The 68,819-nt window shown below is 33.5% G+C and overlaps 5 protein-coding genes and 3 pseudogenes across 7 annotated transcripts; 7 read left to right on the plus strand and 1 right to left on the minus strand.

Annotated features, from left to right (window-relative positions):
* The first annotated feature begins 395 nt into the window (after nucleotides 1–395).
* LOC145568310 (uncharacterized) lies at nucleotides 396–1,844 on the plus strand. The gene has a single exon (XM_081627741.1). The coding sequence runs from the start codon at nucleotides 441–443 to the stop codon at nucleotides 1,464–1,466; it is 1,026 nt and encodes a 341-aa protein (XP_081483867.1). The 5' UTR covers nucleotides 396–440; the 3' UTR covers nucleotides 1,467–1,844.
* A 733-nt stretch (nucleotides 1,845–2,577) lies between these two features.
* Nucleotides 2,578–23,118, minus strand: LOC145566100 (uncharacterized). Its single transcript, XM_081625638.1, has 5 exons — nucleotides 22,819–23,118; nucleotides 13,235–14,354; nucleotides 3,042–4,169; nucleotides 2,844–2,945; nucleotides 2,578–2,768 (listed from the first exon to the last, which is right to left on the minus strand). The coding sequence occupies exons 1-5, from the start codon at nucleotides 23,116–23,118 to the stop codon at nucleotides 2,578–2,580; spliced, it is 2,841 nt and encodes a 946-aa protein (XP_081481764.1).
* A 3,860-nt stretch (nucleotides 23,119–26,978) lies between these two features.
* Nucleotides 26,979–31,075, plus strand: LOC145568311 (putative pentatricopeptide repeat-containing protein At1g64310 pseudogene; annotated as a pseudogene). 2 transcript variants are annotated; one of them, XR_014095807.1, is made up of 3 exons: nucleotides 26,979–28,840; nucleotides 30,563–30,622; nucleotides 30,797–31,075. The product of XR_014095807.1 is annotated as a putative pentatricopeptide repeat-containing protein At1g64310 pseudogene, transcript variant X2 (transcript). The 2 variants fall into 2 exon arrangements; XR_014095806.1 differs by lacking the exons at nucleotides 30,563–30,622; nucleotides 30,797–31,075 and adding an exon at nucleotides 29,257–29,384.
* A 1,203-nt stretch (nucleotides 31,076–32,278) lies between these two features.
* Nucleotides 32,279–33,583, plus strand: LOC145568312 (putative aspartic proteinase GIP2; annotated as a pseudogene).
* Nucleotides 33,584–35,584: 2,001 nt separating this feature from the next.
* On the plus strand, nucleotides 35,585–37,404 carry LOC145568313 (putative aspartic proteinase GIP2 pseudogene; annotated as a pseudogene).
* Nucleotides 37,405–39,020: 1,616 nt separating this feature from the next.
* LOC145566101 (putative F-box protein At3g16210) lies at nucleotides 39,021–39,662 on the plus strand. Its single transcript, XM_081625639.1, has one exon. The coding sequence runs from the start codon at nucleotides 39,021–39,023 to the stop codon at nucleotides 39,660–39,662; it is 642 nt and encodes a 213-aa protein (XP_081481765.1).
* A 7,997-nt stretch (nucleotides 39,663–47,659) lies between these two features.
* On the plus strand, nucleotides 47,660–48,966 carry LOC145566102 (F-box/kelch-repeat protein At3g23880-like). Its single transcript, XM_081625640.1, has 2 exons — nucleotides 47,660–48,815; nucleotides 48,944–48,966. Exons 1-2 carry the CDS (start codon nucleotides 47,660–47,662, stop codon nucleotides 48,964–48,966), a joined length of 1,179 nt encoding a protein of 392 aa, XP_081481766.1.
* A 5,975-nt stretch (nucleotides 48,967–54,941) lies between these two features.
* Nucleotides 54,942–59,736, plus strand: LOC145566103 (uncharacterized). The gene is made up of 9 exons (XM_081625641.1): nucleotides 54,942–55,214; nucleotides 57,025–57,141; nucleotides 57,814–57,879; nucleotides 57,988–58,043; nucleotides 58,135–58,209; nucleotides 58,325–58,494; nucleotides 58,573–58,688; nucleotides 59,037–59,061; nucleotides 59,509–59,736. Exons 1-9 carry the CDS (start codon nucleotides 54,942–54,944, stop codon nucleotides 59,565–59,567), a joined length of 957 nt encoding a protein of 318 aa, XP_081481767.1. The 3' UTR covers nucleotides 59,568–59,736.
* Nucleotides 59,737–68,819: the final 9,083 nt, after the last annotated feature.

Consider the following 68,819-nt stretch of genomic DNA (forward strand, 5'->3'; position numbering starts at 1 on the left):
CCTTAAAATTCGACTCACTTTGCATTTGCACAGTCTCCAATGAACATCGAACTCTGTATAAGTAAAAATTTTAAAGTTGATATTTGAAAAATTTTTCATAAGGGAAATCTAATTAGATCAAATTTGTTAATTTAATTTGATTGTATAAATCATACAATGTGTTAAATTATTTTATTTTGACTATAATAAAGTAAGTGAATTGAACTTTGGAGATAACTTATCATTTATATTAGTCATCTAGTTTTATTCTAAATTATATCTTGACAAAATATGTCGATCAAACTAATACATTAAAAAAAAAAAAAAAACAGAGGGAATACTCTTGACTCTTGAGATACAAACCACCAGGTTAACCAACTGAGGTGTCGTTCTATCTCCTGTAACCAGAGAATCAGAGTGTTCCATTAAAGCACAGAACCCAAAAACCCAGTTAAACCTCCATGAAAACACTCTTTTCAAGCTTCACTCTTTCTCTTCAATTCCCTCCTATTACACCTTACCCACTTCAATTCTCCCACCATTCTCTCTCCTGCACCCCTCAAAATCCCAACTTTCTCTCTCCTAAACCCTTCTTTTCCCGCCCAATTCTCAAACCCTTATCCACAAAATCCGACCAAACCCATCACTCATCTCCCCCTTCAAACACTCAAGAAGATGGGATTCCCATTGATTATGTCAAAACCCTTGTAAAATTCAAGTCTCGTTATAATTACATTAGGGTTCTAGAAGTGTCTAGAAAGGCTGACCATCCTTTTAGGGGTTCTAGACTTCTCCTTCTAGATGGTCCTGGAAACATCCACAGTATCAATTTCTTGTTTAGAACTCTAACTGATACTTACTTTGATGTTTTTGGGACATTGCCTCCAATTATACCTTCTGGGCCAATTGGGGTTTTGGGTTTTGGAGCTGGTTCAGCTGCTAAAATCTTGTTGGAATTGTACCCTCAAGGTGTAGTTCATGGTTGGGAGATTGATCCTGCTGTGATTGATGTGGGGAGGGAGTTTTTCGGGCTTTCGAAACTCGAAAGACAATACCCTGATAGGCTCTTTGTTTACATTGGTGATGCTTTGAAAGCTAGTGTTAGAAATGGGTTTTCTGGGATTTTGGTTGATTTGTTTAGTGAAGGGAGTTTGATACCTGAGCTTCAGGACCCTTTGACATGGGAGAAGTTGAAGAAGAAGTTGAGGGAAGGTGGGAGGATTATGGTTAATGTAGGAGGGAGTTGTGTTGAGGCCGAGGATTCGAGGAGAGACGGGAAATTAGTTATGGAAGAGACTTTGAAGGCAATGTATGAGGTTTTTCCTGATCAACTCTTTGTGTTGAACCTTGGGACTAGGAAGGATGATAGTTCCCTTGCTCTTACGGGTGATTTGCCGAATTTGGTTGCTTTGAAGAAGGCAATGCCTAAGTCTTTGAGGGGTTATGTTGATATGTGGACTCCTTTTGGTGGAAAGTTTAATGCATGATATGCTTCAATTTAGCTATCCTTTTGATTAAGGAAGGACTTGAAACAATTTCCTCTTAGTGCCAATTTGTCGCGGTTAGGAGCATGTAAACACAATCCTTGTCAAATGAAGTTGGTGGGAATTTGGGATTGCAAGAATACTGCTTCTGGAGGATGCAGATTCCACTGTTGTTTTAATCGCTCTTGTATTATATCGATTATGGATTTCATTTGGAGATTGAAGGTACGCTAGAAATGCTTAATCAAGGTGTTGTGTTTTGATATGTGTAGAATCCTTCTGAAAGATAAACCATATCATATTGTTTGATTGGTGACTGTACAATAGACATAATATAGGAGTTGATTTTTAAGTGAAATATATGGCCCATTTTTGCTTTTCTGCTCAATGCCTCAATTAGATCATTCAATTGGTAGTTACTATTGGAAAATATTCTTTTGTGTATGTACTCTTGTAAACTGATATTCATATGTGCTATATCATAGACAAAAGATGGCATTTTAGTTGGCATCCATTTCTTGTGCAACCAATCTGCCAGCAAGTCAGCAACTGAGCATCTGCTTTTGGCTAATTGCTTATGAGTTTTATTTGCCTATTTCAAGTGGCTATTGTGGGAATTTGACTGATAATCGAGCCTTTTAGTGTGAGGTTTATTACATCTCCTCGAGTCCTTTCCCTTTACCCTTATCTTTAAGTCATTGGGTCCAGGACTGATATGAAGTACCTAAGAGAACTGATCGCTGACTTTATCCTTAACTTCATTGCTTTTTATTGTTTGTGTCTAATCCTCTGCAACACTCAGAAGCGTTACTTCTTGTTTATCTGGGTTGGCTGTGAGACTGTGAGAGTGGGAGCAAAAGATGCACAGACCATTGCGAGTCAATGAGTATTTTTTGTCAGTGTCCTGGTTGTGGAACCTCTAGTTGCAGCAAAGGTAGTGAAGGTGAATATTATATCACTTGGAAAATGGAATTCATTGCTAGTCCCTAAAAACACGATATTGCTAGCCATTGGGATCGAAGATAGTTCTCCAAACTTTGCACAGAGAAAACCTTGGTAGTCAACAAAATGCCACAAGATGCATGTTGTACCTTGCAGATAGATATGTCTGATTTCAAACAAGTCGCCCAACTAAGCGACGATACTGATCAGGTCGAGAGAATGGCTCCTCCTCGGCATATGCCAGACGATGGTTTTGCTCCATAGGTGTATCAATAGGCTTACAGCCTAACATTCCTGCTTCAGATAACACATCCAAAGCATATTTACGCTGTGATAAAAATATACCTTCTGGACCACGAGCAACTTCAATGCCCAAAAAATACTTCAACACACCAAGATCTTTCATATGAAAGCAAGAACTCAAATAATTTTGAAAACGAGCAATTGCGTCATGAGAAGAACTCGCAATAATGAGATCATCAACATACACAAGAACATGCAGAGAGATTTTACCCTGAATATAACTGAACAAAGAATAATCTGCATATGATTGTTTGAAACCATAAGACTTCAAGGCATTAGACAACTTAGCAAACCACTGTCGAGGAGCCTATTTCAAACCATACAGAGACTTACGCAACCTGCAAACTTTTCCTGGAGTAGAACAATTATAACCTGGAGGAAGCTGCATATACACTTCCTCCTCCAAATCTCCATGAAGAAAGGAATTATGAACATCCATTTGATGCAACTCCCAATTTAAAGAAGCAGCAATAGAAAGAAAAAGTCTAACAGTCCCCATTTTTGCTACAGGGGCAAAAGTTTCATTATAATCAACACCTGCAACCTGATGATTTCCATACACAACAAGACGACCTTTAAGTCGCTCTACTTCACCCTTAGATGTATATTTAATTTTATACACCCAACCACAACCAATAGCTTTCTTACTTGGGGGTAGGTCTTCCAATGTCCACGTACCATTTCTTTCGAGTGCATCAATTTCGTCTTTCATTGCCTTACGCCACCCTTCATGTTTCATAGCTTCACTAAATGAGGAAGGCTCTTTTCCCTTTGTAACTGCTGTCAGAAAGCATTTATGTCTTATAAAAAAATTGTTATAATCAACATAACAAGCTATATCGAATTGTTTACCTGAAGAACATGATGGAGGAGTGGAAGCAGTACTGTTTGTCGAGGAATTGGGGTCTATTTTCCGATGAACCACCGTATTAGTCACAAAACCACGAAGCTTCGAAGAGGGAAATTTAGTACGATGACCACGACCAAACTCAATATCAGTAGCAGAATTAATGTCCATATGCTCACCACTAGTAGACGAACTCCCCCTCAAAACAGTAGGAGCATTAGCATTAGCACCTGATGATGACACATTACTAGCACCACCCACCTCTGCATCATCATTAATATTCCTTAAAGTAGCTACTCCTAAATTGCCATTACTCAAATTAGGAGCAACTTCATGCAAAATGTCTGCATTACTAATACGACCGGTGGGGTCAACCCCATGCACATGCATTTCTTCAACATAATCCTCATCATCCCACAACTGAATTTGATTAAAATAATTCTCCCATTGTAATTTTTCTAACTCATTAAATGACTCAATAAAAGGAAATTTGTCCTCAATAAATTGCACATCACGACTTATAAAAAATTCATGAGTCTCTAAATCATAAAACCTCCACCCTTTTTTACGATAACCAACAAATATACAACGACGAGACTTTGAATCAAATTTATCTTTACCACGAGAATTATTAACAACATAACTCAAACACCTAAAAACACGTACTTCATCATAAGAGGGGGGTTTCCCAAACAAACATTCATGAGGCGTCTGAAGGAATTGTGTCTTCGATAAGTGCAATTACTAGATATATCAAGGATCACTATTATGGAGATAATAAGTTCATTCTATTGGGGCGTCATCCTCTGTTGCTAGACTATGAGAGATGATCTTTGGGCTAGTCAAATAGCCCAAAGCCCTTTAGAATGGATCCTATATTGGTCACACACAAGGGTATTGGGTTAAGCAAGTAAGAGGCCCATTAATGGGCCTCATGAGCAATTAACTAATCATGAATTGGATTGGGCTAGCATAGTTAGATTGGAATTAGGTTTTGGGCTTTTGACATGGGCTCTTATTTAGAGATGAGATCTATAAATAAGAACCATGCCTAGGGTTTGCAGTAGGTAGTCATAATTCACACACAGTGAATTTTGACATGAAGGCAACCAATCCCAAAACCCTAATCCTCTCTCTAACTCGTGGCTATCTCTCTCCTCCCCTCGTCCGTACAGCCGGCCACCCTAGGTGGCGCGTGTGGTGTTCGTGGTGGTTCATGGTGGTTCGTTGCTCGCTCTTCTCCATAGAAGGTCAATTGAAGTGTTCAATTGCAACTAACTAGCATTAGTGGAGGTCTTAACTTGTGCCCGTGGACCAATTAGAGGAATCACGCTTGGGGTTCTTTATCTCCCTTTGTTCTTGCTCGATCGCACGTGGAATCACGCTTCAAAGGTACGATTATTTGTGCTTTATGTGTTATGCATTAGATCCTTGGATTAGGTACTGTATGAATATGATTCATGTTTATTTCCGCTGCGTAGTACCTATAAAATCCTACAGTGGTATCAGTTAGCCTATTGCATTTACGCATATTGCCAATAATTCTTTGATAATCCACAATTTTAATTCAATTAGGAGGGAGAATATTTAATTATGGGTCAATTATTATATTAAATGTGATTTAACTCTTGGAATTGATTAAATGTGATTTAATAATGCTCAAAATAGCCATGATGTGATCCGATTTTTGCCCTATTATGCTCGAATATTTTTCGAACCCTAACCCTATTTTTTCGAAAATTTCGAAACCATAAACCCGAATTTGTGAAATTTGTGTTTTGATTTTGATTTATTTCGATGGTAATATGTCTAAGGAATTTAATCTATTTGATTACATGTTAAAATTATGAATTTTTCATGATCAAATTATTTAATTTAAGTGTTAAATTAAATTGGGGATTAATTTCATCAAGAACCCTAATTTCAAAATTGAATATGATTTAATTTTGGGATTAATAGGACCACATAAAGTTTAATTGATTTTTACAAAATTTGTTTTGTTTTAATTAATTAAAATAAAAAAAAATAAAAAAAAAGGAAATTACAGCAGCAGCACCGCGGCTGGGTGGCGCTGCCACGGTGGTGCCGCTGCTGGTGGTCCGGAGGGAGGGGCGGGGAGGGGCAGCAGCAAGGATCAGAATAGCAGCAACAGCAGTGCCGCACCGCAGGTGCACGGTGCTGTTGCTGCTGCCCTGCGCCGCTGCACAGCAGCGTACACCTTGCGGTGTACGGCCACCGTGGCTGGCTTCGGCTGGCCACACCACGGTGGCTGGCGATTTTTCAAAAAAAAAAAAAAAAATCAGTTTTTTGAAAATTTATTTCAAGATAATTATGAATTATTTTGGGATAAAATCAGTTTTATTTTGGATAAGTTAAAATATTTTGAAAATATGATCTTTTATTTTAAAAGATAAAATTGGTTTTATTTGGATAAAATCTTTTATTTTAGGATAAAATCAAATATTCAAAAGTTGTTATATTTGATATTATCCATATTTAAGTTGTTAAATTGGTAATTATCCTAAATTAAAGTGGTTAATTTTGGATAAGATTTGTTAGGATATTCTGAGCATATTCCAAAAGGATAATAATTGATTTAAATAATGTGATTATCCCATAATTATTTTTGGATATAATTGATTTAAAATATTGTGATTGGCTAGTAATTAGGATAGAATTTCCTAACTTTGTTAGGATAATCTTTGAGGATAAATATGATTTATCTTTTAGGATTAAAATAAGATTTAATTCTATCTCATGACTAATTTAGAATATATGATATTTTATTGATGATCATGAATAATATATGATATTATCTAATTACATTAATTAAAATATGAGATATTTAGATGCCATGTTTCCTTAATTGTGAACATTCGATGTTGTAGTTTAGGAAAGCATGATGAGTGATTTATTATGTGGCAATTTTATAATATATGATATTGTTTATTGCTATATAATGACTAGTATGGCCCAGTAGATTGCTAAATACGATCTGCGCATCGTGATGTATTTTTGTAATCTTAGTACGGTCTACGAACCGATAAAGTATTTTGTAATTTTATTTTATTTTATTTAAGTAGTAGATAGAATAGAGTAGAATTACAGGTTGCAGTTAATCCAAGAAGCCCATGAAGTAAAGGCCCAAAGGAGAAAGGTGGATGCGATCCATAATGATTCAAGTGGGAGCATTTACTTTATTATTTTTCTTAGGATTAGGGGCCATGCTATGTCTTATTTATGCATTCAGTATTTTATGCATGTTAGATTTTATTGATGTTTTGTGATGATGCGCTAGAGTTCACTATTTAATCACAACATAATAAATCTAGATCCCAGTAATATTGATGCAGCTTTTCCAATTAGAAACCCGATGAAAACCTTGATCGTTTGTGATGGGTCAGCACTCAGCAGAGCATCATAATATATCTTGGGGAAGTGGGGGTAGAACCGCATATCTACACTTTTAATTGGTTATATTCAACAAGGTTACCTAAATCGTTTAGAACCTTGAAGCTAAGAGTAATAATTAAACATGCGATGGTTAATTATTCAACCAAGAATTACAAGAGTTGTAATCAGTAAAGAGTTTACTCACCTTGAAAATGTAATGGTTGATGCGGAGCTTCACTCTGGTTAATTATTGCACGAATAAAGGATCTTGGAATCACTTAATTCAAGTTGGGATCACTTAAATTGAATAGAGTGCTTTAAAGTTACCAATTTAATTCGCTTATGGTACTTTAAATTTAATAAACATAATTGAATTTTGCGTTTACTTATTAGTAACATGTCGTTCTAATTTTATTATTATATATAATCTCCTCGATTGAAAATAAAGTTGAGAATCGTTCTCAAAAGTTTAAAAGATAATCCATAAACCTATATTCCAATTTTGCTAAGATTGTTCTAAAAGGCAAGTTTTAGAAATTCATGTCACATGTCTAAGGTTGGTTATATTCAAAATTTTGAGTAAAATGCCAACACATCTTCATTTTGAAAAATGTTTCAAGGGATATAATGAGATGGGAGGTACAAATCCTCCAAAAGACAAGTATAGAAATCCAATAAAATCTCTTATCTTCAATATGATTGAATATGAGAAAATGATTGGAAATCTCTATGATCAAAAGTTGATCAAATGACAGTATTCTTCATCTACTTTATATAGAGTTTAATACTTGATTAAACTCAAATATAAATAATGATAGAATAGACTTAGCAAAATCATGAAAAATGCTTAAAGTAGTTGAGCAAGGTATCATTTTGAACCTAAGAGAAATGTTCTAAGTGGCTCAAATGGAAGGGTTTAGGAATATATGAGGATTGCATTAAGAAGTTATAGGCCAAGAATTGCAAACAAGTTGCTACTTCTCAAACCTAGAACTACTTATATGCTAAAAGTTGTTACGAACAACAAATGTTTCTAATTAAATGGATCTATTCCAATTGATTAGATACTACCTCATATAGTTGGAAGGTAAAAAAATGGAAATGTTCCAAATTAAGAATTATATTATAGAAATTGATTTAGCATATTGCTACTTCTTGGACATATGATGTCTTGTTTAGATTACTCATTGCACAATGTGATTGAACTAAAGGAAGAAGTTATTGCTAAAGGAGAAATATATCTACAAGTTTAGAAGCAAATGTTGCTACTTCACAAGTAGAATCTACAAGTTTGGAAGCAAAAGTTGCAACTTTACAAGTAGAACCAGTATTTCACCACTAATAATTGACTAGAATTAAATAAATGTTATTCATTCTTGCCATTATCAAAACACCATTCAATGTTAGTAATGACTAAGCATCGAAGATTCAAAAAAACGTGGAATAAATGTTATTCTATGCTTCATTGAGTCATAATGTGTTTTGAATAGCTGAATAGGTTTAAAATTCTATATGATAGAAATAATTAAACAATTTCTAAATATATAAATTGTCTCTAATATGTCAATTAATTCGAATGAAAATGAAAATTGCATGCGAAAGATCCAAAGGGATGGACTTTCAATATCATTAGATTATGAATCTATTGATATATGTAATTATCATTCTAATTTGAAATTTTGACTAAGTCACCATTTAGAGAAATGATGATGAGAACTCAAGGTCGAATACATATCGATGTAAGAAAACCAAAGGTTCAAGGCTAGAGACGGACAGTGAAACTTCATTTGTGATATGATCACTTTGTGCTTAGTTGAAACACAAGAGTGAAGATTTTGAAAAGTTCAAAAATGTTCAGTATGAAGTTCAGTATCAACTTGACAAGAAAATGATTACATTACAATATGATTGTAATTGTGAAAATTTAAGTCAAGACATGTACTTGGCAACACATTCAAAGTATTGCGATATGATCGTAATAATGAGAATTTAAGCCAAGACCTTGATAAACATCCAAGAGTTGTGAAATCGTTTTACAACAAACTCCGAAAGAAAACCTTGTGAAGTGTTTATGAAGGGAGCTATCAACCTATATGAGATATATTTTGATAATGGATGTAAATTACCTATCTTCCAACCATTGTTCAAGGGATATACTTTTAAGATAAGCTACAAAACTAAACTAAAATTACATAGGTCAAATCAGAATGTAGCAAAGGCTTCATATGTGATATGGATAAGAGAAGTTCTTATATAGTCTTTCTACAAAGTAAGGAATAAAAGTTGTATTAAAACGTTTAAAGCACACTCGATTCCTATATACAGCAAGGGGTACTACTATACAAACCATACTTAGCACAAAATGTTTGTTGCTCAAGTAGGTGCCCTTATGGAAATTGTTCCAAAAGGTCAAGTGGGAGTAGTGTAAATCTCAAAAGAGTTTGAGAAAAGCAACAAACAAACGTGGTTCAAACCATGATTGGTTCACCCTATGCTAAATATGCCTCCTCAAAAGGCAAGTGGGAGTATAAGAATCTTGAAAAGTTCGAGAGCCTTGAAAGAGTTCAAGAAAAGTGATTTCGAAAATCTTGAAGAAATTCGAGAAGTAATTGAATAACAGCAACTATATGAGCATGATTCACCTCATGTTACAAATGACAACGCGTGGTCTCATCAAGTGTAATGGGATTAATAACCATGTGTCGAAGGTAGTACATTCCAAGTGCACATCCTCAATTGTCGTTTCTCATTGAAAACTAAACAAAGTTGTTGTATGAGTTTCAATTGTTGCATCAAACCCACAAGGATAACTAGCATATGAAAATCTTAGCCAAAGAAATATGATTTCATATTGACTAAGAGTTCTAAAATATTTATTTTGGAACATGATGATGATTATGCAAGTAATAAAGATGATTTGACAAGTTATGACTCCAAGTGGTTTAAAACCAGGAAATCTGAAATAGATTCTAAGTCTGTAAGCAAGTGTATGACACTTGAATAATTTGCCTAAATTGGGTGAAACCCAATATAAGCAAAGTAGACAAGAAAGAAAAATGTTTTCTAACTAAAGCAAAGACTTGTTAAAGGATTCAACAAATTCATAGTATGACTATGATTACGATGAAACCTTTACATTAGTCATGTTGCAAAGATCTATTAAAGATACTTTAGTGATTTCTACCTTATGAGATTTGGTAGATGGATTTCAAAACACTTTCTTGAAATTGTTCATGAAATAAGATTTGTATGTGATACAATCAAAAGTTGAAGATCCAATAATCCTAGGGATGCATAAAAGATCCATAATGGATTGAAGTTAGCATCAGGGAGTTAATGTTCTTAATTTTATGAGTTAATCAAATCGTTTGATGTTCTTGTAAAATGAAGAAAAGGTCTTGTATGTACAAGATGTTTAGTGGGAGCTATGAAGTCTTCTTGGCCCAGTACAAAGAGCAATTAATGAAGGATCAAGTAATGGCTATTGCATTTTGTATGAAAACCTTGAAGAAGAAGATGAGTACATTTGGGATTCAAGATCTATATAGATAGGTCTCGAAGGATGTTTGAGTTTGGTTAAGAAGCTTATATTGATAAGATTCTTATAGGGTTCAACATTATATTGAAAAGAGTTTCAATCCCATGTAACATGGCACATTGCTTAATGATTCAATACTTTAAGAAAGGTTGATGAAATTAAGACTTTGAGTGATGATCCTTATGCAATTTGCAAAGGACGCATCATGCATGTCATGGACTATACTTATCCATTTGATTCACGTGTTTTAAAGAACAAGTGATGATAGATTTCAATCGAAATCCAATGTAACGTTGGAATACAAATTAGAAATTCCAAAGTTCCTTGCGAAAGGGCAAAGGAAAATTCTTAGTGTATGGAGATGAAAATGATTATAAAATTTAGAAATTGCAAAGTTCATGTTTATGAGAATGTCTCATGAACTCTACTTTCTAAACCCCTTCCATGACCAAGGTATGAGAGTCATACTAAGGTTTTTGGATTGAAGCAAGTTATGTAATTTTAGTTGTGTATGTTTTGAGAAAGCATATTACAAAAGTAAATACATTAGCTTGCAGAATTATGTTTATCAATTGAAACAAAGTTTCAATCTTATTTAATTGTGGTTTCAAAATTAAATAAAATGTCCAAAAATAATTATGGATTGATGGGCTCATCAGGTTATCTATTCGATAGAGACCTGGTGTATGAAACCCCACAGGTGAACAAAATCCACATATTATTTAAGTTCCTAGTTCGAAATCATTAAAGTGGACATAAATGATTTCAATGAATGGACTAGCATGTAAGATTGATTGGATAGCTCGGTTTCATGGGCTATAGGAGCATAGTGATGAAGCTCGGTCAATCACATGGATATGCATGAATGATGCAGGATCGAACTATAGACCAACTTTGAAATTCAAGTATAGAATTTCCGGATATATTAGTGGATTCCTTTGACATGAGTGGAACATTGATTTCATTCAATGGATGATATAACTGTGGTACATTCAAACGTCTACCCGTAACTGGAGATTATAAAGGGTGTTTCCTGGTTATTTCAGAAGTTGAGTGGGAGCTTTGGTTGCCACAAGATTGGATAGAGTCTACCTATTAAATTAGGAATGTGTCATGTTTTGGCCTCTTGAAGAGGGAGAATTCAGAAAATGCATGGCCGTGCTCAAATGTGTTACATGGTAACCATTTGTTTTGTAATTCTAACTCTGATTTCAAGAAACGATTTGTAGATTAATATGGATTAGCATAAGATGCAATCATATTATCAAATCGACACAAAATGACTTAAGGAATTTGAATATTGCACACTTGTCTCAGACAAGTGGGAGATTGAAGGAATTGTGTCTTCGATAAGTGCAATTACTAGATATATCAAGGATCACTATTATGGAGATAATAAGTTCATTCTATTGGGGCGTCATCCTCTGTTGCTAGACTATGAGAGATGATCTTTGGGCTAGTCAAATAGCCCAAAGCCCTTTAGAATGGATCCTATATTGGTCACACACAAGGGTATTGGGTTAAGCAAGTAAGAGGCCCATTAATGGGCCTCATGAGCAATTAACTAATCATGAATTGGATTGGGCTAGCATAGTTAGATTGGAATTAGGTTTTGGGCTTTTGACATGGGCTCTTATTTAGAGATGAGATCTATAAATAAGAACCATGCCTAGGGTTTGCAGTAGGTAGTCATAATTCACACACAGTGAATTTTGACATGAAGGCAACCAATCCCAAAACCCTAATCCTCTCTCTAACTCGTGGCTATCTCTCTCCTCCCCTCGTCCGTACAGCCGGCCACCCTAGGTGGCGCGTGTGGTGTTCGTGGTGGTTCATGGTGGTTCGTTGCTCGCTCTTCTCCATAGAAGGTCAATTGAAGTGTTCAATTGCAACTAACTAGCATTAGTGGAGGTCTTAACTTGTGCCCGTGGACCAATTAGAGGAATCACGCTTGGGGTTCTTTATCTCCCTTTGTTCTTGCTCGATCGCACGTGGAATCACGCTTCAAAGGTACGATTATTTGTGCTTTATGTGTTATGCATTAGATCCTTGGATTAGGTACTGTATGAATATGATTCATGTTTATTTCCGCTGCGTAGTACCTATAAAACCCTACAGCGTCTTGCCTTTTAAAATAGGAGTCGGGGTCACATTAATAAGATGAACCGCAACCAAACACATTCTCCCCAAAAATAATTTGGTGATTTAGCTTGAAAACGTAAAGCCCGAGCAACATTTAAAATATGCTTATGTTTCCTTTCTACACGACCATTTTGTTGAGCGGTATCTACACACGAAGTTTGATGTACTATGCCTTTTTTTTCAAAGAAAGGTTTCAAACTCAAGAACTCTTATCCATTATCACTCCGTAACACTTTAATCTTTTTATTAAATTGAGTTTTGATTAAAGCATAAAAGTCACGAATTAATTTCCCTACTTCATACTTTCCAACCATCAAATAAACCCAAGTAGCACGAGAAAAATCATCGACAATAGTAAGGAAATATTTAGCATTACAACTAAATGATACTCTACTTGGACCCAAATATCACAATGTATCAAATCAAATAAACCAGATGCTTTATTCATACTTAAAGGAAAAGAGTTACGGGGTTGCTTACCCATAAAACAAATATGACAATCAAACACACCACACTTTTTATTCTTACTACTACTACTAACTACTCCAAGTAAAGATAAAACAACTTTCATCGAAGGATGACCTAAACGCCTATGCCACAACATACTTGCATCTGGAACTGCTACTGAATTTGCTTGAAAATTACGAGCACAAACCGGCCGAAAGAGATAGACCCCATTATATAGCACCCCTGCTCCAATCAGGTTCTCCAAAGTGCGGTCCTGAATAGTACATAGCTTGTTAGTGAAAAGAACAATAAAATGTTGTTTTTCTAATAATTGAGACACTGACAGCAAGTTACATTTTAATTCCGGAACAAATAAAACATCTTCTAAAATTAAACCATCACTTAATTTTATTTTTCCTTCTTTAGTGGCCGTAGTACTTTTTCCGTTAGGCAAACCAACAGGAGATAAAATATCACACAAATCAAAAAATAAATTCAAATCACCCGACATATGATTTGATGCTCCAGTATCAATTATCCACTCATTCGAACTATACATACCATGAGAAGTCTGATCAGGAGAAGAATTAGTGGGCTTTGCACTTTTAATTGCACCCATAAATTGTTGCCACTGTTCATCGGTTAAAGTAGGAGCCGAGCCACGATCATTGTCATTGACATCTTGCGCACCTAACTGTCGAGAACCACTCACATTCGCAGCAAAACCACGGCCACCAGAATCTGCCATACGACTACCACGGCTGCCGCGGCCACCCCCACGGCTAGACCTGCCACCACGCCCACCGGAAGTGATAGAATCAGGCCAGCCATTTAAATCAAAGCACTTTTCCTTTAAATGACCTTTTTTACCACAATGATCACAAGTACGAGCGTCACCACTACTACTACTCGACCAAGCTACTCTGCCTTGAGAAGAACCCGAGGCCGCAAACCCCACAACCTCTGTACGTGAGTCTTGAGAATCAGAAACGGTTTGTTTTCTCTCATCCGACACCACTTTCGCGTAAGCCACGTTCAAGGATGGAATCGGGTCCATCATGAGAAGAGTCGACACAATACTCCCAAATTTTTTCGAGTCTAAGCCAATACAAAATTGATGAAGTAATTCACTTTCAAGAATCTTGGCATATTCAGAGGCAGCTTCACACTTACACTTAGAAAACTTACAATAACTTGCTAATTCATCTTGTAGTTTCCTCAATTCACCAAAATATACAGCCACCGGCCTACCACGTTGCTTGCAATCCACAATCTGAGCCTTCAACTCAAGAATATGAGGACCATTGCCAAGGGAATATCTATCACGTAGATCATCCCATAAAGTTTTGACATGGTCGGGAAAACGAACTGTAGAACGTGTAGGGTTTTATAGGTACTACGCAGCGGAAATAACATGAATCATATTCATACAGTACCTAATCCAAGGATCTAATGCATAACACATAAAGCACAAATAATCGTACCTTTGAAGCGTGATTCCACGTGTGATCGAGCAAGAACAAAAGGAGATAAAGAACCCCAAGCGTGATTCCTCTACTTGGTCCACGGGCACAAATTAAGACCTCCACTAATGCTAGTTAGTCGCAATTGAAACCTTCAATTGACCTTCTATGGAGAAGAGCGACATGCTAACCAAGAACCACCACGATAACCACCACGAACCACCACCTAAGGGGCGGCCGTACAAACGTGAGGGGAGGAGAGAGATAGCCGTGAGTTAGAGAGAGGATTAGGGTTTTGGGATTGGTTGCCTTGATGTCAAAATTCACAGTGTGTGAATTATGACTACTACCTTCAAACCCTAGGCATGAATCTTATTTATAGATCTCATCTCTAAATAAGAGCCCATGTCAAAAGCCCAAAACCTAATTCCAATCTAACTATGCTAGCCCAATCCAATTCATGATTAGTTAATTGCTCATGAGGCCCATTAATGGGCCTCTTACTTGCTTAACCCAATACCCTTGTGTGTGACCAATATAGGATCCATTCTAAAGGGCTTTGGACCATTTAACCAGCCCAAAGATCATCTCTCATAGTCTAGCAACAGAGGATGACGCCCCAATAGAATGAACTTATTATCTCCATAATAGTGATCCTTGATATATCTAGTAATTGCACTTATCGAAGACATAATTCCTTCAATCTCCCACTTGTCTGAGACAAGTGCGCAATATTCAAATTCCTTAAGTCATTTTGTGTCGATTTGATAATATGATTGCATCTTATGCGATCTATATTAATCTACAAATCGTTTCTTGAAATCTGAGTTAGAATTACAAAACAAATGGTTACTATATAACACATTTGAGCACGGCCATGCATCTTCTGAATTCTCCCTCTTCAAGAGGCCAAAACATGACACATTCCTAATTTAATAGGTAGACTCTATCCAATCTTGTGGCAACCAAAGCTCCCACTCAACTTCTGAAATAACCAGGAAACACCCTTTATAATCTCCAGTTACGGGAAGACGTTTGAATGTACCACAGTTATAACATCCATTGAATGAGATCAATGTTCCACTCATGTCAAAGGAATCCACTAATATATCCGGAAGCTCTATACTTGAACTTCAAAGTAGGTCAATAGTTCGATCCTGCATCATTCATGCATATCTATGTGATTGACCGAGCCTTATGCTCCTATAGCCCATGAAACCGAGCTATCCAATCAATCTTACATGCTAGTCCATTCATTGAAATCATTTATGTCCACTTTAATGATTTCGAACTAGGAACTTAAATAATATGTGGATTTTGTTCACCTGTGGGGTTTCATACACCAGGTCTCTATCTGATAGATAACCTGATGAGCCCATCAATCCATAATTATTTTGGACATTTTATTTAATCTTGAAACCACGATCAAATAAGATTGAAACTTTGTTTCAATTGATAAACATAATTCTGCAAGCTAATGTATTTACTTTTGTAATATGCTTTCTCAAAAACATACACAACTAAAATTACATAACTTGCTTCAATCCAAAAACCTTAGTATGACTCTCATACCTTGGTTATGGAAGGGGTTTAGTAAGTAGAGTTCATGAGACATTCTCATAAACATGAATTTTGCAATTTCTAAATTTTATAATCATTTTCATCTCCATACACTAAGAATTTTCCTTCGCCCTTTCGCAAGGAATGAACTTAGGAATTTCTAATTTGTATTCCAACGTTACATTGGATTTCGATTGAAATCTATCATCACTTGTTCTTTAAAACACATGAATCAAATAGACTAGTATAGTCCATGGCATGCATGATGCATCCTTTGCGAATTGCATAAGGATCATCACTCAAAGTCTTAATTTCATCAACCTTTTTCAAGGTATTGAATCATTAAGCAACGTGCCATGTCATATGGGATTGAAACTCCTTTCGATATAATGTTGAACTTTATAAGAATCTTATCAATATAAGTTTCTTAATCAAAATTCAAACATCCTTCGAGACCTATCTATATAGATCTTGAATCCCAAATGTACTCATCTTCTTCTCCAAGGTTTTCATACAAAATGCATTAACCATTACTTGACTATTCAAGCAACAAATAATCGCTCTTTGTACTTGACCAAGAAGACTTCATAGCTCCCACTAAACGTCTTGTACACTCAAGACCTTTTCCTTCATTTTACGAGAACATCAAACGATTTGATTAACTCACAAAATTAAGAACATTAACTCCCTGATGCTAACTTCAATCCATTATTGATATTATATGCATCCCTAGGATTATTGGATCTCTAAACTTTTGATTGTATCATATACAAATCTTATTTCATGAACAATTTCAAGAAAGTGTTTTGAAATCCATCTACCAAATCTCATAAGGTAGAAATCACTAAAGTATCTTTAATAGATCTTTGCAACATGACTAATGTAAAGGTTTCATTGTAATCATAGTCATACTATAAATTAATTGAATCCTTTAAGAAGTCTTTGCTTTAGTTAGAAAACATTTTTCTTTCTTGTCTGCTTTGCTTACAATGGGTTTCACCCAATTTAGGCAAATTATTCAAGTGTCATACACTTGCTTACAGATTTAGAATCTATTTCAGATTTCCTGGTTTTAAACCACTTGGAGTTATAACTTGTCAAATCATCTTTATTACTTGCATAATCATAATGTTCCAAAATAAATATTTTAGAACTCTTAGTCAATATGAAATCATATTTCTTTGGCTAAGTTTTACATATGCTAGTCATCATTGTGGGTTTTTATGCAACAATTGAAACTCATACAACAACTTTGTTTAGTTTTCAATGAGAAATGACAATAGAGGATGTGCACTTGGAATGTACTACCTTCGACACATGGTTATTAATCCCATTATACTTAATGAGACCACGCGTTGTCATTTGTATCATGAGGTGAATCATGCTCATATTGTTGCTGTTATTCGATTGCTTCTCGAATTTCTTCAAGAATTTCGAAGTCACTTTTCTTGAACTCTTTCAAGGCTCTCGAACTTTTCAAGATTCTTACACTCCCACTTGCCTTTTGAGGAGGCATATTTAGCATAGGGTGAATCAACCATGGTTTGAACCACGTTTGTTTGTTGCTTTTCTCAAACTCTTTTGAGATTTATACTACTCCCACTTGACCTTTTGGAACAATTTCCATAAGGGCACCTACTTGAGCAACAAACATTTTGTGCTAAGTATGGTTTGTGTAGTAGTACCCCTTGCTGTATATAGGAATCGAGTGTGCATTAAACATTTTAATACAACTTTTATTCCTTACTTTGTAGAAAGACTATATAAGAACTTTTCTTATCCATATCACATATGAAGCTTTTGCTACATTCTGATTTGACTTATGTAATTTTTGTTTAGTTTTGTAGCTTATCTTAAAAGTATATCCCTTGAACAATGGTTAGAAGATAGGTAATTTACATCCATTATCAAAATATATCTCATATAGATTGATAGCTTCCTCCATAAACACTTCACAAGGTTTGTTTTTGGAATTTGTTGTAAAACGTTTTCACAACTCTTGGATGTTTATCAAGGTCTTGGCTTAAATTCTCATTATTACGATCATATCGCAATACTTTGAATGTGTTGCCAAGTACATGTCTCGACATAAATTTTCACAATTACAATCATATTGTAGTGTAATCATTATCTTGTCAAGTTGATACTGAACTTCATACTGAACATTTTGACCTTTCAAAATTTTCACTTTTATGCTTCAACTAAGCACAAGTAGTGATCGTATCACAAATGAAATTTCGTTGTCCGTCTCTAGCCTTTGAACCTTTGGTTTTCTTACATCGATATGTATTCGACCTTGAGTTCATCATCATTTCTCTAAATGGTGACTTAGTCAAAATTTCAAATTAGAATGATGATTACATATATCAATGGATTCATAATCCAATGATATTGAAAGTCCATCCCTTTGGATCTTTCGCATGCAATGTTCATTTTCATTCGAATTAATTGACATTTTAGAGACAATTTATATATATAGAAATTGTTTAATTAATTCTATCATATAGAATTTAAACCTATTTAGCAATTCACAACACATTATGACTCAAAGAAGCATAGAATAACATTTATTCCACGTTTTTGAATCTTCGATGCTTAGTCATTACTAACATTGAATGGTGTTTTGATAATGGCAAGAATGAATAACATTTATTTAATTCTAGCCAATTATTAGTGGTGAAATACTAGTTCTACTTGTAAAGTTGCAACTTTTGCTTCCAAACTTGTAGATTCTACTTGTGAAGTAGCAACATTTGCTTCTAAACTTGTAGATTATTCCTCCTTTAGCTAATTTCTTCCTTTAGTTCGACCAAATTGTGCAATGAGTGATCTAAACAAGACATCATATGTCCAAGAAGTAGCAATATGCTAAATCAATTTCTATAATATAATTCTTAAATTGGAACATTTCCATTCTTTTACCTTCCAACTATATGAGGTAGTATCTAATCAATTGGAATTGGTCCATTTAATTTGAAACATTTGTTGTTCATAACAACTTTTAGCATGTAAGTAGTTCTAGGTTTGAGAAGTAGCAACTTGTTTGCAATTCTTGGCCTATAACTTCTTAATGCAATCCTCATATATTCCTAAACCTTTCCCGTTTGAGCCACTTAGAACATTTTTCTTAGGTTCAAAATAATACCTTGCTCAACTACTTTAAGCATTTTTCATGATTTTGCTAAGTCTATTCTATCATTATTTATATTTGAGTTTAATCAAGTATTAAACTCTATATAAAGTAGATGAAGAATACTGTCATTTGATCAACTTTTGATCATAGATATTTCCAATCACTTTCTTATATTCAATCATATTGAGGATAAGAGATTTTATTGGATTTTTATACTTGTCTTTGGAGGGGTTTGTTCCTCTCATCTCATTATATCCCTTGAAACATTTTTCAAAATGAAGATGTGTTGATATTTTACTCAAACATTTTTGAATAAAACCAACCTTAGACATGTAACATGAATTTCTAAAACTTGCCTTTTAGAACAATCTTAGCAAAATTGGAATATAGGTTTATGGATTATCTTTTAAACTCTTTCGAGAACGTTTCTCAACTTTATTTTCAATCGAGGAGATTATATATAATAATAAAATTAGAACGACATGTTACTAATAAGTAAACGCAAAATTCAATTATGTTTATAAAATTTAAAGTACCATAAGCGAATTAAATAGCTAACTTTAAAACACTCTATTCAATTTAAGTGATCCCATCTTGAATTAAGTGATTCCAAGATCCTTTATTCGTGCAATAATTAACCGGACTGAGGCCCTGCCATCAACCATTACATTTTCAAGGTGAGTAAACTCTTTACTGATTACAACTCTTGTAACTCTTGGTTGAATAATTAATCATCACATGTTTAATTATTACCCTTAGCTTCAAGGTTCTAAACTGATCTTTAGGTAACCTTGTTGAATATAACCAATTAAAAGTGTAGAACGTGATCTACCCCCACTTCCCCAAGATATATTATGATGCTCTGCTGAGGCCGACCCATCACAAACGATCAAGGTTTTCATCGGGTTTTTAATTGGGAAAGCTGCATCAATATTTCTGGGATCTAGATTTATTATGTTGTGATTGTATAGTGAACTCTAGCGCATCATCAAGCAACATAAATAAACCTAACATGCATAAAATACTGAATGCATAAATAAGACATAGCATGGCCCCTAATCCTAAGAAAACTAATAAAGTAAATGCTCCCACTTGAATCATCATGGATCGCATCCACCTTGCTCCTTTGGGCCTTCACTTCATGGGCTTCTTGGATTAACTGCAACCTGTAATTCTACTCTATTCTATCTACTACTTAAATAAAATGAAATAAAATTACAAAATACTTTATCGGTTCGTAGACCGTACTAAGATTACAAAAATACATCACGATGCGCAGATCGTATTTAGCAATCTACTGGGCCATACTAGTCATTATATAGCAATAAACAACATCATATATTATAAAATTGCCACATAATAAATCACTCATCATGCTTTCCTAAACTACAACATCGAATGTTCACAATTAAGGAAACATGGCATCTAAATATCTCATATTTTAATTAAAGTAATTAGATAATATCATATATTATTCATAATCATCAATAAAATATCATATATTCTAAATTAATCATGAGATAGAATCAAATCTTATTTTAATCTTAAAAGATAAATCATATTTATCCTCAAAGATTATCCTAACAAAGTTAGGAAATTCTATCCTAATTACTAGCCAATCACAATATTTTAAATCAATTATATCCAAAATAATTATGGGATAATCACATTATTTAAATCAATTATTATCCTTTTGGAATATGCTCAGAATATCCTAACAAATCTTATCCAAAATTAACCACTTTAATTATGGATAATTACTAATTTAACAACTTAAATATGGATAATATCAAATATAACAACTTTTGAATATTTGATTTTATCCTAAAATAAAATATTTTATCCAAATAAAACCAATTTTATCTTTTAAAATAAAAGATCATATTTTCAAAATATTTTAACTTATCCAAAATAAAGCTGATTTTATCCCAAAATAATTCATAATTATCTTGAAATAAATTTTCAAAAAACTGTTTTTTTTTTTTGAAAAACGTGCGCCAGCCACCGTGGTGTGGCCAGCCGAAGCCAGCCACGGTGGCCGTACACCGCAAGGTGTACGCTGCTGCCAGCGGCACACAGCAGTAGCAGCAGCGCCGCGCAACTGCTGCACGGTGCTGTTGTTGCTGCACTTCGCTGACCCGACCTGCTGCCCCATCCCACCCCTCCCTCCGGACCACCTGCAGCGGCAGCCGCCGTGGCTGCGCCACCCAGCCGCGGTTGCCGCTGCTAAAACCCTTTTATTTTTTTTTATTGATTTCAATTTTAATCAACAACTTTTGTTAAATAAAATTCATGTGGTCCATGATAAATTAAAACATAACTTTTATGATAATTCATCCAATTAAAATTAAATTCACAATCTAATTTTAAAACTAGGGTTCTTCATGAATTTTAATCCCCAATTCAATTTAACTCTTAAATTAAATAATTTGATCATGAAAAATTCATAATTTATCATGAAATCAAATAGATTAAAATCATGAAGCATGAGACTATCAAAATTATTCAAAACCAAAACACAAAATCAAAATTTTAGGGTTTAGGGTTTCGAAATTTTTGAATCTAGGGTTAGGGTTTTCGAATAAATTCGAATAAACTAGGGCAAAATTCGAATCTCTTCATGGCTATTTGAGCATAATTAAATCGCATTTAATCGATTCCAAAAGTTTAATCGTATTAAATATAATAATCGAACCATAATTAAATATTCTCCCTCCTAATTGAATTAAAATTGTGGATTATCAAAGAATTATTGGCAATATGCGTAAATGCAATAGGCTAACTGATACCACTGTAGGGTTTTATAGGTACTACGCAGCGGAAATAACATGAATCATATTCATACAGTACCTAATCCAAGGATCCAATGCATAACACATAAAGCACAAATAATCGTACCTTTGAAGCGTGATTCCACGTGTGATCGAGCAAGAACAAAAGGAGATAAAGAACCCCAAGCGTGATTCCTCTACTTGGTCCACGGGCACAAATTAAGACCTCCACTAATGCTAGTTAGTCGCAATTGAAACCTTCAATTGACCTTCTATGGAGAAGAGCGACATGCTAACCAAGAACCACCACGATAACCACCACGAACCACCACCTAAGGGGCGGCCGTACAAACGTGAGGGGAGGAGAGAGATAGCCATGAGTTAGAGAGAGGATTAGGGTTTTGGGATTGGTTGCCTTGATGTCAAAATTCACAGTGTGTGAATTATGACTACTACCTTCAAACCCTAGGCATGAATCTTATTTATAGATCTCATCTCTAAATAAGAGCCCATGTCAAAAGCCCAAAACCTAATTCCAATCTAACTATGCTAGCCCAATCCAATTCATGATTAGTTAATTGCTCATGAGGCCCATTAATGGGCCTCTTACTTGCTTAACCCAATACCCTTGTGTGTGACCAATATAGGATCCATTCTAAAGGGCTTTGGACCATTTAACCAGCCCAAAGATCATCTCTCATAGTCTAGCAACAGAGGATGACGCCCCAATAGAATGAACTTATTATCTCCATAATAGTGATCCTTGATATATCTAGTAATTACACTTATCGAAGACATAATTCCTTCAGAACGTACCGAAACATCCAAGGTATTGACAATCCAAGCAACGAGCATAGAGTTAACAATGCCCCGTTGATCAAAATTTGGAGACTCCTTACCCGGCACTGCAATAGTTCCATCAATAAAACCAAGTTTGTTCTTAGCACGAAGATTATTGCGCAAAGAACGAGACCACTCCTCATAGTTATCTCCTTTCAACATAATAGGGCTAATCACAGCCCCCGTACCTTCACTCGGATGGAGATAGTAAGCATAAAACGGTTCATACCTAGGGGCCTTGGGAGGCAGAACATTATCATCACCACCACCAGTCATCACAACCCAATAAACGAGCAACACAAGCAGAAGCACAACCAAAAAAAAAAAAAAAAAAAAAAAAAAAAAAAAAAAAAAAAAAAAAAAAAACAAGAAGAACAGAACAATAGGATTTGTGTTTAGGAAAAAAAAGGAACGTAGGAAAAATATTCTCTAAATTAGAGGGCTCTTGATACCATGTTAAACTCACAACAATTTTAGGAGAAAACGGCTTAATCAGCCTTTACCATTAAACACATATATATAGGCTTACAACATTAACCTAACATGCCAAACTCCTAACAAGATATATACAAATATATTCACAAAATATATCTTACTTAACATAATTATATCCTAACATTAATCGTGAGATTGAGTTTCGTCAATCCAAAAGTTACGCATGGTTAATGGAATTAGTGTTTGTTTTCATAATTAGTTTAAGGTTAATCTAAATTTTATCTTTTAATAAGATATAATTAAGGTTTTCACTTTCCTAGGGTTTATTTTTATCTTTTAGAGTTCTAGTTAACATGGGATTTATGTCCTATAAGTATGCTTTCGATTTTCATTAATAAAATTAGGCCCTGTTCTTTTGAGCTTCTGGGCAGGGCAGAATAGAGCAGAGCAGATTCCAGCAGAGTAGAGCAGATTTCAGCAGAGCAGAGCCGAGAACAACAGATTTTATATTATTATTATTATTATTGTTGTTGTTGTTGTTGTTGTTGTTGTTGTTGTTATTATTATTATTTATTATTATTATTATTACTATTATTATTATTTATTATTATTATTATTATTGTTATTACTACTACTACTACTAATACTATAATAATAACAGTAATTATTTTTTATTATTATAAAATATTAATTATTATGATAATGATTATTATTATTATTATTATTACTACTACTACTACTACAATTATTACTATTATTAATATTATCGCATTATTATTATAATCATTAAATTTTATTATAAAATATTAATTATTATTATTATTATATTAATTATAATAATTATTATTAGTATTATTAAATATTATTTAATTATTAATATTAAAATTAATAATTAATATTATCTTTAAATATTAGTTATTATCTTTAAATATTAATTTTTATTATAAAAAATCAATTATTACTATTATTATAATTAATATTATTAATTATAAGTATTATTATTACTGTTATTATCATTATTATAATCATTATTATTATTACTATTATTATTAAACATTAATTATTATTATTTTTTAAAATTAATTATTTATTATTACTATTAAATATTAATTATTATTATAATAATTCAATATTAAGTATTATTTTTAAGCAGAGCAGAACAGGCATAGCACAGTAGAGCAGATCAGAGCAGATTGAAGCAAAGCAGAGCAGATTTCAGCAAAGCAGAGCAGCTCTAAAGAACGGGGCCTTAGAGTGTTATAATTATTTGAATTGATTAAATCATTGATTTAATTGTGAGCTTGCGATTGCTTTAGTTTTTGCGATTAGACTAACAATTTTGATCGAAATTTCAAAATTGAACCCTCAAGTCTTGCGATTGATTTGAGTCTATCCCAAACCCTATAATCCACCACGTTAATCCACATCAAAGGGGTTGCTCTAAGTTAAAAATATACTGTGATTTTTTCTAGCTAGTGAGTTATCATCTTGTCTTTCGCATTTCTTTCAATCATTTGAATATAAATTAGAATCAATTTTTTTTAACAAATTATGCATATTGGTAATTGAAGTTAATTGCTCTTATTATTGATTGAAATAATGGATTAACAAGCGTGATACGAAGAGTGTTTCGAGTAAAGAATAATAATATATTGTCTATACTTGATTTAAGTCAAGTTTTGTGATTGCAAGACCCTCAATAAACAGATGAAAGAGAAAAAAAGAAAAAAAAAACCTCCGTACAACACATTTGGTGTACTTCAAGTCTTCAAATTTTCAACTTTCTTTGTTTTGTGAAAATAAATTTCTTGGAAAATGAATTTCTTTCATTTCTCCATTAACCTTTTTTTTTTTTATTTTTTATTTTTTTATTTTTTAGAGGGTGCAATTTTCCCACATGTGGAAAGTTACTATAGCATAAATATTGGTAAGAATGCGAAAATTCTTTCCCATTTTCTCTCTCCTTTCCTCCACTTGGCACATCACACTCTCTTTCTTTCACATCAATTTTCGATTTCCACTATCTCTATCTTTTACTCATTCTCTTTCTTTAAATATTTCCAACATCAATGAGTATCCTTTTCCATTTTATCTGTCCTATTTACATATACCCTACCATATATTCTCTCTCCTATTAATACACTTAGGGCTTGTTCTGATTGACTGAACTGAACTTATTGGAGCTGAACTGAACTAAACTGAATATTTTATGAGAGAAGGAAATTAAGATAAGAACTGAGCTGAAAATAAGCTGAAGAGAACAGGCCCTTAATTATTAAAATTTGGAAAATTTGTCCAAACAAACCTTTTAAATGTCTCATTTTGCAAGAAAAACCTTTTAAGATCTTTGTTAAAAAAAAAACCAACACGATCATTTTTTTTGTTTAATGAAACCTCTCCCCTCTTTTCCGGCATTGACTTGAACTTTTAGGCCTTGACCCCTTATTTTCCCTTTTACACCCCTCTTTTAGTCCATGTAAAATTTGGCGGAAATACATGTCATACAAAGAATTTCATTTCTAATTGCATTTCCATTTGGTCCCCACCACCTTTAATGATATACACTTAAAACCAATTAATTACATTCACCAAAATTCATCTAGGAAACCGTATTTTGCAAAGTGTAGTAATTAAAAAAAATGGAAGAAGTATTATAAAAAAAATATATATTTTTTTAATTCCAAATATATTATTTTTAAAAAACATTGTGCATACCTAATATCACAATTATTATTACTAAACGGAGGAAGTTTCGAACTAATGAAAGGACAATTTAAATTGGAGTATAACAATAAAAGGGAAAGTGTTATACATAATGTAAAAACATAATAACCTTTGGGTTATGTATAAGAAGCTAAAAGGGAAAAGTATTAATAAAATATATTCATTAAGTACGTTGATTTGTGCAATTTTGTAATGCATTTCTATATTAATACTTCATGCCAAATTAGAAAAATATTTCATGGTTATTTGTAAAACTAAAGGCTACTTATAAAATTACTCAATTAAAAATCACAAAGGCCACATCGTGTGGTCGGAGTTACTTCATCTTGGATTATCGGTTGGCCAGGGGTACTTATTCAAGGGTAACTCTCACACAAAAAACGTGTTAATCGACTGAATAACCTCATAATATGTAGTCATTGACTGACCGAGTAAGGGCTTGTTCTGATAGACTGAACTGAACATTTAATGAGTGAAGGAAATTAAGAACAGAATTGAACTGAACTTATTGGAACTAAACTATACTGAACTGAACTTATTGGAACTGAACTGTATTAAACTAAATTGAAAATAATCTGAAAACAACATGCCCTACTAAATAACCCATAAATAAGGGCCGGTTTACTTCAGCTTAATTTCAGTTCAATTCAGTTTAGTTCAGATCAGCTCCAATCAGTTTAGTTCAGCTCAGTTCAACTCCTAATTTCCTTCTCTCATAAAATATTCATTTCAGCTTCATTCAATTCAGCTCCAATCATTTCAGTTAAGTTAAGTTTAGTAAATGTGAACATGCCCTAAGTAACTCTAACCACCCATAAAAAAAAAAACACCGAATAAAAATAGGGTGAGCATTAAGGAATAAAGGGAGTACAGACTCGTAATTAAACTCGATTAACATTTGCGCCCAACCCGCTGTAAGCCGTGTCTCATTATTCCTCACTAATCAAGTAATCATTGTTGTGATTTGCGGCTTATGTCCTGTACTAGCTCAAACTTTCTTCTATGTTCAAATTCAATTGCCACAAACTTTTTCTTCAAATCCCTCTTTCTATAAACTTCAGAACTTTTTTTTTTGACACAATTTTGATTAAATGGTAGTAGGAACCTGAACCATTTTATTACTGAGTATGATCATACAATATCTAATTCAATGATCACACCACTTCGAATAATACTGTCCAAATTCTCAATACCCCATCAAACTATCTCAAACACCAAGCAATTACATGGCATGATTGCTAAAACCCATCTTTCTCTTGACCCATTTTTTGCCACCAAAATCATTAGATACTATGCTCTCAATGGTGATCTTACCTCTGCACACCAACTGTTCGATGAAAGTCCTCAAAGAAGCATTTATCTTTGGAACTCCATTATTAGAGCTTATGCTCAAGTTCATGACTTTAAGAATGCATTTCATCTTTTTAATCAGCTACTTAGGTCTGAATTATGTCCTGATAATTTTACGTTTGCTTGCATTTTACGCGCTTGTTATGAGAATAATGATGTTGAGGGTGTTAGACTTGTTCATGGTGGGTTGGTAGTTTCTGGGTTGCAAATGGATTCAATTTGTGGTAGTTCACTTGTGAATGCTTATTCAAAGCTTGGGTTTGTTGATGATGCTAGTAAAGTGTTTAATGGTGTAGTTGATCCGGATTTGGCAACGTGGAATTCGCTTATACGTGGTTATGGTTATTGTGGGATTTGGGATGAAGGGTTGAAATTGTTTAATGCCATGAGGAATATGGGGATTCTTCCGGATGGATATACGGTGGTAGGTTTGCTTTCGGCTTTAAATGAACACAGGTTGTTGCAAATTGGCCAGGGAATCCATGGGTTATGCATAAAGAGTGGTTTTCTTTTGAATGATCATGTTGGTAGCTCACTAGTCACCATGTATTCTAGATGTGAGTGCTTGGATTCGGCGCAGGGAGTCTTGTACAGCTTATCTAAACCGGATATAGTCACTTGGTCCGCATTGATTACAGGGTTTGCAAATTCAGGGGACATCTATAGAGCATTTTTGTTATTTAGAGAGCGGAATGTGGAAGGTATGAAGGCTGATCCTGTGTTGCTTGCTAGTGTTCTGGCTGCTTCTGTTCGATTGGGTCATGTTGGGCCTGGCTGTGAGGTACATGGTTATGTTCTTCGACATGGATTGGAGATAGATATCAGGGTTGCTTCCGCTCTCATAGACATGTATTCAAAGTGTGGTTTTGTGGACTTGGCCATTCAGGTTTTGAATGTCCTTCATAGGCAAAACATCATTATATATAATGCCGCTATACTGGGTCTTGGCTCCCATGGAAATGCTGAGCAGGCATTTAGATTGTTTGATGAAGCTATAGAGAAAGGATTAATGCCTGATGAATCCACATTTTCTGCTCTTCTTCATGCTTGCTGTCAATCTGGTCTTGTCAGAGAAGGGGAGGAATTTTTCAGCAGAATGAAGGATGAATTTGGTATTAAACCTAGAAATGAGCATTATGTTAACATGGTTAAGATCCTGGGAATGGCTGGAAAATTAAAAGAGGCGCATGAATTTGTCTTGTGCTTGTCTGAACCAGTTGACGCCGGTGTTTGGGGAGCACTACTAGCATGTTGTGAAATGCATGGAAATTTTGCTCTTGCAGAAGATATCCTGCAGCATGTCTCTGAGAATCAAATGCATGAAGGTTCTCACTCAATTTTGCTCTCCAGAATCTATGCAAATCACGAAAGGTGGGATGATGTGGAGAAGTTGAGGGAAGATACGCGTGATAGTGGACAAAAGAAGCTACCTGGGTTCAGCTGGATAGGAGGAAAGATCTCTTAGCAATTTAGCATGTGGCACCTGAAGGTAAGGCTGGCTCATGTCATCTAGTATGTGATGTTTTGCTTGGTATATATTCGCTTTTATGAGAAGATAAATTCTCCTTATAAACTTTTGTTTTTATCAGTCATTGTGTTGTGTTGCTTCTTGTTTGACATATTGTTTAGTGTTTGTTCAGTGAAAGTTTCTCCTTTCAGTATGGTTAAATTAAATGGCCTTCTTGGCTTCTTTTACTTCATAGTTCTTAATTTCTTTTCACCCCCTATTCTCATTTATCCAAGGTGGCCATCATGTTTTCCTTGGTTTAAGTGCACAAGTAATGCTCTATCTTATACTAGTTGCTTAGTAGAAACTTTCCCTTCAAATTGCATCTATTTCAGCATAGAATAGGATCATCTGTCAATCTGTGTTCATGGTTTATAATTCTGTGTACTGCAAGTCAGCCAGGCAATGTATGACAGCTTTGGATCCTTATGGGAGTTGGCTGCAGCAGTCACACGCAGGGTCATCTAGGCACCTACTGCCAGTCGCTTCTAGCTTCTACTACACCTATGAGGATATTGAACAAGTCCCACCTAGCAGCATTCTCTTCCTTGGAGTCACTGAAGGTATCAAAAGTTAGCTTTACATAGCTTGTTCAAATCGGCAAAAAATTATGCCCATCTCTTGAATGCTTCCTAGATCCTTGCCTAGTTTACCATATTACCTGAGCAGATAAAAGGCTTGTTAAAGAGAGTGAAGGATAACTCAAGTGGTTAGAGCTCCCCTCCCGGTTCCAGTAGATCTTGGGATCGATTCTCATCATTCGCCCTTGTGGCTCTCCAAACACCAAAAAAATAAAGGCCTGTTAAAGGGCTTTCAAGATATACTATCCTTTGTTGCATTATGCTCCATTGACTTTCAAGGCTCCTCACCTGCTTCTTGATTTTTGTTCCCAGGCACCATCAACCTCTAATAGGGGTATAATTACAAAGGCAATGATCCTTGCATCCTCCCTGCCTGTGATCAATATCCGAATTGCAGTGCTCCATTATTCAGAAAGGAAAGCCTTACTTTCCAGCAAATAAAATCATTAAAATTCAACGACTACCACCATGGCTCCTACATTACTTACTTTTCTTGAAGGATAGCATATATTAGATTTTCTAATGGGCAATATAATCTTACACTAGATAACACATCTTGTTCTGTAATCAAGTTTTTTGGTCCAGATTACTGGCGCCTGGTTTGTTTAATGATGAGCCAGCATTTTAGAACTCTTCAAAAATATGGAATGTGAAATTAGGGTCAAACCCTGCGCTAGTCTCAGCCTCTCATCAGTCATCAGCCAACCCCTGTTTATCTTCATTAGTAGTGTTTTTTTTTTTTTTTTTTGGGCCATACCTTATTTTGTTCTATAATGTGCTATGGCAATTAAATCTTGGTAGGTATGAAGTATCTCAATTCCACAAATTGCTTCTCAAGATGATGTGCAAGAAAAATATCCATCCTGTTTTCCTAATGTCTGATAAAAAAATATTTTCAGCTATCCTACATATTGCTACGTGCCAATACCACTTGCATGTTTTCTGAAAGACTCCATCTTGCCGAAGTCTTAGTGTTAATCTCTTTTTTCCCAGTAGCTTATCCTCTTGAAAGTATAAAAACTTCCGTATAAACATCATTTGATCATTGAGGGTTATCTTATTGATATTTATAGGCAGTACCAATCTTTCATCTAGTTCATACTTCGTAAATTCTCATTTTCAGGGCGTCAAATGTCAATTCAAGCTCAAGAGGCTACTTGATTGAGGTGGTGTATGATTTCAAGTAAGTTTCCAAGCAATGATCAGCCCTGACTTTGTGTGCACTTGAAAACTTCACAGACAGACAGAACAATCAAATTTGAACAGCAGACAGACAGAGAAATCAAATTTTGCATGCATTTTAAAATTCATACTACATTGTCAAGGTTACTGACTTGTATATTTGAAAGAATTGCAGGAACTATTGTTCCGTGTATTAACTTTTAATGCACGGTGAAGGCATCATCAAGAAAAGATGCAGTTGTGCAGCTTGCAAATTCTTGATCTGTTCTGCATCCCTGGTCTGGTCTGGTCTGGTCTCTGATCTGCTCTAATAGCAGCCTTCTAGCTTCATAGTTGCTGACTTGCTGCTTCATTTGAGGTAGGTGTTGTTTTGAATAATTAGCCATTATTGCAGTTGTTTAATCCCTTCTTCATAGCAGCAATTCCTGGTTTTAGTAGTCTGGGCTATAACTGTTAAAAATTGGAGCACATGTATTATTAAAACGCTGCTTGTTTCTTCATTTCTTGTGGGGTGATAGTTCATTCCTTGGGTGTTTGATTTATGGAGTTTAGGTATAAGGTATGGGTTTCGAATAGATTAAACCCACACCTTGTGTTTGGTTTATGATTTTAAGAGTTGTAAATCCATATCTCAAACCCCCAAGGTACGGGGTTTAGAAACTGTAATGGACTGATTTTCTAGGTTTATATTTCTGATTTAATAATGAAAGTAGATAAAGATTTTTCGAACCTGAAATTTGATTTGACTATTTGTTTTCTATCAATTGGTACAATTATTAAGTATATCACTCTAATACGATATTTTGTAGTAACTAATATATACATAACCCGAGTGATGCCTCAGGTTGTAACTTTAAATATCATATTATATACGGTAAATAATAAAGAAGCCAATGAAAAATAATACATAATAAACAGTAACACCACAGTCAAAGTTATATACATAGTATATTTACTTACATAGTATATTTACTTTGAGTTATACTACCTCCGTTACATGTTATGTGCAACGATTAGACATTTTTCCTCTCTGCTTTATGTCAAATCGTTGCACATAACCTGTAACGGAGGTAGTATATGAAAACATAATAAAAGATAGTTATACCCTTAATACTTTACTAGGAACACTTCGATGAGTTACTAAAAAGCTCATAGTACAATCTGACTACTAGAAATACAAAAATAAAAAAGAAAGACAACATCGAACAGAACTAGTCACGTAGTCGGCTTGCAAGTGGCAAACTAGCCGAGTTAAATGATAGCTTTATTAATTACAGCATTGCCTCAATAAGAAGGGATTAGTATAATAAAACAAATCATATTAAAGAATAATTTGCCGCTCGTGTCACTGGGGGAGCCCTTCTCTTACCCATTTTAGGGATAATATAATGCAATCTTTATAAGACGAAGGGAGTATTATATTGGTATCACTTTAGCCGTATTATATGGATTAGAGTAGCTTGCTCTTTCTATATTTAATCTCCTTAATATTTGTGTAATTTACTTAATTTTTATATGATATGTTGAGCTCTTTTTTAAAGCTGAAAGATGATAACCCCCAGTCCCTACGTTCCACTTCGTACTATAAATACACATTCACTAGATTTGGTAAACCCATCTCAAATTCAAAGCCATCAATTTCCTTCAATATAATATAATGGTCTCAACACCCTTTTTACTCAGTTTTCTTCTTCTCATTATCTCTGCTTTCTCCTTTCATTTCTCCAATGCCACCTTTGTGCTACCTATTGTCGAGGACAACACAAAGTCCCAATACTTCACCTCTTTTCTAGCAGGAACACACCCATCCACTCGCGTGTATCTGGTCATTGATCTCGGTAATGAATGGTCATGGTTCACGTGTGACCTATATGGCCACAACTCTAAGTCAACTACCTTCCACGAAATACCCTGCTAGTCACCCAAGTGTGAGCGCTATGAGCCAACAGGGAGTTTTTGTGCCGGTGGCAATTGCGGTGTTTTAGCATATACCCCATGGAGCGACGCCCTCAATACTGGTGGTCTCGCTGAGGATGTATCGAGCTTGTACAAGCAAGCCCAACAAAACTCACTAGCTCAACTCTCTAAATTAAAGTTAGCTTACCTGGGTTTCCTTTTACTTGCGCCGACAAAGGCCCCTTGAAGGGCTTATCACCTCGTACCAAAGGGGTGGTAACCCTTGCAAGGGTACCGGTTGCCTTGCACTCCCAAATTTCCTCAACTTTCAAGGTTCCTCGTAAGTTTGCTCTTTGTCTTCCCTCTTCCTCTTCTTCGGGCTATAATGGCGCTGTCTACTTAGGAGGAAGCCCTAATTATATGTATAAATCACTTATAACCACCCCACTTATAATCAATCCTAACAGCACTGCACCAATAAAACCAGAAGGAGAAGCTTCCATAGAATACTTCATCAAGGTAAGATCTATCAAAATCGACGGAACCCCATTACGCTTCAGATCCTCATTGTTGTCCTTCAACATCAAGGAAGCAGTTGGAGGGACTAAGATAAGTACTATGGACCCTTACACTGTACTACACAGTGAAATATACAAGGCTCTTATTAACGTATTTGTAACAAAAGCAACCGCCATGAAGATGACTAGGGTCACTTCAGTGGCTCCTTTCGGGGCGTGTTTAGTGCAAAAAATTGTGGTTAGTAATGCTAAAACTGGTCCATCAGTGCCAATTATTGACATAATAATGGATGGTAAAAGTCCCTTGTTGCACAACAAGAATGCAAGGTGGAGGATCTATGGCGCAAATTCGATGGTGAAGGTTTCAGAGAATGTAATGTGCTTAGGATTTGTAGATGGAGGTTCAAGCCCAACCACTTCAATAGTAATAGGTGGGGAAACAAATGGAGGATAATTTGGTGGAAATAGAACTTGAAACTAATAAGCTTGGAATCACTTCATCTCTTCTTCGCATGGGTACAAGTTGCTCCAAATTTAAAGGAATTTAAATTAGATATGTACGAAGTAGATTTTATAGTCTTTGATTTCTGGTTGCATACTAGATCTCGAAAATATTCTATCTGATGCTAGGGTAACTTGTTTGTTTGTGACTTAGGCCTTGTGTCTTGTAACTTGTGAGGTAACTTTTAATGGTGAACTGCTTAAGTAGCCCTTTTTTTTATCCACAATTATTATTAGCTATAATCTATTTTATAGAAATTAAGCATGCAGCAATATAAATGGTTAAAAACTAAGCCAACTTGCCCGATACCCTGGGCATCCTCCAAATGCAACTTTTAGAAGCTGAACCCTTTTTGAAATTCAAGAGTATGGAATTAACTTGAGGTAAAGTCCTTATTGTGAATGCTGAATGCATATGCGTGAAATCATAACAATGAGGAAGTGTATATATGGTATACTTCTTTTTCTTCACTTTATCGTGTGAGAATGATCAATGATATGTTAGAATTTTCATCGATGATGCTCTTAGGCTATTAGGTCCTCTATATAATGTCATTTACGAGTTTTCTCTGATTAAACATATGCTTTCCAGAAAGCTTTGAAACAGCATATAGGGCAAAACAGCAGATCAAGGGGTAAAAAATTATAACTCATCAAAAACATGGAATGTGAAATTAAATTAGGGTTAAACCATGCTCTAGTCTCAGCCTGTCAGCCAACTCCTGTTTTATCTTCATTTAAATCTTGGTAGATTGTACTGTCAAGCTTTTTTTTTTTTTTTTTTTTTTTTTTGGAAAACATTGAACTAGACTAAACCATAAACAAGAGTAACAGAAGAGTATCTCAATTCCACCAATTACTTCTAAAATGGTGTGCAAGAGAAATTTATCCATCCTGTTTTCCTTATCTGATAAAAAATATTTTCAGCTATCCTAGACGTTGCTACTTGCCAGTGCCACTCGCATATTTTATGAAGGACTCCATCATGCTGAGGCTGTTTAGTGTCGATCTCTCTCTCTCTCCCTCTCCCCCACCCCCCACCCCCCCTCCTTTTTTTTTTTTTTGGTTTTACTTAGCATTATTTTATTCTATTTTATTTTTTTTCCTCCAGTGGCTTATCCTCTTGAAAATGTAAAAAATTTCGTATAAACATCATTGAGGGTTATCATATTTATTTTTTTTCCCAGTTGGGCTATAATTATTTGAAAATATGGAGCACATGAATTATTAAAACTTTCCTTGTTTTTTCCTTTCTTGTTGGGTGATAGTTCATTGAGGAAATGTTTGATTCACGAGATTTAGGTATGAGGTATGAATTTTACTCATACCTTGTGTTTGGTTTATGATTTTAAGAGTTTTAAACCCATAGCTCATCCAACCTCCAAGGTATGGGGTTTAGAGGCTTAGAGGAAGTGAGAATGGCTCATAGGCCACATACCAATAAATTTAAGTATTAAATGAATTAAAAATAAATTCATTCTAGAATCAACCCAAACATGAGGTATCAAGAATCAAGTTCCGATCCCCCTAGGCCCCTAATAGGCTAATAGTATACCCGTGTATTTGGTTTGATGAACTTGATGGCCAATAAAAAGAGTTGTAGCTAACCATAGGCAAAGGCTAAGTGATTGGAAATCGTTCGGTGTGATTCTAGATGGCAAAACCACGGTTGTTAATGGGCGAAAAGTTTGCACCAGTGCATCGACATAGCCTTTGATCTTTCTAGACTCACCAATTTGACACCATGACCTGTCTCAATCCACAGGGCAAGCCTCAACAACATGTTTCTAAGAGCATGTGAGTGATGTGACGAGTACGTTCAATGCACCATAGATACAGTTACTTTGAAGCCCATAGTACAATCTGACAATTAGAATAACAAAAATAAAAAAGAAAGACTACATCGAGCAGAACTAGTCAACCGGCAAGTGGTAACTAGTGTTAAAATAATTGCTCTGTTAATTACAGCATTGCGTCAAAAAGAAGGGATTAGCACACAAAATCACGTTACAGAATAATTTGCCACTCGAGCCGCCCGGGGGAGCCCTACCCATTTACAGGAATAATATTATACAATTTTTATAAGACGGAGGGAATATTTACATCATTTTAGCCGTATTTTTAATGAATCAGTCGTTTTAGCTGTATTTTAAACAGATTAGAGTAGCTTGCTTTTTCTTTGTTTAATCTCCTGAATCTTCGTATAATTTATTTATTTTTATTTTATATGACATGTTGAGCTTTTTTTTTCCTAATATTTTAATGACATGTTGAGTTCTTTTTCTAATTTTTTTATGAACATGTTGAGCTCTTTTTGAAGCTGAAAGGTGGGGGGTATCATGCACTCCGTAGTCCCTACGCTCCATTTCGTACTATAAATACACATTCACTAGATTTGGTAAATCTATCTCAAATTCAAAGCCACCAGTATAATTTAATGGCTTCAACACCCTTTTTACTCTGTTTCCTTCTTCTCATTATCTCTTCTTTCTCCTTTCATTTCTCCAATGCTACCTTTGTCCTTCCTATTGTCAAGGACAACACAAAGTCCCAATACTACACCTCTTTTCTAGTAGGAACACGCCCATCTACTCGTGTGTATCTAGTCATTGATATCGGTAATAGATGGTCATGGTTCGCTTGTGACCTCTATGGCTACAACAGTAATTCCACAACCTACCATGAAGTACCCTGCAACTCACCCAAGTGTGCGCGCTATGAGCCAACAGGGACTTTTTGCTCCGGTAACACTTGTGGTGTTTACGCATACACCCCATGGGGCGACGGCCTCTATGCTGGTGGTCTCGTTGAGGATGCATCAAGCTTGTACAAGCAAGCGCAACCAAACTCACTAGCTCAACTCTCTAAAGCTAGCTTACCTACTTTTCCTTTTAGTTGCGCAGACAAAGGTCCTTTGAAGGGCTTATCACCTCATACCAAAGGGGTGGTTACCCTTGCAAGGGTACCTTTTGCCTTGCATTCTCAAATCTCCTCAACTTTCAAGGTTCCTCGTAAGTTTGCTCTTTGTCTTCCTTCTTCCACTTCTTCGGGTTATAATGGCGCTATCTACTTTGGAGGAAGCCCTAGTTATATGTCTAAATCACTTATAACCACGCCACTTATAATCAATCCTAACAGCACTGCGCCAATAAGATCAGAAGGAGAAACTTCAGTAGAATACTTCATCAAGGTAAGGTCTATCAAAATCGATGGAACCCCAATACGCTTCAGATCCTCGTTGTTGTCCTTCGACATCAAGCAAGCAGTTGGGGGTACTAAGATAAGCACTATGGACCCTTACACTGTACTCCACAGTGAAATATACAAGGCTCTTATCAGCGTATTTGTAACAAAAGCAACCGCCATGAAGATGACTAGGGTTGCTCCAGCGGCTCCTTTCGGGGCGTGTTTTAGTACAAAATCAATCGTTAACAACGCTAAAACTGGTCCATCAGTACCAATTATTGACATAATAATGGATGGTAAAAGTCCGTTGTTGCACAACAAGAATGCAAGGTGGAGGGTCTACGGCGTGAATTCAATGGTGAAGGTTTCAGAGAATGTAATGTGCTTAGGATTTGTAGATGGAGGTTCAAGCCCAACCACTTCAATAGTAATAGGTGGTAAGCAAATGGAGGATAATTTGGTGGAAATAGACCTTGAAACTAATAAGCTTGGAGTCACTTCGTCTCTTCTTCGCATGGGCACAAATTGCTCCAAATTTAAGGGAATTTAACTTTAATATTAAGATTTTATAGTCCTTAATTTCATGTTTCATAGTAGATCTCGAAAAATTGATCTTATGCTAGGATAGCTTGTTTGTTTGTGACTTGTAATTTGTGTCTTGTAACTTGTGAGGTACTTAATAAAATTTTCAGTAGTCCTTTTCTTACAGGAATACCCACGATTTTTTAAAAAATTATTATTATTATTATTATCATTATTATTATTATTATTATTATTATTATCATTATTATTATTGTTATTTTTATTAAATAAGTTTTTGTGACAGGAAATTAGCTATTAATCTATTATTAATCTACTTTATACAGAGGAGAAATTAGGCATGCAATGATCTAAACACTTAAAAAATTAGCCTACTTGCCCGACACCCAGGACATCGTCCAATACAACTTTTAAAAAGCTCAATCCTTTCTGAAATTTTGCATAGTTTAATGCGTAGGGAAAAAAAAAAATGAAAATTCGAGCTTAACTTGAAATAGGGTAAGGTACTTGATTAATTATTGTGAATGCATATGAGTGAAATCATAATTGTCGCGGTAATAGAAAAATGGAGGCAGCATATAAACAATGGTATTACTTCATTTTTCCTAATTGACTCAAGATTTCAATGTATTTCAATTGTTATATATTTTTCTTACAAGCGAGACTGTATGGCTGGCTGACACACACCATAACGGAGGACTTGGGAGATTTTTTTTATATTTGATAGACGAAATCATAAAAGTCAGTATATTGAACAACATATTCTAATGGTGTGGTATTTAATCACTATTTAGTGAATTATGTTCAAAGTCTTATTTCTCCTAATTCTATGTGATCGAGCTTTTATGTTAGGTCAAGCTTTAAAATTTTCTTTTTCGAGTTATTAGAAATTTAGAAGGTAAGGAAAGGTTTATCAATAGTGTAATCGTATTTTATTGATTTACATTTAATAAGGGCTTGTTTGGCATCATTTTTGGTTTTTAGTTTCCTGTTTTTTTGAAAACTAAAAACTAAAAACCAAAAACAGGAAACAAGAAAAAGGTGTTTCCACTTTTTTGTTGTCAGTTTTCAAAATTATTATGATTTTAATAAGTTTAAATAATTTTTGATTCATTATGTGACATATATCATATACTTTTATACAACAAAAAACCAAAAAACTGAAAAACCACAGCAATGCCAAACGAACACTAAAGTAGTTGATTTTTTTTTCTTTCTTCAGTTGCTATTGGTTTTAGGGGATGTTTTAATGTTTTACATATAATCAGGAAAATAATAATGGCTCGACGTTAGATTGTAGCTAAGGCCTGGATCACTTATGGCCTGTTCACTTCAGCTTAATTTCAGTTCAGTTCAACTCCAATCAATTCAGTTTAGTTCAGCTCAGTAAATGTGAACAAACCCTTAACCTTATAAAAAATATTTAAAATTCAGCAACTTTAAAAAAGAAATATAATATAAAATTAGTAAAAATAATTTTAATTTAGTAAAAATAATTTCAGTTCAATAAAAAAAAATTAAAAAAAAAAAGTTGAAGTGAACGAGGTCTAACCCTAAGACTCGTAGTTCATTTTACAGGTCCACATGAGGCCCAAATCCGAGGCCCACAAGCAGCCCTCAGGCCTCGAAAGTCAATTTTTAGCCGAAACAAAAACATTGAATAAAACTTGTGTTCTTCCAGCTATATGAACATTCACATAAACTGATAAACCTAAAAAACTCAAAAGGCCAACCTTAAAAAAAAAAATGACAACAATGATGAAAACCAAAGAGGAGGAGGAGAAAACAATTTCTCCTTCAAAGATTGGAAGTTACATGCCTGAAGATTTGATCACTGAAATGCTATTGCGATTGCCGGTAAAATCACTTGTACGATTCAAATCGGTATGCAAAGATTGGAGTTCGATAATCTCAAACCCTTCCTTTACCAAAACACAATTTCACCTTTCATCAAGGTACTATCTTTCATTATCCCATCTTATTATTGGAGACGATAATTCTATGTTCATACTTAATCTCGATCTCAATGATATCCCATATAAGAAAACTAATCAACATATAAAAGGCAAATTTGTACCATTGTCTTCTAATTTTATTAAGAAAACAACCTTGGTAGATAAGGGTGTACGATATACATATGTTAACGCATCGTGTAATGGAATACTATACGTCTGTATTGGCAAAACCCTCTATCTTTGGAATCCCACCACCGACGAGTATCGGATCACCCCACCACCACCTAATTTTAAGTTTCCAATTTTATTTTCCGGGTTTGGCTATGCTTCTACAATCGACGACTACAAACTCGTGTTTGTTACTAGGTCCAAGTCCGCACAACAATTTTGCACATTGGTTTATGTATACTCGACAAGACTTAATAAGTGGAGAAATATACACTGATTTTTTTTCGATGTGCGAGATCAAGATTAATGCGGAGTGTGACTATAACAGACGTGCGGAGGCAATTATATCGAATGATGCGTTACATTGGACATTAGAGATTAAGAGATGTGGATGTCACAATATAGACTATTTTGATAAAATTGATCACAATAGAGATAATAAGGTAAATTTTATATTCAAATTTGATACGGTGAATGAAGTATTTGAAAGGGTGGCTGACCTTAAGCCGATCTATAGCAGCATTGAGGAGAACCAAAGGAAAATCACGACAAAAATCAATGCTATCGGTGATGGTAGTCTTTGTGTTTACCTACAATACATTGAATCTTTTGGCTATTATTATTGGCGTATTGAACCAAATCCAGGTGTTGTTGAGATGTGGATGATAACTAAGTCGAATACTCGAAAGAAGGGCAAACTTGCAGGAAGATGGAACAACATAGGAAGTAATCACGAAATTATAAGGATTATGGGTAATGGTAATGTTATAGTCTTTGAAAATAGGCACTGCCCCAATTCAATGAGAAATTTGGTTATATTTGATGGACGTCAACCTAATAAGCGTTTTTATATTGAAGCTACTAATGAATATGGTAAGTTATATGATGATATTAGTTATCGTGGTCAACGCCTTCAACGTGTGGTGTTTTATTCCGAAAGTCTCATTGACCCTAATCATATTTGATTTAGGTTTTGTACTGTGTTATTAATTAATATTACGGGTATTTAGTTATGTTTTGGGTTTAATTTGTATGCACATTCAATTCTAATCTTAATTAGCTACAATAATCTTGCTACTTTGAAAGTTGTTTGTGAGTTTACATTGGTGTTTTATAGCGTATGGATGCTAAACATAGCTTAATTAAATGCATAGTAGTCTGTGTGTTCTTTTCAAATAGTATGCCAGCACCCTTCCCCCCCCCCCCCCCCCCCCCCCCCCCCAAAAAAAAAAAATGTGAAAGCTATTACGATTTCTTGCTTTTGTCCATTGTGATATAGCTTTGATCTGTTGTTTTGCATGATTGAATTGCATAAAATCGGATATGGTATACCGTACTTTGGTCTTCCATATTCATGAATTTCAGAAAGAAAGAAACGAGTATATGGTAATGAGGACCCAGGCAATCAGCCTGATTGACGAAATTTTGTCAATCAACCGCTGATATGGCCCAGGCACCGTCCTTTTTATTGTTATTATATTCACTCGTTTTGGTTTGTGGTAACGGTAGAAAAATGGCCGTTTGTAACAGTGAAATTAACGTTGTTACATGAATCTTTAAAGTTTAAAAACATTTTTTAAAACAAAAGCATTTCTTGTCGATCGCCAAATTCATCTCAGGTAATTTCTCAACGAAAGTTGATCTACCAACACAACTCGTAATCCCAGGTAATTTAAGAATTAGGGTGTTTTTAGTTAAAATTGGGGATTCTTTATTGACTAGTACTGAGTAGATCCCAAAATCGGCCGAAATTGATAATACACCATCTGAATATTCTAAATTAGTATTTACCAATCACAATTTGTCTAAAAATTAAGGAATTTGCTCATCAATTGCTCGGAGATGATGATAACTCAGGGCCCTCTCATTCAAGTTTGAGAAAGTCAGGTTACAATTTGGGAAAGTGACAAAAACTCACGAAAGTGTAACGTTTTGACTTACGAAGCCGTTAGTCAACAATTCCCCAACCAAGTTAACGTTTAAAGGTCATCAGCGTAAAGTTACACATTTGCCCCACACATAAACGTGCAAAAGACGAATATACCCCCTAATTTACAACCCTCGTCAATCTGGCTGATGAACTTAGATTTCCCCATATGGTAATTGATTGTTTTTCTTTTAGTCTAATCATTTAAGGAAAAAATCCTAATGATTAAAAGGTTATTGCGTAACCAATAATCCTTAACAAATAGAACAATTTCAAAATAAAACTTCTCTTATTTAATTAATTTTTCAAGGTTGGGAAAGAATTTGTATAGTCAATTGATTGTTAACTTGTCGTACTTTGTTAAATAGGAAATATTTTCTATAAATACGTATTCTCATTATATATATACTTTTAACATGATATGAGTGATTAATTTCTTAAACGAAAGAAATAAAATATTGAATTAAAAATTCTGCTCCTAGCTTCAAACAAAACTGACAACAATGATAAAAACCAAAGAGGAGGAGAAAACAATTTCTCCTAGTTACTCCATATCAAAGTTTAGAAGTTACGTGCCCGAAGATTTGATCATTGAAATACTATTGCGATCGCCCGTAAAATCACTTGTACGATTCAAATCGGTATGCAAAGATTGGAGTTCGATAATCACAAACTTTTCCTTTACCAAAACACAATTTCACCTTTCATCAAGGTACTATCTTTCATTATCCCATCTTATAATTTGATCCGATAATTTAATGTTTATCCTACATCTCGATCTCAATGATATACCATACAAGAAAACTAATCAACACATAAAAGGCAAATTTGTACCATTTTCTTCTAATTTAATCAAGAAAACAACCTTGCTAAATAAGGGTGTACGACATGATGTAAATGTTTTCGCATCGTGTAATGGGATACTATACGTTTGTATTGATGACAACACCCTCCATCTTTGGAATCTCACCACCGACGAGTATCGGATCATCCCACGACCACCTAATTTTATGTTTTCAATTTTATTTACCGGGTTTGGCTACGCTTCTACTATCGACGACTACAAAATCGTGTTCGTTACTAGGTCGTACGACAAGTCCGCAAAAGAATTCCGTACATTGGTTTATGTATACTCGACAATACTTAATAAGTGGAGACATATCGACACTGATTTTTTTTCGATGTGTGAGATCGAGATTGAGTGTTGTGAATATTACAGACGTCCGGAGGCAATTATATCGAATGATGCGTTACATTGGACATTAGAGGTTAAGAAATGTCAATGTCACGATATAGACTATTTTGATACAATTGATCATAATAGAGATAATAAGGAACATTTTATATTCAAATTTGATATGGTAAATGAAGTATTCGAAAGGGTGGCTGACCTAAAGCCGATCTATAGCAGTATTGAGAAAGACAAAAGGATAATCGCGACAAAAATCAATGCTACTGATGATGGTAGTCTTTGTGTTTACCTACAAGACAATGAATCATCTGGCTATTATTATTGGCCTTTTATAGAAGCACGGAATCCTGATGATGTTGATATGTGGATGATAACTAAATCGAATACTCGGAAGAAGTCCAGACTTGCAGGAAGATGGAACAACATAGGAAGTAATCACGAAATGGTAAGGATTACGGGTAATGGTAATGTTATATAGTCTTTGAAAATAGGCACTACCCCAATTCAATGGAAAATTTGGTTATATTTGATGGACGTCAACCTAATAAGCGTTTTTATATTGAAGCTACTAGTGAATATGGTAAACCATATGATGATATTAGTAATCCTAATCAATATGTGGTATTTTATTCCGAAAGTCTCATTAACCCTAATCATATTTGATTTAGGTTTTGTATTGTGTTATTAATTAATACGAAGTATTACGGGTATTAATTAGTTTATTATTTTGGTTTAATTTGTATGCAGATTCAATTATAATCTTAATTAGCAACAATAATCTTGCTAGATGAAATAAATTTGTACTTCGTAAACTTGTTTATGCGTAATTACAATGGTCTTTCTTTTTTCCATTTAATTATTGATCATTCAAATAAAACATTAAAAAAAATGGTAACTTTCTTTATAGTCTAACATCGTTTAAGGAATAGATCTTATGCTTAAAGATCTACTGCATTGATTGAAGGATTGTTACCTTTAAGGCCTTAACTAGTCAAACAATTTCAAAAAATTGTCTTATTTAATTAATTTTCCGAGGTTGTGAGATAATTGTGTATAGTCACTTGGCAATTTGACATATCTTTTTATATGGAAAGTCTTTTTTTATAAATATATTAGGTTAGAACCCGTGCGATTTACAGTTTATATAAAACCTATTTTTAATTTGTACATTTTAATTAAAAAAATCGCTATTATACATGAATATAAATAAGAATTACGTATATTTTGTAATTTAAATATTTTATTTTCATCAAAATTATGATATAGTATATGTTCGACATTGTCTAATTCATAGTTCAATGTAGAAGGCCATTTATTAGTGTGTTGTTTAAAATTATTTCAATTTTCTAAGATAAATTGATAAGTTTTAGTTGTAAGGTAGAACTTTTAATGTTTAAATTTCAAAAATGTTAAATAGGATAGCTCTACAAAAAAAAAATGACATCATCTTTACATTTAGGCAGAAATTTTTTTATTAAGAGAGCAACACGTGGGCAATGGCGACATCTGCATATTCTGTTTTACTGTTTTAATAATAGTGAATAGATATATACCGAGATGTACTTTTTATTTATTTATTATTTTTTTAATAGGCTCTCATTACACTTTTAACATGAGTAATTATTGATTGAAATAAAATACGGAGTATTGAATTAAAAATTCTGTTCCTAGCTTCCAACTATCTATATAAATATTCACATAAACCTAATAAACTCTTAAGGCCAAAAAAAAAGGAAAAAAAAACGCCAAATATGATGAAAACCAAAGAGGAGAAGGAGGAAACAATTTCTTCTTCTACTTGTTACTCCTTATCAAAGTTTGGAAGTTACTTGCCTGAAGATTTGATCACTGAAATACTATTGCGATCGCCCGTAAAATCACTCGTACGATTCAAATCGATGTGCAAAGATTGGAGTTCAATAATCACAAACCCTAATTTTACCAAAACACAATTTCACCTTTCATCAAGGTACTATCTTTCATTATCTCAACTTATTTTTCAACATGATAATTCTATATTCATCCTTCATCTCGATCTCAATGATATACCATACAAAAAAACTAATCAACAAATAAAAGGCAAATTTGTACCATAACAACCAAGGATGTACGAAATATACGTGTTTTTGGGTGGTGTAATATTATTCGTTTATATTAAAAACACCATGTATCTTTGGAATCCCACGACCGACGAATATCGGGTTATTCCATCACCACCGAATTTGGATCTTTCTATTGAGAAAGTTTGGTTATCCGGGTTTGGCTACGCTTTTACTATCGAAGACTACAAAATCGTGTTGGTTATTAAGTACACATCCGTTAGCACAATGGTTTATGTATACTCGACTCGACTTAATAAGTGGAGGAATGAAGATATTGATTTTTTTACGAAATTACGTTTGTGTAGAATATATGTAGACCGTGAGTATAATACATGTACGGAGGCAATTATATGGAATGATGCGTTACATTGGACTCTAGAGATATCTAATTGCCTATGTCATCAAGACGAAGATAATAATACTCGTAATAAGCAACATTTTATCTTCAAATTTGATATGGTGAATGAAATTTTCCAATGGGTGGCTAACCTAAATCAGATCTATAGTAGTGATGATAAAGAAATAAGGAAAGTGTGGAAAAAGGCGACAAAAATTAGGGTTGATGGTGATGGTAGTCTTTATGTTTATCTACAATATAATGAATCTAATAGCAATATGACATGGAAAAATTCGAAACTACTAATGGCAGATGTTGTTGAGATGTGGATGATAACTAAGTCGAATGTTCGAAAGAAGTTTAGACTTGAAGGAAGATGGAACAACATAGGAGACAATCATGAAATGATAAAGATTACGGGTAATGGTAAAGTTATAGTCTTTAGAAGGGGCTACTCTACAATGGAAAATTTGGTTATATTTGATGGACGTCAACCTAATAAGCGTTTTTATATTGAAGCTACTAGTGAATATGGTAAACCATATGATGATACTATTAGGTATCAAGATCAACGCTTTCAACGTGTGGTGCATTATTCCGAAAGTCTTATTAACCCTAATCATATTTGATTTAGGTTTTGTACTGTGTAATTAATTAATATTACGAGTATTAATTATATTAGTTTTTTTTATGGCTTTAATTGGTATGCACATTCGATTTTAATCTTAATTAGCTACAATAATCTTGCTAGAAGAATAAGTAAATTAATTTGTAGTACTTCATAAACTTGTTTGTGACTAATTTATAGTCTTATCCTATGACCTGGTTTGATAAAAATAGCTAGTGTTAATACTTCACACTGTAGTACAAAGTACGTATGAATGTATTTTATTCTATCGTCCAAAAGTCACTAATTAGCTAGATATGTATGGAAAAACTGTCCAAAAGGAGTCAAAACTCAAGTCAATATACATGAATTCTTCTAACAATAAATATGTGAAAGTGAAAAGTTGAACTATGATTATTTCAACATGACTGTTCTGAGAATTCCAACTAACCTAGCTTACACGGCATGAAAAAAAAAAAAAGGCATTTTCCAAGTATATCAATGCATACATAAATTGCTAGCTAGAAGAGAGATAAGCTAATTAAGCTAGTTCGATTCGACGTGTAAATTTATAATCCATCCTCTGATCTTCCTCTTTCTAGAAATGAGATCACTAATTCTTGAATGGTTGTTGCTAATGTTCGTTGTAGAAGCGACTCTCTTTCAAGCAAATGGTTCAAGAATATCAGCTTCTACTTTGTTTGCTAATGGTACAATATTTTTTGTAGATGTCGTATGAGTTTTTATTTATGAGTTTTTTTTTTTTTTTACTCCGTATAAAACAAAAGTGTTACTTCACATAAACTTAATTAATTAAAACTTTTTCTTTGGGTTTATTAATTTATTGATTTTATTCATTTTAGATGTTGAACCAAAACAATGGCGACTAAGCAAGGGAGATGATGGAGGTTGGAAATTTGTTGCCGGCACAAATATTGACACTGCTAGTGTTAGAAGGATGGAACGTGAGGTGAGGAATCTGAGGATAGCACAGCCATCAGTACCATCACCTCAGAGGGCATTAGAAGATCATCATAATCATTGATAATTTTATAGCAGTCATCCTTAAAATTTTATGATTTATAATTAATTTTGACATTAAAATATAAATCAAAATCAGCCAATAAAAAGTTAGTATAATAGTAGTCATTTTAAGGATGATCGCCGTGGAATTATCCTAGAATCCTATCAATCCTTAAATCTAATTTAAGATTCATCCAGGGTAAACTTTAAGTTGAAATTTTGGAGATATGGATGGTATAGTACGACCGTACGATATATAACTCTATCTTGATTTCTAGTTTTATATATTGATGTTGTATTGTGTAATAAAAATAAGAAATAGTTTAATCATGTGATATATGCATAAATACATATTAGAGTATGCATAGTATAGTTTAATCATTTTAATTTATGGCTTTTATGCATCAAGGAAAGGAATAGTATAGTCGTCAAGTTGTGTTATCGACAACTTTATATTAGTAATTGTTTTACAAATACGTAATCACTAATCAGAGATATATATAAGTGGTACAAGATTTGTATTAACAAGCATATAAAAAAAAAAAAAATAAATAATATATATATATATATATATATATATATATATATATATATATACATACATACATACATACATATATATATATATATATATATATATATATATATATATATATATAAAGTGTAACTATTTTTGTGAAATATAAGGCCTTTGAACATATACTCTTGTGGTCATCTTGTCACTCCCGCATGACATCAATCAAACTTGTGGTCTTTTCAAAGGTTTAATTTGTTTAGGTCAATTGTAATTGGGTCAGCCACTAGTATAAGGTCACTTTGGGTCGCCGGGTCATGCTATTGTATCAGGTCACATTGGGTCAAGCTCAATTAATTATCAGGTTGAGTTAGGGTCCGATCAGATCATAAAATATAGAATAAATAAAAGATATAAGTTCGTTATATCTTTTTCCTAAAACAAATCAAACCTTATTCGTTGTTAATAACAATAATAATTAAAAAAAAAAAAAAAAGTATAAAACTGTATCAAATATGCCGAAACTCTAGAGTGTCAACAAAAATCGATCCAATACCACAACTTGAACAAAGATGAAAAACAAAGATGAAGAAGAGGTTGAGAGAAACACTACACCAAATAATCATGTGATGATTAATATACCTGATGATTTACAAAACGAAATACTCCTTCGATTGCCCGTAAAATCACTTGTTCGATTCAAATTAGTCTCCAAATTTTGGTATTCTCTAATCAAAAACCCTAGTTTTGCCAATTTACAAAGTCAGATTTCAACTACAACATCATCATCTCATCTCATTATTCGAACAGACCGTAGTGCGTTTACTCTTGATCTCGATTTTAGTAATTTTGACGAGACTACAACTAGAGAATTTAAAGGAAACATTGTATGTGTTACGAATAAGTTAAAGTGGCCTAGTTTATCATGTTGTCTCGGATCATGTAATGGGATAATATGCATTCTTGACCGGTACACCAAAGATGTTAGTCTTTGGAATCCCAACACCTTTGAATATCGGGTTATTTCAACACATGATTTAAATTTTAGACGTTTTAATGATTACATAATTCCTCGCTTATTTGGATTTGGCTATGCTTCTTCAATCGACGACTACAAAATCGTGTTGGTAGGCCAGTGCTACGAGTTGGACGACCAGATCAGGTCAGGAAGTCGAAATTATGTTTGGGTTCATTCATTGCGGAAGAATAAATGGAACAAATCAAAGACGCCTCCTTATTTGGAGGTACTAGATACGTACTTCGCCGATAACAGTGGACTCAACGCTAGAACTAAAGACGCTGTTTTGTTGAATAATTCAATGTATTGGGTAATACACCATAAATCCGATCATTATATTCTCAAATTCGACATGATTAGTGAAGTGTTCGAGAGGATTGCTGATTTAAAGACGATCCAATTAAACAATGAAATAAAGAAAAGGTATCTGAATCAAACACATATTGGGGTTACTCGAGATAATAAGCTATATGTTTGTCAGCTATATGATGAACCTTGTAATTACGGTCACCAATTTGTTGTTGAGATGCGGGTGTTGGATGATGATAAGCGCGATTCTTGGAGTATCAAGTATAGAATTCAAGGAAGACTATGGAATTATGACATGCTCAAAGTTACCGGTGATGGTAAAGTTGTAATCTTTGAAAATAAATGCATAGGTAAGGGATTAATGGGAAATTTGCTTATATTGGATGGACGAGTAGGTAAAGGTAAGTATATTCATGTTGATTGTGGATATTTTAAAACATACAAATATGATAAAGAAGTCGTGTCTGGTAAATTATGTTCCGACTCTTATTTCTCCTTATTCTATATGATTTATATTTGTTTATTTTAGGGCTTTATCGTATTCATTTTTAAGAGATTAGAAGACAGGGTGCTATATACTATAAATTTATGTAGTTGATTTTGAGGTTTGTTATAACAATAAAACTAGGTTAGCACCCGTGCTGATGCACAGGTTTCACATTAATTTTTCTTTGGATTTTTATAAATTTTGTTTTCATATTTTTTTGAGTTTAAAATGTTCATAAGTTCACTTTAATTGACCTTAACTAACTCGTATAAAGACTCCAACAACCTAATATCAATATAAATTACCAAAATAATAGGTATCTATTTTAAATTAATTACCTAAATAATAGCTATAACCTATTTAAAATTAATTAGCATTTTGTTTTCAAAAAAAAAAAAATTTGAGCGGGAAATATTTTCATGAGATAACGCCACGTGTACAACTTTGAAAAAAAAGATGACATCAGCGGTTGCTACTTTAGTATTAGTTATAAATTCCAAGCATTTAATTGCAGTATTTCTTTTTACTTTTGTTCAACCAAGTTCTCATCCTCTCTAATCCTGAAATTTGAATAATTTAAAGTTAAATTATATTTTATCAATTTGAGATAAATTAAAGGCAAGTTGTGAAAGCAATGAAAAAAATAAGGAATATATACACCATACAAGTCAATTGTCAGCCTACAATCAAGGCAACCTCTAAGCTAAAGATATACACCAAAATATATACTTAACTATATTAGAGATATATACAATAAACTAAATATATGATATTATCATATCATATATTCTAACACAATCCTTAACAAATAGTCCTTATAGATAATTTTCCTGATTTTTGGTTTCTGGTGACCATGTCAACACGATTGTTCAAACCTTGATAGTAGGCATGCATGACATCAATTGTGATGTGTTCTTTACTTCTTTTCAAATTTTAAGCAATTGATATCGTAGTTAATGATTAAATGGACAGGTGTTAGAGCATCTCCAACGTAAGCTAATTCTTAAAAAAGTTTATCATGTTACATTAGATTTGAAACTAATCACCTTTATAGTTATCTTTTTTTTTTTTTTTTAATCAACCTTTATAGTTATCTTGCACCCCCATTGGTTAGCTACTAATATAACTAGCTATTTAAATGTATGAACCAATAGGAAGATATTTTATTGATATACTCCGTACCAATTTCTCTCTTCTTTTTTTTTTTTTTTTACATTTTTTCTCAAGCAAATTAATTTATAAGTTAATTAGAGCAATTCCAATGGTTGTAGTTAGGGACTTGCTTGCAATATTAAATAATCTCTAGCTACTAGCTTAACCATTGGAGCTTGAAAATAAATTCAATTAGCTTGGTTAAGTCAAGCTAATTTGCTTAGAAAAAAACGTGCTAAAATAAAATAAATTAGAATAAATAAAATAAAATTTATCAATGTAAATTAAGGAGGTGTGGTCCATTTAAATAGTAAACTGTTAGCTAACCATTGGAGCTAAAATGACAATTAGCTTAAAAGTTTATGTGGGATGGCAAGCTAATTTGACAATTAGCTTGCCATTGGAGTTGCTCTTAGCTTCTTACTCAAGCTAATTTCATGATTTTGCTTCAATGGTCAACCTAATAGCTAGAAATTTTCGTAAATTGCAACAAAGTCCTTGACTGTAATGCCTATAATTATCGGAGATGCTACCGGCCTTAGCTTGCAAACATAGAAAGTGAAAAGCTAAGGTTTTATTTTAATTTATATCATCGGTATGAGAAAATTTGTTGTCGCGGATCTCCATGGCCTCATTCCGACGCTTCGATGTAGTCTAGCTCTCAACAATAAAAGAGTGAAGAATTTGTAAAAAATATTTGTGCAAATTTAACTTTCCAATGTAAATTTTACTTTTCCATGTAATTTAATTACTTTCTCTCTCTACTTTTTTGCATACCCAATGTAAATTTACCTTTTCAATGTACTTTCTTTAATTCTTCTTAATTCCCGTGATTTTTCTTCAAAAGTGACTATCAATCGGGGACGGATGGAGTATAAAGTTGAAGGCTATATAATCCACAGTTTTTGAGGAATTTTTGAGGTTTCGGGGCCCGGTAATGAAAAGTTTTGGGACCCTAAAGCTGTCAAAAACTAACCCCGACCCGAGAACCTGACCTTAATCGACAATGATCTGAATCCAGCCTGTACTCGAACAATGGGGTGGATTATAGCCTTCAATTTTGCCACTTTTCGCCATCGAGCCCCAAAACCTCAAAATTTCCTCAAAAAACGTGGATTATAGCTTTCAATTTTGTAATTTTTTTTACCTTCTTTCGCCTTGAACTAAAAATTGCCAAGATGTTTACCATGGTCCCTAATATCCTCCGGGAGTATAATTGGGTCGGTGGTATAATACCCGTATATTTTATGATTTTACAAATTATAAAATTAGAGTTGTATACTTTAAATTTTATTTTCTTATCTTATTTGATAGTATTTATATCCTTTAACCCTACATTATTATTTTATTAAAAATAAAATAAAATAAAATAAAAAGAATGCCGTCATTTTTTTCTTTTGCCAATGCGTGAAACCAAACAAGATTTGATATTTTCTTCATAAAAAAATAAATTCATTCTCATGATCATATCTAATAATAATGTTTTATGATGTGAAGCCTATCTACTATATTAGGTTTGTAAAACTCAAAGCATACGATAGTCATACATTAATGTCACCCGACCTTGTGCTATTTTGTCTAGAGGTAATCACACGGAACTTTGGAGATGTTTGTATAATATTTTGTGTTATTATGTGTGATATGATTTATTATTGGTACTCTTTGTATATATGATTAATTATTATGATATTGTATGATTTGATTTGATTTGATTTATCATATTATTCTTGTTGTATATAATTAATTGTACAATTATTTTTTAGGGGGTTTTTTTTTCATATTGTTGTTATAGGGAGTATTGTTTTATCAAGGTTTTAGGGTTGTTAATGCAGAGTATTATTTTGAGGTTGTGAGTTAATTATTTTTGGGTGCTAGTATTATTTTCCCTAAGAGTTGAGATGTTTTTGAATCGAATTGTTATATTATTTGGGAACTTGTGCCATTGTGGAGTTATTATTATTAAATTGTGAATTATTATTTGATCGATGTATGAGATCAAAAGGTTGAGAATTATTATTTTGTTCTTGGTTTGAGGCTCAGCGTTAGGTACCTTAGTCATTGACATGTTGTTAAGAGGATGATAATTATGAGTTAAGAATGAGGTACAATTTTTATTATTTACTTTTCTATGGTCCCCTACAGTGGGAATTGACCCGTATGTGGTCTGGTTTAAGATGTTTTCGGGTTATTGAGAGTATTCAAGTTTTTATACTTGTTGGTTTTATTCGAATTACCCATGTCCAAGGCTAGGTATAGAACAACGAGCATGGCACACTTATGGGATATATTGAGTAAAGGTTCGTATGTATTATTATTCGAGGTTGAATCGATGAATGTTATTTTCAGAGTACAATGTGTAATGTAGTTTCGAACTATATTGTTTAATTGATCTAGTAATTTTAATTATTATATTATTCTTTGTATTCTGATATGTGATATTACTCAGCTTCTTGCTGACGTGTGTGTTATTTTGTTCTGTTACTTGTGTTTGAGGCCGTGTCTTTTTCTTATGGTGGCCCTGCGACGATCTATTTTGGAATTTGTCCTTAATGGTGAGCAGTCAAGTTTGTATAAGCAGGTTTGATCAAGTGATCGTAGCTAAAGGGAGCTCAAGTGATCGATTAGTATGTTATAACGAGTTCGTAAAGTTGTAAATAGCTCACCTAGATTTATTGGGATTTGTAAGCCTTAACACTTGACAGGTTGTTGAGTGTGGCGGTAATACCTCCGATTTAGGAGTATGCTTCTGGAGTTTTATTTAAAGGTTGTTTATTTTTCCTTTAATTCTTATTTATCTTCAGATAGTAAATCGGGGGTGTTACAGGTGGAACCATCCAATATGCCCTTAAACGGTCATTTTACCCGTTCACAACTTTTAGGATTTTGTAAACTCAGATCAAGCCTACCACAGACGTTTATGACAACATATAATGATCATATGTGGTTTAAAACGGCATTATATGACCCCGAGATGTATCCCTTAGGATTTCAAAGCTTTTCGCCCCGTGCTTCGAAACCTCAAAATTTCCTCAAAAAGCGTGGATTATAGCCTTCAATTTTGTAATTTTTTTGACCTTTTTTCGCCCGAAAATAAAAATTGCCGAGATGTTTACCATGGTCCCTAATATCCTCCGGGAGTCAAATTTGGTCGGTGGAACCATCCAATATGCCCTTAAACGGTCATTTTACCCGTTCACAATTTGTAGTGATTTCGTAAACTCAAGCCGGCCTACCATTATATGACAACATATAATGGGTCATATGTGGTTTCAAATATAATTATATGACCCCGAGATGTATCCCTTAAGGCTTTTCGCCACCGGGCCCCGAAACCTCAAAATTCCTCAAAAAGCGTGGATTATAGCCTTCAATTTTGTTATTTTTTGACCTTTTTTTTGCCCGAAAATAAAAATTTCCGAGATGTTTACCATGGTCCCTAATATCCTCCGGGAGTCAAATTGGGTCGGTGGAACCATCCAATATGACCTTAAACGGTCATTTTACCCGTTCACAATTTGTAGTGATTTCCTAAACTCAAGCCTACCACGGACGTTTATGACAATATATAATGGTCATATGTGGTTTCAAACGGAATTATATGACCCCGAGATGTATCCCTTAGGGTTTCAAGGCATTTCGCCACCGGGCCCCGAACCCTCAAAAAGCGTGGATTATAGCCTTTAATTTTGTATTTTTTTACCTTTTTTCTCCCGAAAATTACAATTGGCGAGATGTTTACCATGGTCCCTAATATCCTTTGGGAGTCAAATTGGGTCGGTGGAACCATCCAATATGCCCTTAAACGTTCATTTTACCCGTTCACAATTTGCAGTGATTTCGTAAACTCAAGCCTACCACGGACGTTTATGACAACATATAATGATCATATATATATGATTTGTAATTTGATTGTAAAAGTTACTCTTCATTATATACAAATACAATATTCAGTAGTACATGGATTTGAATTTTATTTATTTATTTATTTATTTTTTTAAAAAAAAACAATCAAACACTCCAAAGAAATCAAACTAAAAAATGATACATATGTACTGTAGTTTATTAAGAAGAGGAAGTAAACAATCATACATAGAGGTATAGGTATGTCAATATTGTCAAAGTGTATACTTGTATAGTTGTATGAGTGTTTCTAAAATAATTTAATTTCACTATTTCTTTATTGACTTGACTACTAATCACTTGACATGCAGTAAAAAGGAAGAGATTAGAGAAGATAAATACATATTAAATAGGTGACCGGGGTTACTTGAGTAAAAAAAAAAAAAAAAAAAATCATACTCCTACAAAATAAAGTTGAAAGTCAAATTGTGAAATTGGATTTTGCAAATTGGTTCAATTCAAGTCAAGTTAAATTATTTTGAAATTAAGTTATGCACTCACTCGATTAAGTTATGCACTCACTCGTACAACACTTCTCATGATACTAAATCACTATGTTGAGTTTACATAAATCGCCTTATAAATCAATTTAAACCGCTTAAGTACGATTGGTTTATTTTCAAATCTATTTTTAAGGTAAAATGAAGAATCCTACTAAACCGGTATTCTATCACAAGTTTAGTCAGTCCAGCTCTGAGGTCTTTTTTTTTGACACAAAGCTCCATAGGTCATAGCTTGATAGTAGAGGAGGAGGCAAGATAATCCTCCTACTCCCAAGCATTTTGTACTTGGTTAAACTCGAAGTTATAACCTCAAATTCACAAGATAAGTTCCCCACCAAGCTTTGCCTTTTGGATCCTCTCTTAACCTAAAATCAAATTCCGTCTATCTATACAACAATTTCCCTCGTGGGCTTTGGTATAAAATAGTGTAGCGCACACCCAAAATATTTCGTATACAACTTTGATGGTGAAACCAGAAGACGAAAATGGCTGACAATGGTTCCGCCCTAACCACCAACGGAGCAATGATAAACAATGTTTACTGGGAAATTCAATACGCTAGATTCTTCAACTTCCCAATTACGACTTCCTCAACTCCCACTTCCTCTTTTCTCCGACCAATTTACGCTGGCAGGAAGGATCGTTTGAAGGGCACTTGGGTTCCTTCTTCTTCTTCCAATGTCTCTCTTCATATTCTTCTCTTTGATCCCTCTTTTTCTGAACCTACTCTCGTTGTCTCCCTTGGTGAAAGTATTTATGTGAGTTCCCTTCTGGGTTGCCCATCAACTGTTTGATTATATGTCTCAATCACTATTTTAAAATTTTCCATGAATCATCGAACTGTTTACATTGATATACTTGTGTGTATATTGTTAGGGGATGTTCTGGGTCGGATCCGGATAAATTGAAGTCTAGTAGGGTTTGGATTATCGAATAATTGTGGGTTTATGGGTATTTGTTCATTCGAGGAATTATGGACTGTGTTTTAAAGATTTTTGGATATATTTAAGATGAACTGGGTTGTGTGTTTGATGTATGAGTATGGACTTAAACAACCTGTATTTTGGATTCCCTGAGTTAATTTCTGATGTGGGTTGTTGTTAACTTATGAATTGAATGCGGCTGGAAGTTAATGTTTCCTAAGGTTAGAGTAAGATGAGATGGGTGGTTTGTTATTTGATTGATTATGGATCTGAAATGTCCTAATTTTGTTGGGCTTTTAAGGGTGATCTTATTAGTGGGTACTTAATATGAGAGGGTGTTCCTAATACAAGATTATATGGGGTGGAGAGAGATTACTGTTGCAAGAATTACGGTGGGTTAAGTGAAAATTGTAACCCCAGGTATAATTGATTTTTACTCCATAATAAATTGTAATATACAAGCAAAAGATAACCTTTGATGGGTTCGAAGGTTAAATGTATGGGTTTGGTGTCATTGATTAGTATGATAACTTATTTTGTAGATAATTTATTGAGGTTTCAAGTGTTGTGAATGATTGTGAAATTTTCTGAAAGAGTATCTATGTATATGTTATAGATAATTAACTAAGGAAGAAAATATCGGGGTATGAAATCCTTGCTGCTTTTTATCTTAGTTCAAGTAAATATCAAATTATGGTGTTCAAGGCGCACCGTATGGTGCTTTGCCATAGACTTTCCTCAATAATGAAATGTGCAACTGTATAGATACGATAATGTTGTCTATATTCAGTGTTCTAATCTTTCTCTTCTTATGTTCGTGAATTGATTAGGTATAAGTGGCACTGTGGCAGTGAGTGGTTATGAAGTGCCTATATGATCATTTTTATGTGAATCCTTCTGATTTTATCATAAAATTCAGGAGAAATGCTTACATACTATCACTAATCAATATGCACTGGCTATATCTTACATTTTGCCAGAATGTACACATTAAAAAAGTTAAGGTTGGAGTCCAATTATGTAGTTACTTAGTGCAATTTTAGGAATTATGATTTCTGCTGTGGTACTCTTTTTGGTTGATTTACAACACTCAAAATACAATGTTTGGAAACTTTATTTCGGATTGTGCCCCCTGAGCTGTGTGGATGGGTTAAATTTATACAAATCCATTGAATAACTTTGAAGCATGGACAAATTAACCTTTGACCTTGATATTGCCTCAGATTGATGTTTTGTACCTAATGAAATTTATAATGATTTTTATGCATGTTGTGTATGGTTGTTTTGAGAGCCTCGATTGATCATTAGTACTCCATACAAGAAAGGGCTATTGACAAAAATCTATCATTGTTATCGTTCTTTGATTTCTGCAATGTACTGGCTCATTTATGTAGTCGTTAGACAACTTGAGAAGGTTTTCAGTTTTTCATATAGATTAGTCAATTATGCAGTTTTGTAGTTCTCTTCTTTCTCTATGCAAAAGCCATCCTGGTGTTGTAGCTTCCCTCTTTTTTTTCTTGCCTGGGAACTGAATCTATTTATACAAGATGTTACTGGTTTTTTAGCATCTTACTGTTGGTGAAACAAACCAGCAGAAGCATTAACATTTGTTTGTAATTTTTATTCTGGGTGATTGTTTGTGCAGGAAGAACACTACAATTCAAAGCTGAATTTTACGTGGCCACAGGGATCCGATGATTCAGGATGTGCTCTCAGAGGAAGCAGGGTAATATTTGCCAGTTACAGAGATGGCATGGGCCAGGCAAGCTTCTAGACTGGGATTTCCATTGATTGCCTTCTTTGAGTTCTTTCATGCATGGCTAACACACTTCTTGCTGACTTGCTGTTTAACATTTTAAGGTTCTGCTCTAGACAACTTTTTGCAATCAGTTTAGCAAAGAATCTATATAGTCCAGAATCTTAAGATGATTACTTGATGTATGTGGCTCTGAAGATGACTAATTGTAAACTATTTTCCCATGATTATCCATTTATCCAAATGAGCTCCTGACATACATGAGCTCCTGATGTTGTCTCTCAGCATCTCTGTGATCTTCTTAGACAGATTTTTATCTGAAAGACTAGGAAAATTCTCGTTTTCTGAAACAATTTACTTTTGGAAAGAAATTGTGCAGTGCTCAATGTTAATTCTTGCTGATAGGCCATCAGTGTCTTTGCTGTTGTGGTATTTGGGAAGCGATGCTCATTTTCCTCGAGTGTCAACTGCTGTTTACAGGAGGATCCAAAGCCAAAGCCTTGTTCAAAATAAAAAATGCACTCTCTGGCAGTGCTAACATGATACATCTTCATACGCAGCTCCTTTGTTTCCAACTTTTGAAAAACTTGTTTTAAAATAAATCATGCTTATGATAATGTCTTGGTGCTTTCTAATCTTGAGCCTGACGTTTTTTTTGTGACCTATGTGATGTTTCAGATTCAAAAGTTTGCGCTTCGTTTCTCCTCTTCTAAAGAGTCACAGGAATTCATGGAGTCATTAAAGGTGAATCAGCATTGTGAATTTGTCAATGTTACTGCAATCATAGTGACATACATCTTCAACCAGGGTAGACACTATGGCTGAAATTTAATATCATACTTTTTATAACAGAGTGTGAAGGAAGGAAGAAATTGTTCAAGTTTATCACTCAGTGTGCTCAATGAGGGGTATGAAACCATCTCTTCTGAAGAAATTGTACATAAGAAGCAACCACTTGAGGCTAAAAAAGAAAATTGATGATTGATCTTATTGTTTAAGGGTCAATGAAGAGCATACGCCACTGCGTCTACCTTCAATCAACCAGGAACATGATCCTTACTCATGCTCTGAGGGGTATGAAACCATCTCTTTCTTGAAGAAATCTTCCACCTTGTTGTAATTTAGCACAACTAAGCAACAACCATGTAAGGCTAAAATAGAGAATTGATGATTGATCTTCTTGTTTAAGGGTTGACGAAGAGCATAGGCCACTGCTGCTACCTTCAATTATCCAGGAACATGATCCTTACTCATGTTCTGAGGAAGCAGCTCAGGATTTTGCTGTTGGGAACACTGATGTTGCATTGCCTCAGAGCTTTTCTGCACTTCTCGCTGATTGTTGCACTGAGACTAATCTAGGTACAGAGCAAAATTATAAGCTATTTTGCACGTAGTTAGCTTTTATTTACTTTCATCGACTAACTATGTATTCTATAGGAATACCTCAAGTACCGGCAGAAGATCTGAACCGCTTCTTTAAAGAGGTATCTTTCAGATCTTTGACCATGTCTATTATCCAGCTGCTAGATGCTTCACCATCTTGCACCTTACAGGTAAAAGTATTGGAACTTCTAAGAGGATTTCTCATGTGTGAGTTTAGGTTCTAATTGAGACGTGCAAGATACGTTTTTATTTACGTATGAAAGTTGTCCATTAATACTTGATGATAGAAATGATATAGTGGTCTATTACTAGCTTGGCGGCCTGTAAGGCTGTAACAATATATTTCTTGCTGGTTCTGCAACAAAGCCGACTGTTTACTTTGTGGAACAACAAAAAAATCTTGTTTCATGTACCACGTATTTCTTTAGGTTTCCAATTTGTTTTTGCTACTTGAATATTCATGTTGCTGATGTCTTTTTTCTTCTCTGTATATTAACTTTATGCTTATTGTTTTCCAGAAAAGGGGAGCAGACAAAATCTTAGGTTAGTATGCTTTTGGTTATAATTCGTAAATATGGACAGGAAGGCTACTTTCTATATCTTAATTTTCTGTTATAAAAGTGGACTTTGATCAACATGATCACAAGTGCTTGAGGACATGCAATCATTCTCAATTCTTTCTAATACTGTGATAGAAGATTAATACTTCCGTCATACATGATAAATCACCTGAGAGTGGCCTCCATATACAATACAATATCACATTCTCGCACATTACTTAAATTGAAATTCAAATCATGAAACACCTTGTTCAAATAAAGATTGACCTGTTTTATAATTATATTTCTTGAATCTAAGAGTATACATGAATGATGAATGGTCTAATACTTCAGGAATATTGTGATGCTTATTTTATATAACAGGATATGCTGTTCTGCTAATTTACTCAGCTTCAATTTTCTGAAATTTTTTGTTCTTTTGTTATTACAGACATGTTAGACATGATGGATAGTGTCATCATTGAACTGGGAGGAAACTTGGCAATTTGAGGACCACATAGATACTGTTCTAATTGGACTTGAAGGAGACTTGGCAAATTAAGGACCAGTTTTATGTCTCAACCTTCTGTAAGTAGCGAAATTATCGGCAAACTCAGGTTTCAACCATTATCTCATATACTAGCTCCCAATTTTGAATGTACAGCAATCTGAATCATTAAATTCCACTATGTGCTTTAACTTTTGCTAATATACAAGTATGGTTACAATTCTAAATTTGACAATAGTACTTGTATTAGTTGTATATGTATATACAGTCATTTGATGTTTGCTGTCTCCTTTTAAAATTGATTCTACTTGGTTTATTACTATTATTACAAACTTTCCTGGCCATATTGAAGTCAAGGGCCGTGGAAAATTAAGGAACTCTTAGTTGATCACTATTCACTAAGATCAGAATAATAAGTCTGATCTATGGTTTTTTTTTACTCTGCATCATAGAATCTCCTTCTATTTAGTTCAGAAATTCTCAACCTATTCCCTGACTTTACCAGAACGGCTGATCCCAAGAGTACTTTGGAAAGTTAAAAACAGTGTTACTTAATACTCCACTGCTCCCTCCTCCCTCCCCATTGGGTACACGCATATTGGAGGGCGAATACAGGTAGGTATGATGACACTTTTAGGCTATTTTAACATAATTAGGCAGCATATTGGGATCTCATACTACATATTAGGTAACTCGGGTTTAGAAGGAAAATGATTTAGGCACATCAAAATTGATTTTGATACACCTCTATGTGAGAAGAGCATTAAAACTATGCTCTCACAAGTCATAATGGGTGTGCGAAAATCAGTTTACAATTTAGAACTATTCATATGTTGATTTGTCCAAGTGCCATGTGCTGGGTTTGCCTTAAGAATAATGCCAATATAAGGGTTTGAAAATAAAAAGGTCCTTTAAGATCACATGGCCCAGCCATATGTTCACCTGTTTGAAGAGTTCAGGCCGGAGACCTATGGCCCAATCCTTATTACACGGCAAGCTAACTTTACAAGCTTCCATAATTTCAGTGTCTACTTTTTTAAAAAGCTTCATTATTTTACTACGTAGTAGGATTCAGAAATCAGAACTAAGAATATTATTGAAAGGGTATGTATTTAGGGAATAATGTATACAAATAAGGAAGAAGTTAGGAAACCAAATTTATTTGGTAATATAGAATAATACTTAAATAAATTTGGGTGTATTATATGAAGGTACATTGTATCGTCTCATTTTGTTGATTATATTTGGGCATATTATATGATTAAAGGCAAAATTGGGAATTTGAGAGGCAAAGGACCACCATTAGGTATATAATTCACAAGTCAAACAAAGATCTACAAAGAATCCATTTTATGGATTTTCTCCATGTCAACTCAAGATTGTGATCATTTTGAATATGGTGCATGCATGATACATATACTATGTTAACTTTGTATTATCTTTGATTTTCATGTTTATGATTGGATAGATGACCAAATAAAATGAAGGGAGGGAGTCCAATGTTTATTGATGGGATTTGATTTTTAGGGAAAAGAGAAAATTGTTGGGACCTTGTAAAGGTACGAGTACTAAGTGATAAATTAATCTTCAAGAATTTCGTAAAATGTGAAGGGTAAAGCCAATAACTTGGTTGATAGTTTCTCGTTAATGAACAATTCTTTGTTTTTATAACGGTTGCTTTTCACTGTTGGAATATGTTGATTTACAACAGTAACTAATACTGATAATAAGTTGTGCATCAACAAACTTGTAATATCATTGAGTCACTAATGTCGTGATTTACTCAAAAACACTTAGAGGGCGCTTGGATTGGGAGTATTAAATTAAGGGGCAATAAAAGTTAAACCAAGCAAAATTAAAGTAAACATAGGAGAGGGGGAGCTAGTGATAATGTGATTGTAAGAAGATTTATATAATGATGGTGTGGTGATAGGTGAAGAAAGGAAACTATCACCCTTATTTTGGGGGTAATAGGTTACACTAGGGGGAGGATGGGTAAGGGTAACCCATTACCTTCATTTTGAGGGTAATGATTCCTTCACCCCTCTCTTTTCCATATGTCACTACAACCTTAATTCATTTATAAACACGTTGTCTTCCTACAATAATACCTCTAATCAACTATAATTTACCTAGTTTAACTTTTATTATCCCCTTAATTTATTACCTCCATTCCAAGCGCCCCTTAAGATGACAGTTTTACCCCGCAATGGACCCATTAAGGTCTATAATAGATGGCTCTTACTTAAAAGAGACATTAATAAGTCATTTGACTGATCATTTGTTAGACCTTTGATTGTACATTGATAGGAATACTAATTTGCTTGATGCCCTATCTTTCAACTACTTATCCTCAAACAATTAAAAGAAAGGATGAGATCAATCAATCATATCATATCATAAATCACTAATGATTAGGGACCTCAACCAACATTATTGGCATTCTCATTAAATTGAGGAATCTATTCTCTCTGACCTCACCCGCAGGTTATTTTTGCAAAAGGGAAATGGTAGGCGTGATCATAAACAACCCTTTTTTAGGATGGTTTGAACTCTTTGAAGAGACAACTTAAACAGTATATATATCCAACAACTAACCTCTCTTAAAAAAAAAATTACAATTAATGTTATGCTCACAATTTATGTTTTCTATTTCATTTTGGAGTTAAATACTTTGAAATTTGTTTTGTATTTTTGATCTCACTAAAGATTGTCATACGTGATCTACACAGAGAAATAAAACATGAAATTAAAAGATTGAAAAAAAAATAAAATTTAAAGTTTGTTCGTAGGCAATTCTCTCTAAAGTGTGAAATTTTATGGCCAATGGATTAGTTTAAAAAAAAAAAAAAAATTCCCTTAACCACCCAAATCCAATCAAACCGGCTTCATAATTGAATAAATCATCTATTCATTGCTTGTTTGATAGACATAAAAAAATCCAAGAACTTAAATTATGAATTATGTGGAAGTAGAAAACTTTGGGTCGAGTTGTTTGTTAGTTTTACCTTCCATGATCAATAACGAACTGCATGAATAAATCATCTTCCTACATTTGATCAAACAACTAGATGAAAATTAGTTAGCTTTCCACTCGCATGTAAATTAAAAGTAAAATGAGCATCTTAGCTTGTTGTATGAAGTAGCGAATTCTGGTATGATTGCTGTCATTTGATGATGGATATTCCCATAAAGTTTTTAAAAATTTGCTTTATAATGTCTTATTTTAAGCACCAAAAAATTTAATTTACAATAAAAAAAGTACCCTAACTTCAATACCTAAATTTACCAATGATTAAATATGGGCCCAATTGAGTTTGATTGGATTTGGGCGGTTAAGAAACTCCAAAGAAGCTGATGTTTTCAATAATGTAGTAAGTTGCATAGATTGGCTGAACATCCCATTAACAAAAATTATACAACACTTTGAAAATTATTATTTTATTTTATTTTTCCTCTTTCCTTCTTGATTAATTTGAATACTTTAGATTATCTAAATTTGGATTTAATGCAAGAAATTGTGTATTTAAAGGGTTCTTATTGCAAGCCATAGATAAGCTAGGAGGTATACTTACCCCCTTGCTTAGATACATGTTTATGCTTGGTTCAGGTCCTAATACACCAAATTTGATCTCAAATCTTGTACTACCACCTCTCAATGTTTTGTCGACTAAATTAATTAGAATATTATTTGTGACAATCGATTCTGGCATTTCTCGATGTATAATGAAATTTTCATTCACTCGATAATCAACTTATGATTGTTGAAGAGTGAATGAGAATGTCATTATAACTTTTTTGTAATTGCCAAAACCATTGTCCTCTAATCATTGTCAAGTTTATAGAATCTTTAAGAGAAGAGTGACTAGAATTTGTCAACCAACTCATGATCATTGTGGTATAGAGGTGTAATTCTGCAAATTGATTGTGATTCTCTTACAGATTTGTCATTATATTGATCGGAAATGAACATCTGAATTGGCCTTCATGTTTGAATGTAAGTCATTTGCATTTAACTTTTATTTAATTTACATTTTATTTTAATGCTTTTATTTAAAAGATGTGTCTCACCCTTATAAGATTTAAAGCATAACCATCTTTCTTCTATCTTCCTGATTCTCAATATATTTGATGTCTTTTAAAAAGACTTGTTAAATATTGTATCACGTAGTACATGTTTAAATCGACTTTATTATGTACATCTTAATCATACGTAGTTTACATCTGTATAATAACTCAATTATTTATGTACCTCGGTCCAAGTGTAAAAATTCCAGCACGACTTTAGGTTCAAGTACACGTCTGATCAAATAGATCGACTGTATACATGAACAATCAATCATCGACCATCAAGAAATGACCTTAGCTTGAAACTTGAGGGTGTCGAAATCATATTGGGTTTGACAGAAATTCTTTGTGTAAAGACATTCGATCAAACCTTATTCATCATGTGGGACTAAATAGTTTGATGATAGTGTGATCATATACTATTTTCAATTTTGTGCTTATAAGTCATTCTTACTATTTGTCTTCCTGCTGATTGTGTCTCAATAATGAATAGTTTACATCAATTTGACATAACATCTGTTATTTTGTGTTATGAATTGTAAATAATATTCAGAAAATATTGAAGTATTTGATTATTTGGATTAATTGGAGCATTATACAATTTTTCTTTTTTAATTACAGCTAGGTATATGCTGATGTGATCACTTCAAGATTTAATTTGCTTCGCAATACCCATGAATTCATGGATTGTGAGAAGTACATGAGCTCAAGTCCAAAAACAGCCAATAAGGTGATCCTAAATTTATATGATCTGAAAATCCCATTTAAAAAGTCAAATGCTCCAAGTACGTACTCCTTCCATTCTTTTACAGGATAAGCATTTGTTTTGATAGTGTACTTGATCACTTCTACTACGGAGCATGTATTTTCTTAAAACATGTACATAAAAGCTATAAATCTATACAATTAAATTCATTTTGTTTAATATATATAATAAAAAAAATTCTCAACACGTTTGAAGAGTAATCATTGGTCAAGTTTAACAAAATTATGAAGTATGTTATTAAATAGAGGAAACAATTGAGTAGTTGTGTTATTACGGAGTAACTCAAGTCATAATTCACAAAATTGTAATTGTTGTTTGCATAAAAAGTTTTTTTAAAAATACTCATATGATACCTTTACGATTAGCCAGATTTTCAAAAAGTATATTAGACATCTAAAACTTGAGTATATTATGATATTATCTTTGTTGTCTAAAGTATATTCATCCTAAATTTAGGCATATAACATTATAAAAATAAAAAATACGGAGGACATTTTTCAACCTTTATTTTTAATAGGAAAAAGAAAAAAGAAAGCAAAAAAAATGATATTTTGTTAAAAAAAATGTTGTACGGAAGGAGCATGAACAGAAGAATAGGTTGTCGTAGAATGAGTGGAGTAGGCCCAGACATAGCAGGGGTAGCCACACGTTCTGGCCTATAAGCCTATTTCCTTATTGGGCCCCTCTTCTAGCCCTATTGCCTACAGCCCAACCCTTTTATTATAGATGCCCATTTCTGGTAATTTTACTCTTTTTTTTTTTCACTACCTCACTTATTATCTTGCATTTTTTAAACCACCTTTTTAATCTTTATTTTTGTGGTTTTCTTTTTTAATTACTGCATCTGAAAGGGACCTTTTTTTATTTTATTTGTTTTCCTTTTACTGTTTTTATCACCCTCATACGGAGTAATAAAATTTTTAATAATATCTTTTACTTTCTTTAAAAAAAAAAAAATTATACTAGTATTTAACAAGTTCAAGGTTAGATTTTTGTAATATAGAGAAAGTCACGAGAGCAAATTATAGATACCTAATTTGATCTCAAATCTTGTGTATCACCCCCTATAACCAACTAAGCTCGTTGATCATCCAACATTTATAGCTCAAAGTTAGGCCCCGTTCTCTTCACCTTATTTTTGCTGAACTGAAATTATTTTTAGCGAAAAAAAATTATATTTGCTAAACTTAAATTATTTTTACTGAACTTAAATTATTTTTACTGAACTTAAATTAATTTTACTGAACTGAAATTAGTTTTGCTGAACTGGAATTATTTTTACTGATTTTCTATTATAATTCTTCTTTAAGAAAACTGAATTTTACTAAACTGAACTTATTTTTACTGAATTGAAATTATTTTTACTGAACTGAAATTAATTTTACTGAACTGAAATTATTTTTACTTAATATTATTTTTTTAAGGTAAAGACAACAGGGCCTTAGATGATCTTCTAGACTCTTGATAAAAGAAATTAAAAGTAACAAGTTGCCCTAAATCATAAATTAATTGACCCTTGCTAAAATTGGATTACCAACTTGCCAACTTTCTTTACATTTTAAATATATAATAGGCAACCTTATTATTGTATATATATGTAGCCTGGAGCTGAGGACTAATTATAATTATTATTTTGTGAAACAATACAATATTAGTTTAAGAATATTTATGACATTCATGGGTCAATTAATCTTTTTTTTTATGTTGTAATTAAGGAGTATTTGGTTACATGCTTAATGTTTTCACTTTTTACATCGTATTATGTTCAACTCTTAAAATTGCAAATATATATAAATTTTTAATTTCTAAAAGATTACATGTATTATATTTGATTTTCTTTTTCCTTAAAAAAAAAAAAAAAAAAAAAAAAAAAAAAAAAAAAAAAAAAAGAGAGAGAGAGAGAGTGGTAACCATGGTAGGATAGCTTCCCTTTTCATAATTTCTATATATCTGGAGGATTTATAGGTTATGGTACCTAGATAATTAAGCTTCTTACAACCACAAAAATCATCAAAAGAGATTGTGTAGTAGTGCCAAATAGAATGATGAGTAAGCACTAGTTCTGTAAAATATCAGATTTTCACTTTGTAGTTGTACATGACACAATTTCTTGTAATTAATTTACCTTGCTTAATTTGAAAAATATATACATGTTTCATGTTCTTTTCGCTTTCAAATCAAAATGATAAACCATTATTTATAACCTTGAATCAAAGCTTATATTTTAGTTTTTGGTTGTATGAGGTGTTCCTCATCTACTTTGCTCACCCTTTAATAACATCATGCACTTCATTAATCATGACTTTGTAGACCTTAGATTCATCATAGCTTCATAATAATTTCCTTACATAAAATATTTCAAAGTTTTTTTTTTTTTTACATAAAATATTTCAAAAATGTTACTTTGTTAAAATTCTTTGACATAGGTCCAGATAATTACTTCTTATGAGACACGCGACTTTTAGGAACACTCTTAAAATTGACTTTCGGAATTAACAATACCCTTCTATGAAGTATTTCGTTCTATTCCATATAATTTAAAGCAAACTAATGTTCTCAATTACATTTATGAACAAACAAAGGATCATTTTGTGTAGCCTCCACAAATGAGTACATATATGGTTAATTGCTACTTACTGATTGATAGCAACCATGTTAATAGTATCTATAACAATAATATTGATAGCAACCATGTTAAAAGTATTATCTACAACAACAACAACAACAATAATAATAATAATAATAGCAATAAATTAAAGTGTAAGCATCTTTATGATAGAACCAAACGCTATTGGATTTTGTAATCTACTTATATATGTCACATCTCATCTTGATTCTCTTAGAATTGGCCAAGGTATAGTATTGAAAGTGATAGGACCATATTTAGGAGTAATGATTAGGATGGTTACTGTTCATAAGTAAAATTATACAACCTAATAAGTGAGTGTACAATTATCATATTCTTAATCTTAATAATCCATGTTATCCAAGGATATTTTACTACTTACCCCAAGTTAAGACAATAAGAAAGGCAAAGGATATGGGCCATATCTAAAATAATTATTAGCCATATCCAACGTGTTGATTATTCGTTTATTTTCACAACCTGTACAGTATGTGAACGTATCTTTTTACAATCTCAATTCACCAAATTAATCATCAATCCCATGTTAGGGTTTGTTGTTTTTTACCTTACCAAACTATATATGCTGTCTTCATCAGACTTTATTTCTACTCTTATTTTATAGTTTAAAAGTAATTTTAGTTTAGTAAAAATCAGATTCGAGACTGAAGTGTTTTTTTTTTTTTTTTTCAAGGTGCATGATCAGTAAGGGGGAGCAGGAGATCAATCTAGATTAGAGGAGCAGAAATGGAGACAACCCCACAAACACTTATAGTAATATTATTAATTTGCAGTATCATATCATACTATAGTCTATACCCCCCCCCCCCCCCCCCCTCCCTTCTTCCCTCTTCCCCTCTCCTCAAATTTAATTTAATTTTTCAAAAAATAAATAAAAATAGTGCCCCATTAATTACACTTTTATTTTGTCTTTTAGCCTTGAATTCTCTCTCCTGCTGATTTCCTCTCCACTAAAAATGCTCTTTGCCTTCCTTCCATTCCTTTTTGTCATAAATTTATATCATCAATTTCTTCTTCATTCTCTGCAAATAATCTTCCCACTTATCACACATTTTCTCTCTCCTTTATTTTCTTCCCTACTAATTAGGGTTTTTCATTTCTCTCACCCCTCTTCTTAATATGATCACATCATAAATCTCAATCACTTCAATTCGGTACTTCTAGTGATCTACAACTTAACCAACGATAATAACAGCTTATTATCTTTTCTTAATATCAGGGTACAACAAGAAAAACTCTTTGGAAAATAAAGCCTTAACACAAGGAAAGTGTAAAAAAATATAAAAAAAAGGTACTGTTTTTTTTAGTTTTTTCTTCATATTTTTTTTCCTGGTTTATTATTTTTGGATCAGAGAAATAAACAGGAAAAATAATAAAGATATGCAGCAGCAGCAGCTTAAATAAATTAAATTCTCCTATATGATTGTTGTTTTTTTTAGGTAAAGGGTAAGAAACAAGCACCTACCCTTTTGAATATATAGCCTACTACATACTACTGCTGTTGATGTTGTCTTAGCTTCAAGACATCAAGTCTGATCTAGTGTGTGTATATATATAGCTTAGGTTATAACACATGAAAGTTATAACCTATGGTTTTGAATTTTATGAAAACTTTATATTATAAATTAAATATAATATAGAGTTGTAGTAGTATCTTGTTAGCTTAGGTAAAGAGGTGAGGTGAGAAAGTAAGGGAAAATTGAAAAAAAATTAAAAAAAAAAAAAAGGACTAGATCCCATGAATCAGAAGAGCATGTATGTGTGTACTGTTGTTAG

The sequence above is a fragment of the Chenopodium album genome, chromosome 11, assembly GCF_948465745.1.
Source record: "Chenopodium album chromosome 11, dcCheAlbu1.1, whole genome shotgun sequence".
NCBI classification, from domain to species: domain Eukaryota; kingdom Viridiplantae; phylum Streptophyta; class Magnoliopsida; order Caryophyllales; family Amaranthaceae; genus Chenopodium; species Chenopodium album.

Bases quoted from the DNA above. Each gene is read 5' to 3' on its own strand.
- LOC145566102 (XM_081625640.1), top strand. From the start codon at position 47,660: ATGAAAAACAAAGATGAAGAAGAGGTTGAGAGAAACACTACACCAAAT. The intron at 48,816-48,943 runs GTAAGTATATTC...TGTTTATTTTAG, and splicing joins GGATGGACGAGTAGGTAAAG to GGCTTTATCGTATTCATTTT.
- LOC145566101 (XM_081625639.1), top strand. From the start codon at position 39,021: ATGAAAACCAAAGAGGAGGAGGAGAAAACAATTTCTCCTTCAAAGATT.
- LOC145568310 (XM_081627741.1), top strand. From the start codon at position 441: ATGAAAACACTCTTTTCAAGCTTCACTCTTTCTCTTCAATTCCCTCCT.
- LOC145566103 (XM_081625641.1), top strand. From the start codon at position 54,942: ATGGCTGACAATGGTTCCGCCCTAACCACCAACGGAGCAATGATAAAC. The intron at 55,215-57,024 runs GTGAGTTCCCTT...TTGTTTGTGCAG, and splicing joins CCCTTGGTGAAAGTATTTAT to GAAGAACACTACAATTCAAA. The intron at 57,880-57,987 runs GTGAATCAGCAT...TTTTTATAACAG, and splicing joins AATTCATGGAGTCATTAAAG to AGTGTGAAGGAAGGAAGAAA.
- LOC145566100 (XM_081625638.1), bottom strand. From the start codon at position 23,118: ATGACTGGTGGTGGTGATGATAATGTTCTGCCTCCCAAGGCCCCTAGG. The intron at 14,355-22,818 runs GTACGTTCTGAA...CTTGAGTTGAAG, and splicing joins TCAATACCTTGGATGTTTCG to GCTCAGATTGTGGATTGCAA. The intron at 4,170-13,234 runs GTATGTTGTGGC...CTCGTGGTAAAG, and splicing joins AGTAGCAGTTCCAGATGCAA to ATAAATTTGATTCAAAGTCT.